Genomic DNA, 72,089 nt, shown 5'->3' on the forward strand with positions numbered 1-72,089 from the left:
TTCTTCTTGTTTAAGACTGCGCGCTGAAATGCATATGCGAGCAGTCCCATAATTACAAACGCTCCAATGGCAACGTGACTCATTATGTTACTCCGCTCGATACTTTTTTGCTGATGTTTAATGTGGCGGAGGTTCTGCTGGTTTACGTGGTGGAGGTAAGGGGCAGTTAAAATTTCTATATGCTGCGTCAGGTTGATATTTGGAGACAATGGCAATTCAGGTTTCAAAGGCGCTGTAGAATTTTCATTATAAAATAAAGTTCCGTTAACCTTTACCTGTCTCTCGAAGGTCACCAGGTAGGTCCCGTTGACTGTAACTGGAACGTCATCGATTTCTTCTATTACCGCAATTTGATCATTAACAACAATCAGGCCGTCTCCTATCGTTGTAATAGGTGAGAGATTATTAAACGTCGTACCGCAATTGGCGGTGTTGTGTGTCATTAGTTGCAACGCGCATGATTTGGCTGATGATGCTAAGCAAAATGCCGGGGTTGTGTTGCTACAATTCTTTACAGCCACCGTGTGGTTGTCGCATGTAGCTAAGGTAGGTTCCTGCAGGTGTAGAATTTGATTGCCGTGCGCTACTGGTAAAATTATTGTTTTCTTACATCTAAATCTAGGTATAGGATATTTTATTAAAAAGTATATTGCATTATTATACTGAACAATCTTAACTCTAGTTAAAGGTACTATATCGGCTACGTTGAGGCTTGTGAAGTGCTGTGTTTTTATAACTGAATTTATTTCTGAGCTATCTAAAAGGATGGGATTAAGAGTCCCGATTTTCGCGAAAGTGATGGAGGTGATTATGTTATCTAATTCTGTTATTATTGCCCTGTTTCTGGCTGTAATTATGTCGTATAGGTAACCCGTATCTATTTCTTTCTGCTTTGCTGACTTTAATATTTTATTTACCGTAGTAGTAAGGCTGTTAATTTCTTTCTGCAACTCTGTGTTGATGGTAAACTGTCTGTCCTGTGAGTCGATTAGTTGCTCTGCTGTGTTAGTCAGTCTGTCAAAGTCGTCGTGGTCTGGAGTACCTGTAATATATTTTAGTATTGTTCCGAGTGCGTTCAAACTTCTTGCCTGCCTGTGGTGGGTATTTAACAGTTGTAAAAGTCTGTCTATTTGGTTTATGTCTGCGTCTAATAACTTTCTCATGTGCGTTCTTGGAAAATGGTCCGTAGCGTTAGACGTTTCGTCCCGTAACAGTTCGTATAGGGTCAGGTTAGTAATATGTTTGATGTGTCCGAAGTTTTCCCAGATTATAAGGTCTCCATCAACCACTGGAATGTACTTTGCGTTCGTGTAGTCTATTCGTCCCGTTGATAACGATGCCGATATTGCCATAACCAGTGTCAAAACAATCCTGTAATAAATAAGTTCCCATTAGCGACTAATAATTATTCAGCTTCCACGAAGGTTGTCCTTATGGACCCTCCTTCCTCTTATGAGCACCGTAGTGCCGAGATCTTTTTCGATCTCCTCTTCGGTATAGAGAGGTGTAAGTTTATTGTCTAGTCTTCTATTATTTTTGACTAGGACCTTTTCACCTACCTCGAACGCTCTATCCTGTCTGTTCTTATTATGGGTTCTTAATTCTTTATCTTGTGCATTTTTTATGCAGGACATTACTTGCTTGTCCTCTTTTTCTGGACGGAAAATAGTGATGGGTTTCGTCCCAGTCACAGTGTGAATGGATCTGTTGTATCTTATTGTGACCAAAAGGATTATCTCCTCGATATCGTCCATGTTGGTATCGAGTTTAAGGCATCGCGATATTTCCATCAGGGTGCTATGGAATCGCTCTACCGTTTGACGTACTATGAAGGGGTGGGGCGTTCGCGATGTCGATATTGAAGTGATTTTTTAATGTGAATTTGATGCTTTGAGAATTTAGTGACTTTTCGTTGTCACAGTACACAGTTTTCGTGCCCGAAAACATATTAAGTATTTGGAGAAGCTGCGGCTTCACGTCTACTATTGTTCTAGACCTTAAAGTTTGCACGATAGCAAACTTTAAAAATTTGTCGATGCAAGTCAGAAAATATTTAGAACCCGTTGAAAATATGTCTATGTGGAGTATCTCTCCACAATATGAGGGAATGGGCGTCTGTGCGATGAGTTGCTTTCAAATGTTAACGTTCTCTTAAGTTGATGCTTGTTGATTTGTCCTTGGAAATTTATCCTTTGTTGTATTTGGGTGTATTCTCTTAAGTTGATGTTTGTTGATTGTTGATTTGTATTTGTCTTCGGAAATTTATCCTTTGTTGTATTTGGGTATATTCTCTTAAGTTGATGCTTGTTGATTGTTGATTTGTATTTGTCTTCGGAAATTTATCCTTTTTTGTATTCACTGATGCTTACCGCGAGGCCCCACGTTGGGCGCCAGTAAACCTTTTATTCGTTTTATTATTTGTTTTTATTATAATTTATTATTTACTTATTTGTTACAACGCTGCCGTTGGGTCAGCTATGAGTCTAAATAGAACTAACTCCCTACTTAACTTTTAGCTAACACCTAACCTACAGCATAGCGCGATGCTGCTGCCGCACAGCCGGCGAATAGTGGCTGTGACAGAATTGTAACTCCGGCGTTGCTCATATGTTGTAATTTCTTGTTTGTGCTGACGCTGTTAAATAAGATGACCATTGATTGCGGTGTTCTGAGAATAGTGGCGCTAGTGATGTTAACATCACGCCGATGATGGTGCAGTGACTTTAAGCAATAGCAATAGCTATTGCTTTGCTGATACAGCGACCCGTGCCAGCAACCGTGTGAACATTGATCTGGTCATATTTCTGCTGTTTAGGCTGTTGGGCAATATGACGAACGGTTGCAATGTGGCTGAAGTGTGAATAACCCAAGCGAAGGTTGGGAAAAGCAACTGTGGGAATTAATTTATGATAACTTATATGTAGTTTTTAGAGGCACCGGTGTCGATTAAGAATTTTACTGGTTTCCCTTTGATATTCCTGCTAACGTATGGTAGCAGGAGCGTTACCGTAAAAAATTTATTTCATCACTTGGTACCTCCGGTACCACGTCATCATGGTTGTAAACTCCATCGGCTGACACGTTCTCATCGTAGGCATCAGAATCTGTTTAGCCTTAAAATGGCGAACAGTGTAGCACAGAAGTGTAGCACGAGGGTAGCACAGAATCCGCACGTCCGGTAATATTGTTGCATGACGGCTTGAGCCGCCTGGCGCCACAATACGTATCGAGTCTGGTCACCAGAAAATTATGGCAATGACTTGACTACATCTAATGACACGTTGTATTCAATATTGGAATCAAATGTAATTTCTTGATATTCTTCCACTTTCGTCGATGCCTCTATCCTTGAAAGTCTATCTGTCCGTTAGTCGATCCCAGTCTGAAAATCTTTTTTAGTCTATTCAGTGGCCACTCTTACGACGGCACTAACTACTGCACGAAGTGGCATTTTATCCATATCTAAGTTCACAATTTATTACTTATGGTTCTCAATTTAAGTCACAAATACATCGAGCTTAAGTGTTTAGCTAGTTAAATTCTTTATTTCTTAATTTAATTCGCAATTACAATCGCTTTCCTATATTTTATACAATTATAATTTAATTCACTTGCTAATTTCGAGGTCGGGCACTCTACTCACAAGCATTTTCTTATTCAATCCACGGTTTTGCCAGTTAATTGTCAGCAGTAAGCTGCCGCTGTTCCCTGTGCTTAGTCTTTGGCCCAGAATATTTGGCAGCTCTAGATGTCCGATCCGCTCCTCTTCAATAAAGTTTAGACTTTTTAGGTGGGTCCTAACCCACAACCAGGTCACCATTTGTCTTTTAACGAGGATATTTTAAAAGCGCGCGAATTATCTGGGTCGAGCTTATGCCGAATGAAACATAACATCTTTTAATTCTGCATTGTCTTCTTTAATGGTTCTTCAGAACTGATCTAAAGGTAATATTTATAATATTATTTTACTATTTACATTTCTATTTTTGGTTATTGACCTACTTATTCTAATATTGCTTAGCCAATGAATCTCGCAATTGTTGACCTAATTATTTTTGCTAGTAAGCAAAAGCGCAATAATTGTAGCTTGCTGCTACCATGTCCAACTGATGGTTGGTGTGTAAGTTGACGGCGGAGTTGACGTAACTTCTCCCCCTTAATTTGGAAATTCTCCCGAATTTTTGTTTTGAGTTTTTTAAATTTGGTATATGCAAGAGTGCTGACGAAGGACATTAACACGATAATTATTAAAATTGTTATGAGTATTACAATGGAGAAGTGTGAATGGAGATGAAGCTGCTTCCTTTAAAACAAAGTTTAAATCATTTGCTTTTAATGCATAAGCTGATATTGAAGCAGCATGAACCAATAATTTGGTATCGTGACCCTGTACGGACGATACTTCGGAAGCAAGTTTCGTTTTTGCCTCGCACTTCCCTCGCTGTATCCACCATTAAGGCGACCTCTTTTGTTTGCGACATCACTTTTAGAAATTTTAAATTCAGTCACATTTGATAACCATAAACTTTCCTTGTTCGCAAATCTCTTCGCACATCTTTGGTTCTTGTTCCACTTTTGGGTAGCATTTGCACAAAAATTGTTAATTTTCTTTTTGATTGATGCCAAACATTCGTCATCCACACTTCTATTAAATTTCGTGAAAACCCAGTTGACAACAGTTGTAGCATTTCGATTATTATCTAACCAAAATTTAACTATATCCGTATTTTTTATTTTTACGCAATCTTAAAAAGAAAATATAAATAATTTAGAGCAGTTGGGCTGCAGTTCTTCCTGTGTATCCTCTGTTTGTCTGTGTCCCATTATTGTATCCCGATTGGCTTTGTGCCGGATTTTGAAATTCCTCGGCAAAATCTCTGTTGCCCCTCGAAAAATAACGCGATGCTGAAGGTTGATATGCATCGCCGAACATTCGGCCACTTCTGTTTAAAGCTTGTGGAGGGCGGTAGATAGCGTTTCGTCTATCCACGTTTAGGAAGGTAAGACATGAGGAATATGCTTCGGGTAAGGATTTTGGCTTCTGCATAAGTAACAGAGTCGGAAGATCACCATTTAGCTCCCTAATAAAAACATCCAGAGCCCTACGCCGGTGTGCTTCCGTTAATGCCTGGACGGTTTCCCCATGGACGTATTTGTCTGTATTTATAGTGTTGATCATAAGTGACAACTGCTTATTGATTTTAGCATAGAATTCCGAAACTTTTTGGCGACCTTGTGTCATGAGAGTAAGTTGTTGATCCAACGTCTCTATATCCCTGGAATCTGCGTAATGCAGTGACAAAATTTCCTTAATTTTTCGCCAGTCACTCTCAAGAATATTATGCGACACTAGTGCAGCACCGGCTGCCCTATAGATTGGTTTATGCCGTACAACCTGGTAGTCATTTAAAACCTGCTCTACGCTATGGACCCAGGAGGAATAATGCTCCCTGGATCCATCGAACACTTGAAGCTCCTTCACGCAGTCTGGCAATTTAGAAATTTCCCTAAGTTCGTCCTCCGTCCGAGGACTTGTCAGTGGCTCTTCCACCGGACGTGTTTCCGGGTCCGCGGACTGCCTGCGAACCTCCTCTACCTGGCTCTCTAGCCTTTCTAGATTCTCACTGAGTCCTTGTAAGGACTCATCGTTGGTCTTCGACTCTACACTTTTGAGCCGTTCTTCCAACCTTCTCAGTTGTGACAGAATGGCGTTCACTGCGCCATTCATTTCCGTCATGGATTTCTTAAATTCGTCCGCGTTCATGCTGTAACGAGATTAAAGGTTATCTTTTAACAGTTTGTATACTTACAAAGCTCAATATTTCATTGGAGTATTTGCTTTTTCTATAGTGTACGCTTCTCTTCACAGATTTAAATTATTTAATTTCGCATAGAACTTTTGCGTTCTCACAGTTTTTATTTATATTCCTTAATTTTTCCGGATTTTATGGGGAACCTTTTTTTTCACAGTTTTTGTTCTATTTCAGTTACTTTCGCATGGAGCTACTAAGTGTATTCTCACAATTTTTTCACAGTTTTTACTTATATTCTTTCTTGTAGTTTTTTCCACAATTTTTTTTCGGATTAAGGCGGAACGTTTTTTTTTCCTTTTTCACAGCGTTTTGTTTTTTTATTGACTTTGGCGGACCCTGCACCGAACCGCTCGGGCGCCAGTTAATCTCTCGTGTCGCGAGAGATATAAAAAATTAAAGGTGCGGCGAACCCACTGTTCGCCGATACTATTCAAACTGTAATTAAAAGACGGAAAACTCGAGTTGAACTTCACAATTTATTACGTGTCACTTGCACGTCCCAAAATTAACTGCCTAAAACATATGAATTGACTTACTGGCTAACCTCTTACTCCTAACTACTTATGCTAAGGTTGCAGTTCCCACATTTCGCAAGTTGGGGCTTGCGCGTGCAGACAGGAATTGCTTATATTGCAATTCCCACGATTTCAATAATTCCGATACTTGACCTGATCGGTGGTTGCGCGTGTGCCGCGTGTGCCGCGTCAGCAAAGTTAGTAAGTGCAACAATATGGTCACATGCCTGGCAACGTGAGTAAAGGGTGCGCCATTGATCGGTATTGGTATTACAGGTAAGATAACTTATATAATGTGGTATTATTTATTCCCACTTCAAGTCATATTTTCGTTCAAAAGTTGTGCGATTGAAGACACCCATCGACGCCAACTCATCGGGCTCCACATTAGCCAACATTGCAACCAATCGTTGCACATTTACATCGTAAGAGCGTTTTGCATCGCTGCTGTCATAAGTCACGTGGTCACGATTTACTGCTCTATTTCCTAAACCGAGTGACGTCAGAATGGGGAGCACTGTGTTCATCATTTCCCCAGCGCCCATCCTCACTAGATAGTTTGTCGGAAAGCGCACAGTTTTCGAAAAGGGGTCTTGCACTCTGGGAATCTGACTGAACGATGTTCTGATATTATCCCGGTTAGCTTTTACGTTAAATTGTAGTACAACCAAGATTCGTGAACACCGTCTTAGGGCCCCGTATTTATACCAATCTGACATCGCCAAAAGTTCATGCGTCGAATTAAAATCTTTGTAACACGCATTCGTCATGTTGCTCGGTTGACGAGGTAGTTGATACTGGCCGTGGAAATCTTTTATTAGATGTAGATGCGACAATAGGAATTTTACTTACAGCAGCAGAATCAGAAGTCGGCTTAAGCAGAGCGCCCGCGTTTTGTTTTATCTCTTCAAGCGGAGATTTCAATTCTTTCAATGCCTTCCGCCGTTGTTTTTTCTTTTTTTCTTCCAAATCTTTTCGCTCTAAACTTTCGTGCAACTTTTGTGGTAGCAATTCTATGTCAGTGTCCAATATGTTGTGCAATGAGTAAGCCATTTAAATAAGGTTTCTAACTTAATTTACGTCCAACGCTTTGTTGAACCATCCTGAACTGATTTGTAATATTCTTGCCCTGGCGGTGGAGCTCTGGTGGAACAACCACCAGGTTTAAAGTTGGGATGATCTGGTGGATACATTTTATGTGTGCTACCCTTCACACAGTAATTTGACGTACACTTCTCACCACTGGGAGCTGGCATCATAAAATTTTAAATAAAATTACTAATTTAACTTCAAACTAAATTGTAGTCATTAAACCACAATTCTGAAATAAAAAAATCATGAACAGGTTGAAAACAGAAGGTTATTCACCACCCAACCAAATTTCTTCAGTCTAAGACTGTTCCATGACAAAACAAAGGTAAAAACAATAATAAAAAGAAAGACTACATATAAAACCAAAAATAGCTGCCGATTTAGATCGTTCATCAACCAGTACAAAACACGACAAGGTATCACATACTCTTCAACCCTAGTGTTTGCTTTAATACTACAATAAGCATCAACACCGGCCTCCGTACGAACGCAAGAAACAGTGTTAAAGAGAAATTAAGTACCAAACAAAAACATAAATGATATGATAGTCGTAAAATAAACAGAATAAACACCAATTCGCACATCTATCGTAAAGAATCGCAGATCAACTGAAAATTTTCCGGTCGATTCCATTGTCACGTTCGTATAACACTAGGCAAAATTAAAATAATAATTAACTTAACTATACGAAAAACAACGACTTGAAACACATATTCTCTTATTAATTGAGTCCATAAATACATAAACAGGCAACCTCACCTATATATATTCCTCCATTTGTGTTCAGCGACGGTCTTTTCATGGGAATAATCATTTCTGACCATGATAACTGCAAACGACACTGGGTAAATATGTATAAGTAACACGCCTTGTGAGCACACACAACCAAAGTACCACATTGTGGCCTGCAGGTTCGGTGGTCAGTGCGTAGCTTATAACTGCCAGAATAATACCGCCGATCTAGAGCCAACACAACCACCAAGGATGAAGCGGTAAGCTGCTTGGAATCCATTCGGGTGGCGTCGACCATGAAATATTTGTGTTGATAATGGCTTATTAATGCCTTCATCAGAATTTGAATATTCGGAACAGAATTCCCTATGCCATCGATGATAAAGTCGATCACTTCTGTGTAGGTAATGTTAGCACGCTTTTCAAAAGCCTGCATATTCAGCAGATAGCAGTGCAACGACGCGTCCTTCTTCTGCTTTGTCAACTCCGCAATCAGTGCCTTGTTCAGGGTGTCGTAGTTTAGTGCGATCGTGGTTGACAGAAACACTCGTGCTGTCTCAGTTAATGAACAGCGGAGAGCAAGTATCTTCTGAGGAATCCATGAGGACTAAGTACGACACGTCATCGCCGTTAAATTTGGGGAGGACGTGCTCAATGTTTCCAAAGTCTAGGCTGCGTTTACTTTTTATGGGGGCCTTTTATAGTTGTCCTCACACCTGAGTTATTATTTTCGCTCTTTTCTGATCCGGAAAGCTGATTGATTACGATTTATTGGACAATAAAATGAAATACCACGTTCACTTGTTTGAAATTTAGCTGGTTTCGTAAATTGGGTTTTTTTGGATAATTAACGGCAAATTATACGAAAGAAACGTTCGCTTCGGGAGGAAATGGTCCTACTGTTCGGATGGTACTTGAATAGTTTTGCCTTCGCTATTTATAATTAATTTCTGATTTTCAAGATCAAATCAAATTATCAATTTCAAACAAAATTTCTTTTACTCCGAATTAATGCATCTCGTGGTAATTTTTTATTATCGTATAACCATTAATGGTTTTTATGCTCTTATAAATGTCTAAACCTTTTGAATTTTTATTTATTCTTGACTTTATGCAGAGTTCGTGCCATGAGTCATAATGGTTTTGCTTATTAATAGCCTAAATTTTTGATTGACCTCGTTATAGAAGTCTATCAAGGACCTCGATCCTTATCTCAAGACACTCATCTCTTGTTCTATGATGTGGTCTTGCGGCTGAGAATCGCGGCGAGGTTTAAAACTGTACCATGGTTGGTCATTTTTTTCAAAATTTCATTTTTGATGCAGAAATGCATCTAGATGCTCTGGAGATGGTGTAGTATATGAAAATTATCGTCTTTTAGGGATCAATTCATTGTTGCAATAAACCTTAATTTTATAATTTTTACCTTTTTACCTGAAATTTAAGAATTATTTCATGAGCTCTACCAATTACGATTTGATCCCTCGGAAATGTCTAATAAAGCTACAATGAAAAAACTATTGAGTTTGGGTGTAGCACTGCTCATTTATGACTGCATGTGCAATATGTACATAGATATGTGTACCTCAGTAGCCAACTTGTCAAACATTCGAAATTTTTAGATTTTGGAAAAAATAATAGTACGTTTATAAGCTTCGGTTTAGCCCGATTTTCAACTTTTTTCGAATAAAAAATTATATAGAATGGCTCTGGAAAATGTTGCCATTTGGGAAAAAATTTTGAGACTTTCGAGGATTTACAAACCTCAGTTCAACGTTTATTTAACTTTTATATGAATTAAATGCATTTAAAAAGTATATGAATGAATTTGCACCAAAAATAAAAGTAAAAATCACAGTATTTAGAAGGGCACCAAGTTTTACTTTGTAGAGAAGCCAAATCCGCTAGAACGCAAGGTTAAAGCATTGAAAAATGTGCTTTTTAATAGACGTTCCACTGCAGCTCATGGTAATCCACCGATAGTATTTTTTTTTTTGTGAAAAAGTGCATCATAAAAACCGCTTTGTCGTTCATAGTCGGCCTAAAATCTTTACATATCTCTAAATTTTTGTGACAACATCAAGTTGCAAACCACACTGGATTGGATGAGAGGTTCGACCTTACGTACACTTGCGCCAAATTAGGGGGCTTCAAATATTTTTTTGCCACACAACGAGATATGTTGCTAAGCTTAATCAAGCATACATACATACATACATACATATACATACAAGTATAAAGCTTATGTGTTATCTACGTTACTATTATTTATGCAGATATTTCAGAGTTTTCGCAATTTTTAACTGATATTTTTTGTAAAGATCAGAAAAATTAACGCGCATATTGTCGCCATCAATGTGAAAGACCTCGATTGATAGGAGAAGCGAACAACTTAAATAAACACAGCGTTTTAAAGGCAATAATAAATCTCATGTTTTGCACAGATATATCTTTGAGTTTTGAAGAAGGGTGTAGCTAGGGTTGCCAACATTTTCTAAGATATTTATAGTACTTTTTCGAATAAAATTGGGAAAAATATAGTACCTACACTTCAAATATATATAGTATTTTTTTTTTTAAGAAAAATTAAAAACGCTTTTTAAGTAATGGAAAAAGTTCTTCCCGTGAATGCCGAAGTTGCTGGAATAGAGAGTAGAAAAGAAATATTAAGTAAATTTGTTAATTCTTTCTTAGTGTTTTTAAAAATATGTTGCCTTTTTTGATTATAAACTCACTATGACCTTCTACTTTGAAGAATATTTCATTTAATATTGTTATTTCAGTACAAAGGTCATCCATTTCAATACAGTATTTTCGCGTACTATATTTTTTCCAACAGTTTATAGTACGCCGATCGGAAAAATAGTACAATTATAGTACGGTTGTCAACCCTAGGTGAAGCTGATAATAAATCAAAGGAATGTTTAAGAAAACACGTTAAAAAAAATAAATAGTCTTTTGCCTTAACAGTGACTCAAACCTGTGACCACGTATTGATTTTTTTAAATATTCACAATGTTTTTCAAGTTAAATTTATTACATTTTTTTCTTATTTTTCTATAAAAAATATTTATTGTCCAAGTTTAACCAAAACCATTTCAAACAATTATACAACATTTAAAATAATTCAACAAAGTTTCATCAACATTCTAAACTTATTAATCTAAATCATTACAACATTTTCGGGTTTGCAGTTTTATAGCCCACATAATTTTATTCCAATGGAGGAGTCCAATTTGCAAGCGGGTATCGCGTTGATTTTGAATACTTTCTTTTTTGCTGACGGATTTTCGCACTTTTTTTTTAAATAAAATTCGGAAAACCGTTTGCAACACAATTTCAAAAAATCAACGCCAGCTTTTATAAATTGCATTTGTTATATAATAAATAGCAAAGAACCAATTCCCTTGAAAAACATTGTGAATATTAAACAAAAAATCACTTGTGTGAGTCACTGTATAACATCGTAGTACATACACTGGCAGTCACGCATAACTTACCATTACTATTTTTTATGAATTAAAATTTAACACTATAACAAAAACTATATAAATAAAAGTTTCAAACTTTTCAATCAAAATTTAGGGTATGTATGTAGATTCATAGCCCATTCAAATGTAGCCCAAACTGGCATTGATTTTTGAATATGACGCATGCTTTTGAAAAAAAAAATAAAAATTCAAAATTTAACGAGAACTTTGGAGTACATGAAACTTGCACTTCATGTATATTTGCTTCAAAAAAAGTCGTCGAACAAAATTTATATAGAAGAAAATGCAAAACATTGTCAACGAAAAATTGCCAAAATCAACGGTAAATTCTAGCCATGTCAAACTTGTGCTTTATTATATAAACATTGAATGGGCTGCAAAACTGCATACTCAAAATCTTTCTGAAAAAATCTAATTAAAGAGCCAAAAATTTTTGTGAAAGTTTCCTGACTTTTTTTAAATATTGCACAAAGTTTGAAACTTGAATTTATATGATTTTTGTTGTAGACAATAACTATGTTTTAAAACAAAAAAAAAATTAAATAGATTTAAGCAAAAAAAATAATTAAATTTTTTAATCAAGAAATCGCCCCTGAGAAAGCTAAAGAAGTTATCAAAACGTCGGGCTGTATTGTTACATTAGGTCAATTAGTCTAGAATCCAGAAAGTTTAAAAAAATAAGTTAAAACTTGTCAATATGTGGCGCACTTATAGTTTGGTGTATTTTAGATTTTCGTTTAAATATCATTGAGTTGACTAGAGATAAGTTTCCAAAGCGATGGGAGAAAACGGACATGTTAAAATTGCCAAAACTATGTACTCATAACATTACACAACCAAAAGAAATATGTATGTACGTATTTTATAATAAGCATTTTATACAATAAGCATTAATAATAACAATTAATTAATTATATAATTTTAAATTTCTAAAAGTACAATTTTCAATTTTTAAAATCTATGTTTAGTGCAAGATGTAGGAAATCATCAGCATGAGCGTTTTTTTTTTTAAGTTTGTATTCTGCAGAAATTTTTAAGGAACTTTGTGGCACATCTGTGTTCATATTATAATCGTGTGTATGTATTAATGAATATTCTAGAGACCATAGTTTAAATAGTAAATAATAAATGCTTTTGTGAATTTTGTATTTTTTTTTTTATTTATCAATAATACTAAGTGTACGTATAAGATTTTAATTGTAGCAATACAAAAATTGATATTTATGTAACTATATGCAGCTCTACAATGTGTTGCTAACCTAAATATGTAAACAATTTGTTATAATAACAAACAACTAGATATAAATATTGTGCAATCATCAAAGTATCGATTATGTCTTCACAAAAGGATCTCGTTTTGCAAAAATGTAAGCCCAAAAAAGTCGAAAGAATGATTGAATAAAATAACTTATGAGAATAGAAAAATGTACGGGTTTTTGATAGTGAACTTTTATTGTTTTCATTTTGTTATGGTATTAGGATTGCGGCGCAACATACCGTTACGTAAGTATTAGTATATTAATAAAACATTGTATCGATAAAAGTATCGAAAAAGTATATCGATAAATTAATGTTTAATATATCGATAGACTTTATATTTTACAAAGATTTTTTGTGGTAAGTTGGTGGTGTGAAAGTCCCTGGCCGTATATGAATCTGGTTCATTCATTTTCAAAAGATGCACAACTCAAAAATCAGATCCGATAATATAACTGCTTGTGGATGGTGCAGATTCAACGCATTTAGTACCAAAACCATGTATTACAATTTTTCAATTTTTCCTAATAAACAATCGTGGTACAAAGCTCAATAAAAATATTAAAAATAAAATGTTAATAAGCTACAATAACATTGACAAATACATAGATGCTTTCCATTTCCAGACAACCGGTCAGGTACGACCATGATTTTTAATTTCGACCAAACTCAAATACATTGTTTGTTGGTCCAAATAATGAGACACGTATCTTTTCTTTTGGCTCGGAAAAATTTTTCGGCCGAATTAAACGCGATTTTGTTTTTCAGGCAAAAATCGATTATTCGAATTGACAGTGAGAATTTTTTTTAAAATGCCCATAACTTTGTCAAAATTTAATAGATTCCAACAACGTTTTTACTCAAATGTCAGTAATTCTTGTCACTTCAAGATAGAATGATATAATTATTGATTTTCATTATTTAAAATTTTTTATTTAACAATAAACAAAAAGTGCAAATTTTTTTTTTTAAATTTAATTTCTCAAAAAGTGTATTTTTTTTTTCTCCCAAACTTTTTTTACCGGGAAAGAGACACTTTGAACTACAATCAACCCAAATCTCTAATAGCGAAGATTTTTTTTCTGAGTTATGATTTTTTATAGAAAATATACGTTTTTGTGGTACATAAAGCATTGTTCACTCAAAATCCGTACGCATAAAATGGGTTATATCTTTTTAACAGGTTTTCAGAAAAAAATATTTGATACGTTAAAATAAAGAGAAAACATTCCGCTATAGATAGATATTAGCGAAACTTGAATATTTTGCTTGGATAAACAAATAACAGACAATTTGTTTGATAATAATAAAATTTTTCTGAACACCCGTTCTAGAGACTTGAGTAGTCAACTTGTTCCACTAAACTATCTTTAGTTTATTTTTTTTCATAGTTCGCGCATCTCTACTAATTTTTTTTTTTAATAAATACCGTGTATTATATATGTATATTTTTCGATTTGACGTAAATAGGACATATTCGTAAATTGATGACTTCCAGAACTTTATTCACATCATTGGCTTCAAACCGATTTAAAGTTACCTGTGAATAATTAGTTCTCATAAAAACCCACCAACACTTTACAAAAGGTCCAAAGTAATTGATACAATGAAATAACACTTTGTGCAAGCGCTCCTTCCAGCATATTTCGGGGGTCTATGACCCATTGTGGAGTCTGATCGAATTTTAATGAGACTGTTTCGATTCTCTCATCATTTCATATCCCTTTGTCATATGTGTCAACTTATATAAATTTAGTTTTAAGAGGATATCACCCTGTTTCTTTTTAGCTTAAAACTTTTGACGTGGGAGTTGACCGAAGTCAAGTTTTAAACATGTTTTTTAGNTGTGAACATTGGGGTAAAGTAAACGGGTGAGGCTTTTGTTATAAAATTAATTTAATCTAACAGAATTATATATATTATAACTCGATAAGGTTTAAGTCTTGCCATAGCTTCCATTCGCTGAACTGTGGATAATCGTTTTCCACTTCTCTCGCGCAATCTTCTTCTGATAAGCCGTTTTTTTTTTATAATTGAGGTAAAGGCCTTATCCTTAAGCTGGTGCGAAATGATTTTTGTTTTTTTGAGATTAGCTTACTCTGTTAGTTTAAGCAGAAGGAATCCATTCATTGATTTTTTGAGGAAAATTAGAAGTTTTTGGTATATTTAATTTTAATTTAATTTTTGATCTCGAGAGTGTCGGATTTTCAACGAATTCGATCAACGGTATTTTTTGAGCAGCCATTTCCAACGCGAATAAAACTGTCAAATTAAAAGCCAGTACTATGAAATTTCAACCTCATAATGGTAGATCTATTGTCTAACGATCTGCATTGCAACTTTTTAATACATTCAAACAATTGCCGTACAGTAATTGCTGGAACGCGTACCGATTTTAAGTGAACAATGCTTTACTACAATATTCTTATATTGTTTAACTAAATGGAACATATGTATGTAATATATCAGCAAAAAGTACAGCCGTGATCATTTTTTGTGTATCAAATAGATATTAGAACGCACTTTCCACCATACAGTTTCGATTATAAAAAGCGGGAAAATGTGATTGCTGGAATCTATTAAATTTTGACAAAGTTATGGGCATTTAAAAAAAAAATTCTCACTGTCAATTCGAATAATCGATTTTTGCCTGAAAAACAAAATCGCGTTTAATTCGGCCGAAAAATTTTTCCGAGCCAAAAGAAAAAATACGTGTCTCATTATTTGGACCAACAAACAATGTATTTGAGTTTGGTCGAAATTAAAAATCATGCTCGTACCTGACCGGTTGTCTGGAAATGGAAAGCATCCATAGTTTAGAAAGAGCCTGCCTGAAACTGTACAATAAAGCAAATAAGCAAAAAGATGTATAGAATTGACAACAACAACCACGCTGTCAAGTTTAAATAGCGGCAAATCAGCTGCACTTGATAGTAGTTGGTTGAATAAGGAAAATGAATTAGCAACAAGAGTTTACGGGATGTACATAGCTCAGTGGTTAACGCTTCTGACTTTGAACATCGAATTCGCAGGTTCGATCCCTGCTGAAGTCTAGAAAAAAAAAGTCTGATGAGGAGATGTGGTGATCTCCGAAATAGTGCTATAACTTCTACCGCTTAGACTTTGTTGCTTTTTCAATTTTTCCTAATAAACAATCGTGGTACAAAGCTCAATAAAAATATTAAAAATAAAATGTTAACAAGCCACAATAACATTGACAAATACATAGTTTAGGAAGAGCCTGCCTGAAACTATACAAAAAAGCAAATAAGCAAATGGATGTATAGAATTGACAACAACAACCACGCTGTCGAGTTTAAATAGCGGCAAATCAGCTGCACTTGATAGTAGTTGGTTGAATAAGGAAAATGAATTAGCAACAAGAGTTTACAGGGTGTACATAGCTCAGTGGTTAACGCTTCTGACTTTGCACATCGATTATACAGGTTCGATCCCTGCTGAAGTCTGATGAGGAGATGTGGTGATCTCCGAAATAGCTGCTATAACTTCTACCGCTGAGACTTAGTTGCTTTTTCAATGTTTCCTAATAAACAATCGTGTTATAAAGCTCAATAAAAATATTAAAAATAAAATGTTAATAAGCCGCAATAACATTGACAAATAAGTAGTTTTCTAGTTAGAGAATATAATCATGAAGAAAAATATATTTACATTAATTAGAGATAAATCCTACGAATTGATTTATGCAAAAAAATCTACCCTTTTTTTTAATGTACCCCTTTTGAAGATGGTGTGCTATATGTAGACCCGACAGTCGTAAAAACGTTGCAGAATAGGAATTAATAATGTGACCAACCGTACTTCTTTCGGAAGTACAGTACTTCTTTTTTCACTCTTGTACTTCATACTTCAAAGTACAGTAAATGTACTTCTTTGCGATACATAGTACTTCAGGCCAAGTACGTCTCCGATCTCCTTGTCATATCGCCTGGGCGATAAATCTGTTCAAACTTTTCAAGTCGCCGGGACCGATGGCATCATATCTGCGCACCTGCAAAGGGCTCAGGAGGTGTCGTGCAATTGGTTGGCTTCTTTCTATGCGAACTGCGTGAGGAAAAGGCTTTCATGTTTGTCCTAGAGATTTTAGGCCTATCAGTCTGTCTTCATTTTTACTAAAAACGGCACTACACATAAGAAACGCGATTTCTTGTGACTGTCTTTCAAAAGCCCAACATGCTTATTGCAAGAAAAGGTCGGTAGATACCGCCCTGCATACATTGCTAAAGTAGTTAGAGGAAGCCTTCACGTATAAGAATTATGCAGTAGAGACCTTCCTCGATATCTAGGGGGCCTTCAACAATGTCACTCCAGAGGAAATATTGAAGTCTATTCATATTCTGGGGGGTTAAAACCAACCTAGTAAGGCTTATCCACAGCTTACTTCGTCACAGAACTGTCACGGCAGAGTGGGGAAGCGCCTAAGCTCAGCGCACAATCAATAGGGGCACTCCGAAAGGTGGTGTTCTCTCCTCCTGCTCTGGATTTCAATTGTAAATGACCTGTTAGAGGAACTGGAAAAAGCGCGCTGTCGGGTGATCGCCTATGTAGATGATGTAGACGATTTCTAAACACCCTTTTTGATCTGGCCCTAGGTTACCTGAACCAGGTAACTAGTTGGACGATCAACGGCAAGACAGAAGTGGTCTTGTTTGACAGGAAGTATAAGATTCCCGTTGTGACCCTCTTCTCGAGTGGGGGTGTTCGTTTGCGGCTCTCAGTCAGGGTCAAGTACTTAGGCTTGATCCTGGATAGTAAGCTGTTGTTGAAATGTAACATTGAGGAAAGAAGGCGTCGGTTGCCTTGTACTGCTGCAGGGGAGATACCTGTAAAAGGTGACGTCTCTCGCCTAAAATAATTCATTAGCTCCATAGACCCAGATTTATGCCTATCTTGTTTCACGGAGCCCTTGTCTGGTGGAACTCTCTAAGGCTAAACTTGTAAAACAACTGGAGCGTTTACAGCGGATAGCCCTTATTGGAATTAGTAGAGCTCTTAGGAACCACATATACACTGGCCCTTAACGTCTTGTTCAACATGGCGGCTACATATATTTTAGACAGAATTGTCGCAGCACGAACTGCTATAAGGCTCAGGGAAACTTCGCCCTGAACACATATATTACAGCGCTTCTGCAATAGATCCCAGAAGCGGTGAACTTCTTGACGGGCGGATCAAAACATGGAGACAGGGTTGGTGGAGGTTTCTTCAGTTGGAAACTCTTCACCAGAACTATGTTCAGGCTTCCGGACTTCTGCAGTGTCTTTCAGGTGAAAATAGCCGCCAGCAAGGAAGTGGTAGACTCACTGCTAAAGGGTATGATGGTGCGCTCAAAATCGATAAAGGAATGTCTTACCGCTCAATCAATCGCTTCGGAGTTCTTCTTAGTAGCGCTAGTTTAGGAGCCGGACCACAGTGAAATCGCGGAAAACTGCGTGGCTGATAACCTGGCGTCGGAAAGACACCCTAAAAACGTTATCCCCAGATAATAAGCAAGTAGGAATGCCTCGCCCCCTGCGGTACACTCTTGGATGGTCCAGTGTTAGCTCGGCGAGCGCTAGAATAACACGCATACTTCGTTTTCGCGATAATGAAATTTCGTACTCTACTGAATACCTAATGAAATAGACAAAAGAAAGGAGTGTTCCTTTTATGACATAATAAAGGAAGAAAGAGTTTCTCTGCTGCAGAAAATGTTTTTATAGGGCACTTTAAAATGCTTTTTGCAGCGCAAGACACGAGTGGCCCATCGTTATCCATTAAAGGTGCCGAAAAATACGTTACCTCAAGGGCTAGTGATGGAGGTTCTAACAGGCCATTGCCTGATCCTGATCAACTGATCCTTTTGGTATCGGCTGTCAAGGGGAAGGTGAAGTGGAATCATCTCCACACTTTCTTTAGACTATCCAACCTTCGGGAGGCTAAGATGGAAGCGTTTTGGCTCGCACTTTCTAACTAACACAGAGCTCTCAGGGATCGAGATAAGCCGCATTCGAAATTTGGTAATCGGCAAGCGGCGTCTCACCGACTAAATTAAGGGTATCCGTTCAGTTTTTCCGTGGTATTAAAAATGACAATCTCCCCATTGCCTTGGGTGCCCTCCTTAAACTAACCCAACCTAACCAGTACTTCTTTGAGCTATGCCTACAGTATATCCCTATTCTTAAGAAGAAGATGTACAAACTACCGTAGTATACGGAGCGTTTAAAGCATCTAAAAAATTTAAAAAAACAAATTTAGCGAATTGTATAAATCATCCAACGACTTCGCGCATCTTCTCAAGTTGCGGTACTTTCTAAAAGAATAAAATTGTTTAAAAAAATTTCTATGCCGGAGTTATATTTTAAACTTTGAAGCTAATATTATCTCGAATCTTAAATCTTTCTGGCGTTTCATTGATGCTCGAAAATCTTGCTCATCAATTCCAACAAATGTTTTCTACAATGGTCGTTCCGCAAATTCAGCCTCCGACTAGGCAAACCTTTTTCGCTGAGTGTTTTGCGCCAACTTAGTCAATGACCTGGACTCGAATATAACGGGCTCTAGCTCCCCTAGTAACTCTTCGCTGAATTTTGGTTCGTTAACCATATACACTGAGGACGTTTTCAAAGGAATTGGTGATCTTGAGCCATCTTCACAAAGCGATGTAGATGGTGTCTCGGCCTTTCTGTTGAAAAACTGTCTATGTTTAGCTGAGCCTCTTACTTCTATCATCAATCACTCTCTGGCCTCAGGCATATTTGTGGACGACTGGAAACAAACGTCGGTAACCCCTATCTTTAAAAATGGGACTCAATTTATCATCATGGATCACAAGTCGTTGATTCAAACTGTTGAGCCGACTTGAAAAAACTATCCCCATGACACACTGGAATCTCATCAGTCAGTCATCTACTGACATCAGACACATTAGCGGAGCTGACTTCCTCATAGCGGTCGTGCTATCGACGATCGAAACATTAACAGCTCCCTCACCATTAGATTTGAGGCCGTTTACTATACGACGAGCAAGAAGCGAGTGTGGTATTGAGAAAATTACTCAATAACAATGAAACTTCCTTACATTTGGTCAAGTAAGAACAGATAGGCACAGGAATCGAGATCTTCTGCGATGATTAAAGGAAGATAAGATCATACGTACACAAGACTCTTCGCCAAGAGGTTTTCGACGCCACGCATGGTTTCACGCCTCCTAATCAAGGGTATAACGCGACACCGTGCGCATTAAAATAAATAAAACTCAATAATAATTATTATTTCTAAGCGAAAAAAACTAAAATCATAAAATAATGATCAAATGCTGATTTAAATTATTTTACTCATAATGATTACCGTCCCTGTTAAATACACAACTGAGTATTATTGTTGGGAATCTCCTGCAGATAAACAGAGTTTTCCTATACAAAAATATTGATTCTTAAGAATTCTGTACCATTTCCACGTAAAGTTTTTTTTCCCCATATAAAAAACGTTTAAAACTTTGTTCGCTCTGGGCGACCTCTAAATATTTTTTGATTTCAAAAATAAAAAATATCGGTATATTTTTTCGGTATAGAACGATCCTAGAGGGTGAGAGCATTAAAATTCCGACTTTACATTTTCACATGCATTTTTGGACCATCCTAATATTCAGTCAGCTTGCTCTGATGGGCTCTGGGCGCGTTTGAGCGCTACAACGCTCCAGGGGTAGATGGCATCCGGTCGGTGATGTTGCAGCAGGGCAGTGAGAGTGTAATACCGCATCTTGTGGACAGAATGAGAAGCAGTCTTGCGGAAGCGTATGCCCCACAGTTGTGCGGAGAGCGCAAGTAATCTTTATGCCGAAAGTGGGTTAAAGGGACTACTTGCTAGAGAAGTTCTTTAGACCAATAAGCTTAACCTCCTTTGCGTTAAAAGCAATTGAGAAGACAGACACAGTCCTGTATCAACTGACAACCTAGATTCGGGGTGCCCTTGAATGCGGTGAATCAGTGCTCTGCGCCTTTCTCGATGTAGACGGAGCGTTTGACAACACGTCACACTCTGGAGTGCGCAGAGCACTAGAGAGGAGAAACGTGCAGCCAGCGATCTGCAATCGGGTGGATGCACTCCTGCGTACAAGGATTGCTGAAACCGAGGTAGGGGACAGCATGGTACAACTTCAGACAACAAAGGGCTGCTCGCATGGAGGGCTCTTATCACCCCTTCTGTGCAGCTTAGCGGTGGATGAACTCCTTCAACTTCTCTCCGACAATGGTATCCGCTGCCAAGGCTATGCGGAAGATATAGTGATTATTGCCAGGGGGAAGTTTGAGAGCACCCTCTGTTACATCATTCAAAGAGGCTTAAGATTTACGAAGGGATAGTGCAAAAAGTTAGGGCTTATCATGAATCCTGCCAAAACTGCCATCATTCCTTTTACTAGGAAAAGAGCCCTTCCGAGCATGAGGGACATAACCTTGGAGGGGTCGTGATCACCGTCGCCAGCGAAGTGAAGTATCTGAGACTAATCCTAGACACCAAACTTCTATGGAAGAAACATGTGCCCGCGATTACATCCATGGCCATGAAAGCTTTAATGACGTGGAAGTGTCTGGGATGGCATTTCATCATGATAGTACATCCAATGATTACCTATGGGGCGGTAGCTTTGGTTTCAAGAACTACTCTAGCCACGGTGAGACAATCGCTCATCAAGCTACAACGACTGGCATGTGTATGCATAACAGGAGCGATTCGCACATATCCGACGACAGTAGACCATAGAGCAGGCAGCCAAAAAACTCTGCTTAACATTCCGAGCGAGGGATTTGGAAAAGGTAAAGTCATTTCCTCTAGGAGTGTCTCCGCTTTCGAAGCACTAGGGTTGCACTCTGCACTGGTACACGAATTGCTCGAAGACCCCAGCTGGAATTGTCGGACCCAGGGCCAGGATTTCTGTTCCTATGAGGAAATATCCGAGCATCTTTCAAGCAGAAGTTTACGCCATCTACCCAGAAGGTATAGAGGGTATAGAAAAGAGGGAATCATAATCCTAAATGATAGCTAGGCAGCACTCAGGCCTCTCATATCCTATGAGGTCAAATCGTCGCTGGTCCCAGAGTGTATTGAGCTGCTTAACTCCCTGGGTAGACACAATAACATCAAATTAGCGTGGGTGCCTGGTCACACGGGAGTAGAGGGTAACGAGGCGGCAGCCATTACTCCAGTTGGCCCTGAGCCCTTCCTAAGAGTGGGTCCCAACACTCTAAAAGAGGAGCTTAGGATAGAGAGGATCACTATGAGGGATCTAAAGTGGCAAAGTTCGTCAGGAATGCGTCAGGCAAAGAGTTTATTGGAAGGTTACAACTGAAGGAGATTCCAAAGTTTAATTGACCTCCCAAAAAGCATCTATACAAGCTGGGGATATGGTCGAGTGACCTTTGTCAGTTTTGCTACTCTACCAGCGAGACACCTCTACACATCCTCACCGAATGGGATGCAGTCTGCAGAAGACGTGAGAGAAGTTTAGGCTTAATGTGACCCCAGGTAAGGCGCATTCACTCCCTATCCCCTAAGGTACTGGTGAATTTTCTCAGGGATTTAGGTTTAGAGGAGGTATTGTGAAGAATGGAGGACACAATAGACCACTAGGTCGCGGTGCAAACCTCATTTTATGATCTATCTATCTATCTATCTATGGCCTCGCGCATCGTATAACAGGAGCCACGACCAAGGGCCAAATCGTCACATACGATATCGTATTACTCGTCACGTAAAAACACATTTTTCGGATTATGACAAACGTGAACGTACTCTTTATCCCATTCAGCTTACACGACTGACGTATCAGGTAATTTTCTTTCGTATGGTTTTCGATCCGTGAACGGATGTTACGATTCGAGGCCAAGCTGGTAAAGAATAATTTCGTATGAGAGGCGGTGAGTTCAGACATACGAGCACGGGTCCGCAGTTGACATTTTTGGGCCGTTTCCTGATTACGAGGTTATACGTACTGTTTAACGTGTGTTGATAGGTTCTAGATGTGGATCGAAGTAGATTCGTAGTACTTAAGCTCATCACTACAGATCAGAGCAAACAATTTGAAAGCAGTGTTTTCAGCGAGCTGACACCACCAGCTATCACCCGCTTCCGAACGGCAGAATAGAGAGGTGGCATCGGGCGTAGAAGGCTGCGTTAAGGTGTCACACAGCAAACGTGAATTGGGTAGACATTTACCAGTCGTTCTTCTGGGGCTACTTTGTCTCCCCAGCGAATTCTTTGATAGCCCCCAAGAAAAACTAGTAGATGAAACAAAAACCGAGTGAAACGCTCTGGAAATAGAATTATACAGCGTCGATAAAAACGCATAGTAACAAGATATATATTTCAATACCTTATTTTTTATTTTATTTTTTGTTTTAAATATCAAAGGGACAATTTATTTGATCGATTCATAAAGCGATAAAATACATGGATCACAATAAACCTTGGTTGAATAGGTAATTTGTTAAAGAGGAGTGGATAATATCTTTCTGTTGTGTAAGAATATATGTATGTATGTATATAAAAATATATATATATATGTATATATTTTTTTGATTTGTAAATGTTAGTAGAAACTTGTAAATTCTGTTACGTCAACCTTTTATAGAACATTCTTTTGTTTGTATATGTATGCTTGTATAAAATGCGATATAATACGCAGTTATTGCTGATTTTTTATACTGATATTCTGACATTTTTTTAATATCGTCCACTTTAATTTTAAAAATTTGTAAGAATGTTTATACTTTATACATTATGCAAAAATATAATTAAAATATAAATACATTATATTTATGTGTATGAATATATTCGATACTTAAGTATGTATATACGGTAAGTATAAACGTATTAATATATTTATTCAAAACAAATTATATACATTAAAAACTTTACACTGATATATTCGTATTAGGCCTTGCAAGCAGCACATTTTGGATGGAAAATGTACCTATAATGCATTTAGTGGGGATTTATACATTTGCATGTTATCAACCAAAGTAACAATTACATATACTTGTATATATAGACTATATTCATGCATACATGTATGTTTATGTATAACTGTTTTGTATCTGGATATTGGTTTTCATATGTTGTTGGCGTATTAATTTTTATTTATGTAAATTCCCGTATTACTAATATTTTGTATAATTTCACAGATAATGTGATAGAAATACTATAGCTAGCTGCCCATTTTCATTGTAACATCAAGGCATTTAAATTCCTCTGTAGTATTGTATCTTTGACTGAATTGAATACAACTTTTATATTTCGGGTGTCTATGGCAGTGGTGAAGTGGTGATAGATCCGGCTTTGAGGACTTTTGTGCACACTCATAAACATTTGCAAAGTGAAATTCTGCACATCAAGCAGCGAATGTGGGTTCCCGCTGAATTGGGGATAAAACCAGCGGATATCAGTCTCTGGATTGCGTACTTTTTGCTCAAGCAAATCAGTTTTGTTTAGAAATAATATTATAGATATTCCCTTAAACGTATTATTATTAACGATCGTGTCGAATATGTTTTTCGATTCTTCCAAACGGTTGGTTTTTCTGTAAATATATATATGGAGACATTTTAAGCAAATATTCTTATTTTTAATTGTATTTGATTTTACCTATCTTCAGCAAGAACTTGATCAAACTCTGAACTGGATACCAAGAATATGATCGATGTTACAGATGAGTCAAAACATTTAGTCCACTTTTGTCGTTGAGTACGCTGGCCGCCAACATCAACAAACACAAATGGAATGTTCTAAAATTAAAATTATTTGTGGTTATTTATGTATATTTGTGTATTTATATGCATAAAAGAATTTGCATGGAAGAAAGTCAAAGGATTGTCACTTCAGAAGCATACTTAAACATAAAATTATACTTAGCCCGTCAAATACTCTTAAAATTATGACTGAAATACAAAAGCTTACAATTCAATCCATGATACAAAAAAGAAGGTAGTTCCATTTAATGACATTCGTTGTTGTTGCTAACCATTTGACTTTTAATAAAATTATGACATTTCATAAAATTCATGCTACCTGATCACCAGAGATAATATTTTTTTTTTTGTAAAAGTAAACAAAAATGTATGAAAATGAGTGAAGTTTAGTGAAGTTATTGAACATATATGAAAGGAGGGCTGCATGACCATCCGTCACCTCTCGAATTCAAGTACAGATTTCGATCATACCTTCTAGGTAATTTTTTAACCACTTAAAGAAATTATTGTTGTTGTCATAAAGATTCTAAAATGTATGCATGAACTTTATTAGGGCGAAACGAAACTATTTTGAGCACGGAAACAAATGTTGAGTCTTCAAGTGAAGTAATGTTAAAATTTGAAGAGGAGTTGCTCAGTGAAAATGTTTTCAAACCACTTAACGATATTGAAATATCCGCAGAAGAAGAACTCGAGGTAAACTCCTTACCCTTTCGTTTTTATTTGATTTCTAATTTTTTTAAGTAGCTCGCAGAAGAGCATGAAGCAGAAGATTTCATCAGTCCACTCAAAGATGTGGAATATGATGGACTTGAAAATTTTGCCGGCTACATAATTTCGAAAATGGGGTTGACAAAACTAGGCTTCAGGACGCATGTAGAAAGTGATCAAAATTATACGTATGTTAACTGTTTATCGGAGGGCGGTCTGTACAAGCCTAATTCAAGTTTTTTGCATACATTGGAAATTTTGAATTCAAAATTTGTTGAAATTAATGGTGATTCGCTAACCACAAAGCCAAAATTTTTGCAAAATCTGATGAGAAATTTAAAAGTAAATTTGGACCAAAATATTATAAAAAGATTTTATTTGGGAAGAACATTCTTTAGAATTCGATTTTTAAATCGCAAGATTAAAGAAACATTAAATTGTATATCAAAATAAGAAAATGAAAAAAATAACAACATAATGCACTAATGGTTTTTATTATAAAATAAAAAGAATAATTACAATGTAACAGTTTACATTTTATATATCTTTAATAAAAGAGGGGCAAACCACGTAAGTAAAAAGATATCAAGTACTGATTGTGAGTTTTGATTTGAAATATTCTCACATTGGTAAAAATATGGGAAAGAAAATACTCCGATCTATTGCTTTAATATTATCAAAGTGGCAAGGCCGTTGATAATACTGACAATTTATGAAACTTCAAAAAATTTTATTATCCGTCAAAAGTTGTTTATTGAAACTACCTCCTTTTTTGTATCATGATTCAATCCAGAAACTAATACATATTGTTACCTTAATTCACAGCCCTAACCAAAACTTTTTTCGAAATTGCGTTTTTTTGTTAAGACAGTGTCACACACACGATAGAGTATTTGCCCAAAGTTCGGTGCAAATCGTACCCCATCCAATCAGAAACTAATACATATTATTACCTTGATTCACAGCAATAGCCAACACTTTTCGAAACTGTGTTTTTTTTTGTTAAGACGAGTGTCACACGGTTGGGTATTTGCCCGAAATTCCGTGCAAATCGTATCCCAATCGTGTGATAGCACAAATATTTTTCTTAATCTCAATCACGAAAAAGAATTTGTTCAAATTGTTCAATAGGAGTTCGCTGTACTGTACTAATCGTGTGACTACGTACAAAAAAAAATTTCGTCCCAATTTGTTTATTTTGCACCAAAACCCCAATAAAAGAAATGTACAAATCTGTACAAATGTATCAGTCGTGTGATACTGCATTTAGTACCAGAAACAACAGAGTTACATGCCACTTTTTAAAAAGCCCTACCTGTATTTGATACTTTTTTTATTATTTTTTTTTTTTGTTGGGGCCTAATTACAAGTATTGTCTTCACAGAGAGGTTTGCTTCACATCGAAATTCGTGCTCCCTTAGTTTCATTTTGACGCAGTTCAATGTTGATTCTTTTACTTTTATTTGGCTTTGCTTTTTGTTTTCGCTAAATTTAATTTTTATAATTTGTCAAAATTAATCAATGAAGTGAGCCATACAAATTTTGAATTTATTTACAAGCAAATGTTTTTATCCGGCTTTTGCAAATTAAATAACTTCTCTGCAAGATGATTTGTTTGAAAAAATACGTGTACATATATGGTATATGGGATATGGAAATATCCCTTCTCGCTAGCAGTAAACGTTTTTGTGTGGGCAACAATGATATTTTTTAAATAGGGCAGATCGGAATTTGCGCACTCTGGGAAGACAATACCTGTTATTATTGTACCATCAATTAAGGTAACGATATACTTACAGTGCCGGACAAAAGTATTGGCATAGAGAATTTTTCGCAATGTACTCAAAGTTTTTTATTCTTATTCCTTTTCGCAAATTTTTTATACAAATATAGTTCATACGACAACAAAAGCATAAAAATGAAATCTCTTAAACTTGTGCAAAACTGAGTAAAATTCAATAAATTACTGTACTAACATGCAGTAGTTAACTATGCGGCAAAAACATTAGCAGCTTAAACTTGCACTTTGTTACACTAAAATTTAATGAGCAATAAAACTGTGTACTTAGAATTTTTTTAAAAAATCTGATTAGAAGGTTGCAAGTTGGTACGCTAATTTACTGTATTCTCCTGAGTTTTGCACATTTCATTCGTATGTTTTTTGTTGTAGTAAGAACTATATTTTTTAAAAAGAATAGCGATAAGAAATCAGAATAAAAATATTTGCACTGCATGTATGTAAAAACAAATGTTTTCTTTTTTTGTATAAAAAGGTAAAGATATTTTATTTCTGATAAGTTCCAGTTGATTTCTTAAAATATCACACAAGTCTGATATGCTAGAGAAAAGTCTTAATAACTCTAAGCCCCAAAACAGCTTGTGGAATACTAGTGCAGTTCTCTTTAGTCCATATGTATTTGTATTATGACAATTTGAACTATGTTGTATCTAAAAGCGATCTCACTCAATACACATACCGTCGATGTTCTTGCAAAACCGCCCATCGACCAGTTGCAAAACCGCCTAAATCGCCGTTGTTATTAAAACTACAGATTTGTAAAATAATAGCTAGAGAAAATACCTCCTATCAGAGCAATGCCTTTAAAGAATAAACCGGTTTTTCGCTCTCCTGTAAAATTTTAGTGCCGTAAGATAGGCGGTTTTGCAATTGAGCGATGGGCGGTTTTGCAAAAACATCGACAATATGCACATGTAAAAAAAAAAATATTTACGGGGTTCTTTTGGAAAAACAACAATATGAGTTGAAAGGACAACTTGAGTCGTTGCGGTCATTTTTTGTGAACATATTTAAATAGTTCATAATATAAATATCGTTTGGGCGGTTACGGCGCCAAAGAGTATTATGCTGAAAATTTCACTTACCTGTATTTTAACGCAAAATTCATAAACTCCTTTGGTTGCTTTCCGACAGTGCAAAATATCCTTATGTGTCGGCACATAATCATATGTAGCAAGGCGGTCAATATCATTTAGGAAGTAACTGACAGAATCACTCTGAAATAAACTTATTAATGTAAACTGACTGTTTTAAGGCACTCACTATCTTACAATTTGAAATTCTCTTCGCCTTTCATAGGCTCGCCTTATGCCACGATCTTGCCATAGTCTACGAATATATGGAGCCCACTGTATGAAATTGTCGATTTCTACTTTACTACATTCTATTAATTTGGCGTAATTCGCATCGTTTTCTCGTTCGTTGTTTTCCCACGGGATTTCCAGTTTTTGACGAGCATCAATCAATACTTGCATTCCTTCAAACATAGATTCCTGTTTAGTTATTCTACACACATTATTGGAAAAAAATGCTTTAAAGCTTACCTCGTAGTACATTTTGATATATCACATATTGGTATTCTCGAATAAGTTCGGGTTCAAAGTTAATTCCGTGTATTATACGCATCTGTTTGAGGAAAGTAGATTTTCCCGATTCGCCAGCGCCCAAAAGCAAAAGTTTTACCTATATTTCCAAAAGTGTTTAACATAAATACATAATTTCTATTTGCGTTTTCAATTATCGCCAATTAACCTGCATACGTATTGGTGTGCATATGTATTTACATATGTAATTTATTTAATCAAGATATTTACCTGTCGGCGAAATGTGTGCTTTTCTTTTTCTAAAAATTTATCGATCTCCCGTGATTTATATCTTTGTTCCAGCTCTTCAGGTGTGTTGCGTAAACGAACAAGGTACGAAAGTATATTTCCGCAACAACGTAGGCAAGCAAATCTTGATGCCATCAGTCCACTACCCTGTCTATTTGTGCGATATGGCTCAGATTCGCGCTGTTGTCCTTCCATCAAGTGTGCCATGGTGCCCATCTCATTATGCGTAGATGCAAGTGTAGCGCTGCGACGAATCGCTGCGTCACCACCCATCTTGTGTATATAGGGCGGGGCAAGGCCGTTCCCGAAATCGCTTCAATTTATTAAAGCTGTCTTATATATATACCAATTAGTAATAGGCTTTATGTCTGGAACCTAATGTTTCTTTTTTATTATATTGACACCATTTCATCACAATGATATCGCTTCTGCTCCAAACAGCCTCCTTTAGCAAGTTAACTAATCAATCCCGCTGAGATGCTGCCGCAGTTTGCTGCAGCAGCCTCAATTGCAATGCAATGGAGTGCACAAAAAAGTTCACTCTTCTATAATAGATTAGGTGAAAAATGCAATTATTTGAAAATAATATACAATGGATGAAAAGAATTTGACGACTGTTTTCTCGTACATCAAAACAATTTTCCGCACTAAAATTTCACTTTTATCCCTGTCTCAGCCCTACTAATGAAATAGTGACATCTGACGTGCGTCGTGAGCGCGACGTCTAGCGGCAAAAAAATGCTTCTTGGTTTTTGGGTACACAATGTACCCAACCAACGTTAGCACTGATTAGTATAAATATTAAAATTTTTATATTAGTTCTGATCCAAAACTTTTCGTGAAAAATCCTGTAAAACTGTCAAACAGCAAAATTACTCTCTGAAGTGAGAGTAAATAGTGAGTAACAACAAAAAGTACAGGAACACAAAACTCATTTTTCCTGTAAAAACGTCAACCAGTGATTGCTTAACACTTTTCATGATTTTACCAGAAGAAAAAGTTCGGGTAAAATCTTGCAACTTCATTCTCTACACAACTCTCCAAAAGCCGCTCTCTTTTACAGGATTTTGGATAATTTGGGAGTACGGGAACATTTTTCCTGCAACTTCCTGCAAGTTCGTGTAAAATCCTGTAAGTTCATGGAGTACTGGATCAGAGCTATTGCAACCGATAGCTCGTCGATTGTTCTTTACGGTTCGTCAATTTTTAACGTTTGTCCGTTCGCCACACATTATTAATTTTTAAATTTTTACTATACGTTATTCCTGCATTAAGCCCCTCCTACAAATTATATTGGGTTTATCATTATTCCAATCGACTTGTTTTCATATTTGCTTTTGCAAGTGAACCACGTGTCTAATCGAAAGTACAAAGTAACCTTACCTTACCATGCCCATCAGGGGCTACAATGCAGGAAACAACGGGTTCGCTGCCTTATCATCCAGCCCTAAACGAAAGAAAAGACCTCCAGCAAATCTCGCGGATGATTTTCCAGAGCTTCCCGATTTAAGCAAATCAACTGCTAACCCTAAATATGTTGTCGTAGCTGCCGCTAACGACCAAAAACCCCCATCACACTATTCCTGTTTTGCAGTTCAAAAATCCTTAAATGTTATAAGCAAGGATATAGAGAAAATCTCTGAGCTTAGAGATGGTAACCTACTTCTCCTTGTCAAACACAAGCGTGCCGCAGAAAAGTTCATCTCCTCCAAACAACTTCCCGGAATATGTGAAATAAACTGTAAATATCATGAAAACCTCAATTTTGTTAAAGGGACCATATTCGCTCCCTTCTTAAAGTCGCTCCCTGATAAAGAAATCGTCAAAGAACTAGCTGTAGAAGGTGTTGTGAACGTTTTCAAATTCACTAGAATGATAGACAACAAAATAACGCCAAGAGGTGTAATCCTACTTACTTTTGATGCGTTCAAACTGCCAGAAACTATTAACATCTCACGGTATAAGGTTAAGATAAGGGAGTACTTCCCAAATACCATGCGATGCAAATCGTGCCAGCTTTTAGGCCACACAACCAAACATAGCAGGAACGCTCGATTATGCCAAATCTGTAGTTTACCCCCTCATTCAAACATAGAATGCCCTCGCATTAGCTGCGCCAATTGTAGTGAAGAGCACCCATCTAATTTCAACAAATGTCCCAAATTTCTGCAGCAGAAAGAGATCTTAAAAATAAAAACGCAACGTAAGTGTACGTTGAATCAAGCAAAAGAGTTTTACTCTGCCCAATTTCCTACACCCTCGTATCCATTTTCCTTCGCTGGCATCACGTCCAGTAATACTACTAAAAACTATTCATCTACAAATTCAAATACTACTAACAACTCGATAACTCACCAACAAGATCATAATACTACAACTAATAATTCACCGTCTTCCTCCCATTTAAACGAGAAATCTTTCAACTACCCACCCGTTTGCCCTCAAACCTCAACTTCATCCAAAGAATTCCAATCTATAAAGACAAAAAGTAACAATTTCAAGCAACACCAGACCAATTCAGCCTACTTCGAACACACATTAATCAAGAATCAACAACTTCAAGCACCACTAAACCAGTCGAATTTATATCAAACTCAGCGATACTGGGCGATCCATTACCCGATTAACTCAGGAACTTTTAAACAATAATCGCTACTTCTCTACGCCGACACGGACGGATTCAGATTCGGATTCCGTAGTTGAGCAATCTGAAAATGTAACGATGAGCTCCTCGGTACCTCATGATGGCATTTAACATACTTCAAAGGAATATCCATGGACCATATAACAACATCAATGAACTAAAATTATTAATTAAAGATTTATCACCCTACATAGTCTCCTTACAGGAATCACACATCCCCTTCAATAAATCTTCAATTTCAAACTCGTTTCATAGTTACTTTCATAACCTACCGCATAACACTACTTCCAAGCAAGGTATATGCGTCATGGTCAAAAAAGGAATAGCGCACAAATTATTACATATCCAATCTCCGATATCGGTCATTGCCATAGAAGTGAATATTGGCTTCAAACTTACAATTGTATCTCTTTACATCCCCCCACAACAACCTTTCAGTCTCAAGGACCTCCTTTATATAACTTCTGCTATTACCACAAATATATTTATAATAGGAGACCTTAACTCATGGAGTCCACTTTGGGGATCCGACTCAGTTAGTCCAAGAGGAAAAATCATTGAAGATCTCATTCTCCTTAATAACTATATTCTTCTAAATGACTCGGCTCCGACCCACTTTACAAGGCACAACACGTTTACACATGTAGACGTATGTATGTGTTCGGTGGGCTTGAGCCCGAACCTCTCCGGTTCAACTTCGTCAAAAGTTGCCACTGTTCCATCGAATCCTGGTACATCTAAACCGAAGTTTATTGTTGAGAGAGCAGACTGGACACTTTTTCAACGTTTGGCAAATGATTATCTAACAAAACATCCCCAGTCTACCAACATCAATCAGGAGACTAGTCAACTTACAAAAATTATTCGTGAGGCAGCACATCTCTCCATACCCCAAACAAATCACAAACGCCACAAAACTATTGTACCATATTGGTCTAATTTTCTTGCAACTCTGAGGGACAAAAAACCACTTTTGTGGCATCTTTAATCTTTTAGAATTCAAAAAAGCGAACGCCTACTTCAAAAAGAAGCTGAAGGAAGCAAAGAGACAACGCCTGGAAAACCTAACTAGTTCTATAACCCCAGATTGCAACCCCAAAAAAAATCTGTTCCAATAGAAAGATGCTTTCGGGAACATACTCTCCACCAGCTGTCAAAGTATTAGACACCACAAAGGGTCCCATATACTCTGCGGTAGACAAGGCAAATCATTTCGGTTCCCCTTGGTCGAATTATTCAAAAGATAGCAGCTTTCATCAAGATTTTGTATTTAAAAAAAATTTAGTGTTATCTGAAGTATACACAGTTAAGTCAATCTCCCCGAGAGCGCAAAAGATTGAATCCCCTATTTCTCTCTTCGAATTTGAAGTAACTCTAAACTCCATGTCAGGAAAAACTCCAGGGTGGGATCGTATTTCATACCCCATTTTAAAAAACCTACCCCTTCAAGTCAAAACCAGAGTGGTGGCATTGTACAACATTATACTAAATCAAGGCAGCTTACCCCACACTTGGAAAAATGCATCAGTTATCCCAATTGCGAAATCTAATAAATGTACCACTTCCACCGCGGGTTATAGACCGATATCTCTGTTGCCATGTTTGAGCAAAGTATTAGAAAAACTTGTTGCCAAACGCATAGTATGGTTCGCTGTTACTAATAATCTACTCGATTCACATCAAGTAGCATTTAAGGAGGGACAGGGAACAATGGACGCTCTGTTGATCTTTGAAAATTTTGTCTCTTCAGCCCTCGACAAAAAACCACGTATCCGTTCGTAAATTTGATATTCATTTAAACCGGTTTTTCTTCAGAAGTAGCCTTATTAGGATACCGTTGTCGTACTTTTGGTATAAAGAAATTGGTTTTTCTTTCGCTTGATATGCATATGACTATACCCCAATTTTACAGTAAAATGCAAAAATAAAGTAGTCTATTACTACGTTTATACGCACGTATTATTTGCAAATAACAATTTGCAAAGTGGTAAACTTTGCCGTATAAACGCTGAGTTAATTTTTTATTAGCAAATAACTAAGGGCCGGTTGTTCAACGTCTGATTAGCACAAATCGGAGGTAGAAGCTCCGGTTAGATACAACGACTGCTTTATCGATCAGATGTTATATGCATGATGTCGAAATCGTCGATAATGAAGTTTAACCGGCAAGTAGTGATAACCAGACATTGAACAACCGGCCCTAAATCACGCAAATAAGTATTGATTAGTGGTACTATTTGCAAAAAAGCGCAAGACGCCGCCGTATTTTCTTTTTCGATGGTCATCTTATTGCCTTTTTATAATCAAGACGTTGCAATTTTCAACTTTATTTTCTTTTTCGATGGCCATATAATTTCCTTTTTATAATCAGGCATGATTAAAAAAGAATTTCTCACCATCGAATAAACAGTGAGTTATATGGTAGACAGACGGAGAAAATTAATTTGAATTAATAAGCATAAATGCAAATTAAAATTTTACCCTTACAGACGGCAGTAATGCGGATAAAGCAGCCGCAAGGTCGTGGGTTCGAGTCCCACGGCCAGTAGACTTTTTTTTATTTCCTTTTCATTCTTTCTTTTATAAGTTATATATTTTTTTACGTTGCTTTCAGTTAGTTGTTGTTGACTTTTTAATAAAGTTGAACTCTAAAAATTAAAATTAACTAATAGTAAAATAAGAAATGTGATAAAAAATAAAGCAAATGAAAACAAAATAAAGTAAAATTAAATATATAGATCAAGTAAAATAAAAAATATATAAAATAAATAATAAAAACAAAAAAAAAATTCGCAATCGCTCTAACCGAGGATCGAACCTGGCATCTACAGGCTTGTAGCCCGTAAGTCTTACCACTCGGCTACCGCGGACGCGGAACTCGCGCGCTTTGTTTGCTTACTTGTACAAAAGACAACAACTGGCCGTTTTACCAGTGTTGTCATCGAAAATTTCCCGAACCCGAGTTAATTCTCAAAAATTTCGTGCATTTGTTCGGCTGCTTATGCTCATTTTAAAGAGGAAAATGCATGAGTTAAAGCAAATTAAGGCTGGTTATGTAAATAATCGAGCCCGTTTGTCTACCGTATGAGGTATTTGCTAATTATTTTTATTTGCAAATAGCTTACGTATAAACGTGGTATATGATACATAAAATAAAAGAAAATCAAGTATACATTTCCGAAGTATATTTGCGGACTATGTTATTAAGGCATTTTGAAAAAAAAACCACAAAAACAAATTTTTTTGTCATATATTTTAATAAAGTAAATTTTTTCCACAAACATACTCAAATTCGCACAATATGTAATGTAAATTGCAATACAAAAATCTTAATATTTATACTAATGAACTGCTAACGTCGGTTGGGTGATTTTTTACGACAAGAATTGCATTCGATATGGCAATACCAAGCTGCCAATATGATCAATTGTCAATTTTTTTTATTTACCTTTTATTCTTTTTGTGTTAATTTTGCGTATTTAGTGAGTACGTGCTTAATTGGAAGGAATAAATGATGTTTGCTAATACAAAAAGACTTATTGTTACAGTAAATCGACTGGGTGCAAAAAACCCATTGTGCTATCGAAAGGAGTTAAATGATAATTATAGTGAGTACCTATTATTTTGACGCGATTTTGTTCCGGTGGGTGGCCCGCTCGCTTTCTTTATTTTGAAGGGCATTTTAATTAAACACATTTTAATAATAATTCAACAATCTTTATCTTTTATTAGCCAATCCATTAGAATTTGGTTTATTTCTTATAAAGAATATTGAGAATTTAACTAAGTAATATCACACATGCATCTATGTTATGGAATTGCACTTTGACATGATCAAAGTCTATACGTTCTTTTGCTTATATGCTGGCTAATGTTAACAAACGCCCATGAGCTCTTTATAAATAAGTCAAGTTTACCTATTGAGGTCAGTACGTTCGTTTATTTCATTCTCCCTATTTCCAGAATGCCGTAAAATCCAGATAGGAAGTGGGTACATGAGCAAATGAAAAGCATATTAATTAATATTGTTCCTTCAATGAATTATGGCGTACATATCCTTTATAGTGCATCTACAAATGCAATATAATATAAATAACAGGGCCATCGAGAGAAAACTCGGGGCCCAGGACAAAAAATCACGGGCCCTTATATATAAAGTGCATAAAATTAAAGTCATAAGGCCCAAATCGCCGAAAACGAAACCGAGCGGAAAATTTTTTCTCGGGTTTCGCAGATTTTTGATTTTATCTGAGTAATACTTATTCTGAGGTATAATAATAATAATAATAATAGATTGGCGCTTACACATATGTTAGTGTTTGGCAGAGCTCTCCTCCGACTTGTGGCGTGCGCCTTGATGTTGTCACACAAAGCGGAGGAACCTACAGTTTTACGCCAACTCCGAACGGCGATTGTATTTTAATGAGAAGCTGTTTTTCATGGCAGAAATACACTCGGAGGTTTGCCATTGCCTGCCGATGGACGACCGCTGTTAAGAAAAAACCATTTTTTCTATATTTTTCGGGATGTTGCTTTGACCAGTGTTTGAACCCAGGTGCTGATGAGTGAAAGCGCGCACTGCTTACCACTACACCACCGAGGTATCAGACAATGTAAATATTAACACGAATCTCCTAATCTTAAAAATGAAAATTCACTTAATCTTGAGACACCTTTAAATTAATGACAATTAAAAAAGCACAACATGAAATTAAGGGTTGTTTATATATTTAAGGGTCACCATTTTTTGCATTATACTGGCTTCTCTTCGATTGCCTTGTATTACTTTGAAGTTAATAAAAAAAGTATTAGACAAAATAATCTGTAATTAACTTTCTTAATGAGAATCGGCCTTCACAATAAAGCAGTATCCTATACTCTTCATTATTAATATGTTTTCGGTGCAAAACTATTTGTGACGTGTAAGTCTTTTTACTAATTGAATTTTCAGGTAAAATTATTTTTTATTTAGTTAGAGATAGGGGTCATTTAAAAGCAACATTGTAAGCTATTAAACGTGCTATTGACCCATAGTTAAAATTTATATTCTTTCTGACTCAAAAACAATAAATTGTAAAAAATCGTTTAGAATTATTTGAAGTATTTTTCTAGTACTATTATTATCCTTAAAAATGCACTCTCGAATGGTGCTATACGATTTTTCCCTCAAGAGTTACGGCCACTTAAACCGCCGTGTCCTCGAATCTAACATCGCCAAGCCAAGCATATGCTTTCTAACTCATTACGTCATCTTCCAATGGCCATAATTTCTGAAGGAAAAATCGTAAAGCACCACTCGAAGGCGAATGGCATAGAGCACGCAAAAGTGGCGATTAAAGCCGTTTTTCGTGTACTTAACCGCGAAAAACCTCAATATCTTGGAGCGCTTGTAAGCTCGAGCTCGAGTTCTAAGCAGAAAATTACTTCTGAAACGACCTACAGCTGCACAGCAACATAAACTTTCAAACCTGTATCCATGATTATCATGTTCTTAATTTCTTTGGATTACATGTCAAATCGCAAGTCTACTGAATTCATGCTACTTAGTGCATAAAACAGACTACAAGCCATCGAAAAATAATCTACACGTATGTACATATATCGCACAAGGAGGTACAATATGTTTTAGGCATACATTGCCACATACTTATGCTTTCACATGCAAGAAGAAAAACTATCCGAAAGTTGTATTCTAGCAAGTTTCAGCGGTATTTGTAATAGTACGCGTTTGGGGCCATGTGATCATTTTCTTTAATTTATAGAGTCTAAAGCAATCAGCACGAATCGGAATTTATTTATAATAAAAGTCTACAACGAAGGAGCAATTACATTATAAAAATAATAATAAGTTATGGTTCTGATATTTCGGGCCCCTAAAGAACCCCGGGTCCGGGGGTTCACCCCTTTCCCCCTCCTTCTCGACGGGCCTGTATATACATATGTTCCAACATGAATGGAATCATGTTGCATTATTGCGCATTCTTTAAGTGCTAAACATAGAAAACAGCTTTCGTTAACAGAACAAAAAATTTCATTTATGCACTTGTTATGATATGTATGTACATATGTACCCAACAAGCAAAATAAACTGAAATAAAGCTTTTTTAAGTTTACAATTATAAACATCACCTCACTCAGGGTCGTTTGATGGTTACTTAAGGTGTCCCTCAGCAACGATTTGAAAAAATCCTCGGTTAATGATTCGTTAAGGGCATTTAATGAACTTTAAAGTTAAGTAAACAAATACCGTTACTTAACTTTTTAACGAATGATTTTGAAATTGTTTGTTTTTTCATTAAATTTCAATTTCGATAACGTTGCTGTAACAGGGGCAATGGCCCAGTGAGCAGAGCACGTTGGCGCAATTCAAGAGATCCGAGTTCAATCCTCGGCAACGAGTTTTTTTAATACAATTTTTTTTAAGTTGCATTGCTTAAAAAAGTCATATTATTTATTTTACTTAACGTTTGGAAACTTTTTTGATTCATCTCTTTTCTTTTACTTTCAGTTTCCCAAATTTTTAGTTTTTCCTGTTTAAAACATTTTTTTTTATTTCGTTTAGTTTTAAGAAAAGTTATTGCTAAACGATAAATATAATACAACTATTAGCACATCTTTCAATAACTCATTCGAAATAAAGAAAAGAGCTTTCAAGATAGTTGCCGAAATATGAAGACTTTTGTCTCTCGAAAGACTGAGGTAAGTTGGCCTGTTATTGGTCCTGTTTGTCTTTTAGCAAACAGTTTCAAAAAATTAATCAAATTAAAACTAGTAAGAAAGTCTAAATTCGGGCGGAGCCGAACATTAAATACCCGGCGCAATTATTAAATATATCTTTTCCACCTTTCCGAAAGATAACGCTACACGATAAGCCGGGGTGTATAAATTTTAAGTAAATTAGCGTCCTTAAATTTCGAAATATTGCAGTTTTAAGCATTTCTGAAATATACCGTTATATGAAAAGCGGTCGTAATTTTAGTCCGATTTCAATAATTTTCAACGCTTTGCTTTTATGTGGCAAGCACAATAACAATACCGAACGGTTACCGAGATACATATATGTGATCATAAGTGGGCGGTGCCACGCCCATTTTCCAAAATTTTATGATAAGCGTATTTCCTGATAAAGAATTGTTGCAAGCATCAATTTTGAATAAATTAGCTTCAATATTTACGGATTTATCGAAGATTTCGTATTTCTCCAAATTACCGTTATATGGGATGTGGGCGTGGTTATTGTCCGATTTTTAAAATTTTCGGCCATTTGGTATCCTGTACCAAGGCCAATAACTGTGCCAAGTTTGGAAGAAATCGGTGCAGCGGTTGCCAAGATATACACATGTAACACTAAGTGGGCGTGGCTACGCCCATTTTTCAAAAATTTATAATATTCTTATTTTTCGTCTAAAAGTTATTGCAAATATCAATTTTGAGTGAATAATCTTCAGTAGTTACTAAAATATCGCAGTTTTCGTATTTCTGAAAATTACCGTTATATGGGAGGTAGGCGTGGTTATTGTCCGATTTTGCCCATTTTCAATACCGTCCGTCCTACGCCCAAAAGAAGTACACGTACCAAGTTTCGTTAAGATATCTTAATTTTTACTCGAGTTATCGTGTGCACAGACGGACGGACAGACGGACGGACGGACGGACAGACAGTCACCGCTTAATCGATTTCTCTTTTCATTCTGATCATTTATGTATACATTTGTCTATATCTATCTCGATTCGTTTTGCCTGTTACAAACAACCGTTATGTGAACAAAGTTATAATACCCTTGTGCACAAGTGCGCTCGGGTATAAAAAAGAAATTGGTTCCTTTTTAAAGCAATAAAACCTATAAATCAAAAGAAAATTAGATCAAAAAAGCAAAAAAATTCGATAAAGACGGTTTATAAAAATTGAAAGAGAAAAAATAAATAAATAAATAAAAAAAGGAAAAAGAAAAAATAAATAAATAAATAAAAAAAGGAAAAAGAAAATACCCCTGCCCCAGGATTCGGACTCGGATCTCTCGAATGGCACGCCAGTGCTCTGCACACTCAGCCCTTGCGTCTGTTAAGCCAGTGCGCGCAAAATGATATAAATACTTATTTTTATAATTTATTTCAAACTGAACGAAAAAAGTGAGTGATGCCACAAAAATAAAGGACCGCAACTGGGGCCATACTTAAATTTTTTATTTCATAAATTTTATCTCTGAGAGGAAACATTGATTAACAGATTTAACGATCATTCGTTAAGTGCCCGTTAGAGCTAATTTAAGGAACGTTTCTGAATGCGGCTGTAAGCTTACAAAGCATTGTTTTTTTTTTATATAACGCTTGAAAGTAAGCGTAATATAATCGAAATGGAACCTTGGTTATAAGCTTATAAATATAAACTTATAATAAGGATAAAAAAGTTGAAGCGTATGAATATAAACTTACTAAAAATTTACAAATATTCTAATTTAAAAGAAATGAGAATTTTCTGCGGACTCATCTACGGTAGCGAAAATATAAATATAAATAGAGAAGAGACATATTAGCATTCTTTGTGCACTTAAAAAAAAAAAAAAATTATAAATATAAACATATAAATTCATGATAACACACAAACATTAAGCATAAAAAGCTAATTATACCTTGTTTTATGCCGCAGCTTTCAATTACATGCGGTTATTGGCAAATTGGAAAAACGACTTCGATGCAGATATGTATTCCGCTTTTTCGCCGCCATTCTGATGAATGAAGGTTTCTGAAAAAAACTTTATAAATTTTTAATTGAATGTAAAAGTAAGCAAGGATAAGGAGAACTCATCATTTGAAGGCTCGAATGTTTCACCGATTAGCGCAGCGGGTCCTTGATGGGAAGTAACGTTATGTTCAATTTGTTCTCCGCGGACTTCACTATCCATAAGCAAATTTATAATATCCTTACACTGTCTTTTTCACTTTTTAAATGCGAAATTTCTGTACATACATTTTAACCGCATTGATTTTATTTCATCTTTTGTTTTAATAATTATGGTTAATATATATTTAAAAAAAAACGTAAACACGTCACTTACAATTAAAAAATTTTATATTTACAACTTCATATCGTTGGCATTTGAATTTCATTTTTAAGTTTAAGTGATTGATAAATATTCGCCCTCAACACTTACTAAAATAACTTACTAAAGGTTTATTTGAACGCTTATTTAACGCTTACAACAAACTTTAAGTTATTTTTAAAAACATTTACTGAAATGCTTGTTGGGTATGTATGTACATACATACGTACGTACATATATGCATTCAAATTATAAGTCAAAAAAATTCACTTCTCGTGCACTTTCAGTAACACAGGCCAACAAAAATGGGAAACAATTTTGTAACCTAAAATATTAAAGCTGTTTTTGATAGACTTTTTCTTGCTGATTATGAAGCCGTAAGTAGAAAGTTTCAATCAAAGTATAAAAAATCGCGTTTTTTGCAATATTTGAGAAGCTCTAGCAAAAAAAAAACAAAAGGTGATAGAACCTTACGAATGGTATTTTCAGGGATAGTAGTCGAGAGTTCTAGCTTTAATTTAAGCCGAAGTGTAAGGTCTATACCCTTTTGTTTTTTTGCTAGAGCATCTCAAATATTGCAAAAAACGCGATTTTTTGATACTTTGACCACGTTTTTCTCAAAATCTTGGACGTGGTGGAAACTTTTTACTTACGGATTCGTAATCAGCATGAAAATGTCTATCGAAAACAGCTTAAACATTTTAGGTTGCAAAGTTTTTCCCCATTTTTATTGGCGTGTGTAATTCGTGCGGCGAAAATATGATATTTTTAGCACGGTAAAAAAGTCGTCGTAAGGAAGTGCGGCAATTTTTGTTATTTATTACAATCAAAACTATTGAATGCATTTGCTATATGCACATATGTATGTACATATGTAAAACATATTTAATTAAAAAATAAAGCTCTCTACTCATGATGTATATGTAATTTAGAACGACCGAATAAAGAAATCCTTTATTCATGTTTAAGCAAAGGTGACTTAGTCCATTGCTTTTGAACCTTAATTTTAGAAAACGGCGGTTGGGCGTAATGTAAGTCCGTATACAGGCAGTCGAGTGTTAATCGCATTTAAACAAATCGTTTATGTTGCTGACGCCACGAACCGAATCGTGTTCACACCCAGGGTAGCCAACTCATTTTTGATAATTACCCGATTTCGATAATGAAATTCCCCGATTTTGTGCGAAATTTCGGCAAATTCCGCTCCCACCGATATTTCCTTATTTACAAAAAAATTGTATGTGTTTTGATATATTGCTGGTCTTTCAGTTTATTTTATTTTTAAATGTAATTCATCTACATATCGTCGCCTGGGTAAAAGATTGTCGTATGTTACTTTCGGCAGGTTTTGGGAAATCGATATTAAAGATTCAGTCTCAATTTCTCAAAAGCTGTACAATAGTTTTTTTTACCGAAATTTAATGCTTGATTCTACATAAATACTATTTAAGTATAAAACCACATTTTCTTAAATTTTCAGTAACTCATATACATAGCTTTTACAACCACTTTGTTATAAAATTATTTTGTCGTATGTTACATTTTCACGTTAAATGCTGGCCAGCTGTATGACATACTACAAACCACACACACAGCAAGTAAGCAAAAGGCTGAAATTGTTTAAGTTTTTTTTTGCTCGTACGCAAAAAATGGATTCTAATACACCTCAGATATAAATTTTTGAATAAAAATCAAGAAAACATTAAACAATTTGTCAATAAGAATTGCCGTAGCACAGTCATATGTATAGGATTGGTGTGGTTTTGTCGTACGTACCATACAATTTGTCACATAAGACAATATAAGAATAAGACAATAAGAATGTTAAATCTTTGTTGCAATATAAGTCTAACAGACTGTAAAAAATAAATAAATAAAATAAAAAAAATAAAATAAAAAAATAAATATTTTAACAAACTGTTTGAAAATTTTGTCGTATGTGAAATTTTTCGTCACATACAATAAAATGACCCAAATTTTGTACCAGTTTTCACAATTAAATTTTTTTTGTTATTTATGTAACTTGAGTATTTTTTTTAATACGGTTCATTTTTTAAAAAAACCCATATAAATCCATGTATCAAACTTTGTGCAATATTTAAAAAAAAAATGCAACAAGCTTTCGTGAAAATTAGGAGCTTCTTAATTAGATTTTCTAGAAAGATGTTTTAAAGTGTTGTAGCCCACTCAATTCTAGTGTAATAAAAGGCGAGTTCAAGTGGCTAAAAATTTTCGTTTTAGATTTTTTTTACCGAAGGTGTTGCGTTTCTGTTCCATATAAAAATAAATTGTTTATTCGTTATATGAAAGCAAAACTGTAAAAAAATCAACAGTAATTTGCATAATTTGCAGGGTTTGCATAATCAGTACTTTTAGTTACAGTTGCATTTCTTATGCAACATTAGGTTTGTTCGTCGAGCAAAAAATTTGTACGAATTTGTACGAATTATCACGATTTTTGCCCAAATCGCGTTCGTGCAGGCCAAAAAATTATCCAACACTCAAAAATTGTGAGAGCAAAGTGACAGTTCTCTTGAAGAGAAGTTGCAAATTCTTGCTGGAAAAAATTTTGCCAGCAAGAATTGGCAAACACGAAAAACATGTGGTTGTGGCGCATGGTTGCATTTTTGTCTACAATAATTTGAATAAATTAGTTCGTTAAATTTAATAATTTATAAACACGAGCGATTTTTCTATGAAAAAAGGAAGTAAATAATTGTTGATATAATTAATTTAGTTAATTCCAATGATTTGAACTTAATTCGGCTGAAAAAAATGGTATTCGCAATCGGAATGCAATTGCAACCAGAGTCGATTTAAGAAACCCGACAGCTAGTACGATGAAGAAATTGAAATGTATGTTAAAGAAAGTCAGAACAACAAGAAATATACATGTATATCCTGTTTTTGGCCATCCGAAAGAATTTTAAAAATTCTATAAAAATTTTTTATGTTTGAAATGCAACCGTGGACGCCAGCTGGCAGCGAAACTTGCAAATTCCTGCAAATTTGCGTTCGTGCAGAAATTTGCAAGTTTCTCAACATGAGAGAGAATTTGAGAGAATTTTTTCTTACTCTCTGATATTTTGAGTGTTGGATAATTCTTGCTGGATTTTCGACGAACAAAGCTATTTTTAAGTCCAAAGGGATTTCGATGTTACTCCCTATGCTGTTACAACGGGCCTTTTGTCCCAACCTCAATAATATCGTTATTGGAGTTCTGTGTTTCTTTTAGTAAATTATCGGTATTTACCTACATAGTTTGTTCAATATCATTATAAAATATACATGTACTTATTATTACATTAATAGTAAAAGTATGAACTCTTTTATTTTTTAAGATCTTTCAGTTTTGAACAAACTACATATAACTAATGCGCGTTCGTATAGTGCACGCATTGCTATATTACCGCTACCTAAAAACATCGATCCAGCCGAAACAACACGCTTTTCACCAAATCGTACACGGGACATCTCTGGTCCCGTGATTTTATCTCAACGATCGCAATCAGTTTTATCCAAGATAACCACAGACAACTCGATGCCTACAACGAATGATCCTCATTTACAATCGTATGATTGCTTTAATGCCGCAAGTCTCAATGCAGTTATGCAAAGCAATGTACCCAATCCATATGGTGGAATGCACAAGTTTACGCATTTGAATATGCCTGGTGGGCAGTGGTCACAGGAGGGAAAATTCATGTCCAGCAACTTACATAGTTCTCACTACACTAATTTACGTGAAGACGTTCGTTCAAGCTGGGTGAAGTATGACCAGGATTATAATATTAATAAAAAAGGTATGAAATTGCAGTACCATGATTTACATTAATATACTCGTGTTTGCACTTAGTAGTTGTGTATTTGTAATTATTTTGGGCATGGTTGGCGCTGAACTCACTCTAACTATACTTAATATTACTACATATAGTCTAAAGCAAATGCGTCATTGCACGTTAATTCCATATTAGAGTACGCAACTACAGCAACTACAAGCGTGTCGCTTTTAAAGCATAATCTAACAACAGCGGATAGTCTGGAAAAACGTCATTACTGTACAAAAGTGGAAGGCGACAAACAACCAACGGCGCTGAGCAAAAAGGAGCAGCTGAAAAAAGCATTTAAAGATTATGGATCTACGGTAATAGTATTTCATGTGGCTATCTCGTTGGCATCGCTTGGAGCATGCTATTTGCTAGTTTCAGGGTAAGCAATATCGTCGATGAAAGGCTTTTAATATCACACACACACACATCTTTATCTTGCAATCATTTATTGTTTCTTTCTGATTTTGCGCTAAAATTAGTATCGCTTAAGCCTTAAGGTTTGCATGCACGTAATTTCATTATCTTTATGAGCAGTTCAGAGTCAACCACACTACGTCCAAGGCCTCATTAAGCCGTTAACTATATTGAAGTTCATTGAACCTAAAAAAGTTAATTATGGAAAATCTTCGGCCAAATGGCCTAATATACATATGTATAGTGGGGAGCAGTGATGAGTGCATGGTGGTTTTTTTTTTAAATATGTGCAAGGTTTTTTAAGTTAATTTTTTCTTTTGTTTTTTTTTTTTCATAAAAATATAGTTTTATAGCAAATTTAATTTTAGTATAATAAACTGCAAGTTTTAAGCATCTGCAAATCGCGTTGATTTTTATAATTTTTATTTTTGCTGACGGCTAAAATTTAGTTAGCTACAAAACTGCATACTCAAAAAAATTCAAGCCAATCATCAAATTCAAACCAATCAGATTAAAAAGCTCAAAATTTTAATGAAAATTTGTTATATCTCTGTATAAAGCTTGAAAGTTTGATTTATATGGTTTTGGTTAAAGCACGAACCATATTTTTATGGAAAAATAACAAAACAATGTTAACTTTAAAAACCTTGCAAATAAAAAAAAAAAGTCATCATTGCTTTCCACTGTATGTATAGGGTGATCCTTCTGGACCTTGGCTTTTTAATTTTAAATAAAAAACTTAAAACAGAACTGGATGTCGGAATCTGTATTATCACCCGAAAGAAGAACCTCTGACGTTAGGTGTGTACTCGTATTGAGCGGACAAAATTATCCAGCAGCAAAAATTCTCAGAATTTAGCAGCATTCAAAGAGACAAAATATCCCCAGAAGTGCGAGAACGCAAAATTTGCAAAAACTTGCAATCTTCGAAACAGCTGATCACTTCCACAGTTGCCACTGGTGGTTCATTTGGCAATTTGGCTTGGTACATTCTCCCCCGATTCGGCATTTTATACAATTGAATAGCTTTGTATAAGAAACACCTTTTTAAAATACCAATTAATTATATCGGAATGAATAAGTTATTTTTCTCATAATTTGTGATGTGAGAATCTCCTCCAAACACCCAACATTGATCCAGAAAAATTTAATAGATATATGTAGCTACAAATGTAGCTTTAAATTTATAAAGTTTTCATTTCAACAATCAATCTGCCAAAACCGACAACTTCAGCAAAAAATATTTCAGCATGCTGCATTTCAATCTACTTTGGTATATTTAAAGGAAAATTATGGTACAAACGAAAAATGTCATATGGCAACCATTGTCAGCACACACTAAAGTAAACAAACTGCAGATTAATAGTAAATTAACGAAAAATAAACTCAAAAAACGTTGTGCTTAATAAATTTACTCACTTCTTCGTTGTATACTAGCATTAATATCGAAATTTGCAATAAATAACTCAAAAAGGTCATATTTTCTTTTGTTTATTTACAAGCATGTGTTTGTGATTAGCTGATTTTCTTACTTGCAAGTTTTCGCTGGTAAAAATTTTTTCAGCAGAAATTTGCAGCACTATCACATTTTGCTCTCTCAATTTCCCCTACTTTGCAAGTTTTTGGGGTACGAGAACGCAAAACCAGTAAAAGTTTTCTAGAACTTTTGATAGTTTAGGGGCATGATAAAAACATAGCAAGGTAGAACCGTTCTTGCCACCATTTTAAAATCATATAAAATTGAAAATAAAAAATTGAAATTGTTCGAAATTGTTGTTGCTTGAGATTGAAAATGAAAATGTGTGTGTGAGTTTGTGAGTAAATTTAAAAATTAAAATGTTTGGAAACGTCAAGAATTTTAAAAGTAACTCTCAGCGGTTCTACCTTACTATATTTTTATCATGGTTTTGGGTACGAGTACACTCCTATTTACTTTTTAAAAATAATTTCATTTAAATGTTGGCCGCGACTACGCTGTTGGTTGGCCATTCGGAAGTTCCAGTTTTCAATGCAAGTTTTTAATCATAACTTGCTTATCGACGAAGACTTCTGACAACACATACATAAGCCCAAAGAAAAAATCTAGAAGCGTGATATCACACGATAACTTGTTGAAACCAAATGTTGCCGGCATCACTTGCTTCAATTTCAGGCAACAACAAGTAATTTTTAAGCAAAAAACACAACCGACTTCAATTCTCATATAAAAATTTAGGATTGCCGTTGTTTCTTCATGATCCAATGATTGGAACTAAACCAATTTAGTATGGGACCACCCCTGAGGTACCAACTTTTAGATAAAAAAGAATTATGGAAATCGGTTTACGTAGTCCAAAGTTATGCGGTAACATAAGTACATAAAAAAATTTATAACCTCCTCCTTTTTTTTGTAGTCGGTTAAAAAGGCAGTTATCAGTGATAATAAAGAATTTTCTGCTCTTTATTCTGACATTTTTATTTTATTGACATGATCCATGTATCACAAGTTCTGAGCGTTTTTTAGCGTTAACCTAGGAAACTTCACGACTTTTTAAATTAATTAACACTAGGTGCAATCCCGTATTCCTCGGACTAAAACTAGTAAAACTGTCAAAAAATAAAAATTCGCTCAGAGCGAGAGAGTAACATTGGAAAGTACGGGATCGCTTTCTAGTAAAAAATGGTAACTTCTATCAACTTCAACATAACCTCCAAATTTTGGTTGTAAATTTTCGCTTATTTTATTCGTAAACACACTCAACTCACACATATAAATAACCAAAAATTCATTAGAATCCACTTAAACAAGTAATTAGATACTTTTCAGCATGCATTAGCAGAGTGCACTTTTCTTTTGTTTACAATTTGGTTGCCAAACACACTACAGCTGATGGTTTGACACATTTACCTGAACTTGCCAGCAAAAAATCTTCGGACTAGAACTGGTAACTTCTGACAGAGAGAGGACCTTATTTACTCTCTTTTTCTCTTTTTTGTCCTCTCAATAGTCAGAGAACCGAGTACGGGATCGATTTCCAGTAAAATTTGACTGATTCTGACTATTTCTGACTAGTCCGGAGTCGTACGGGATCGCAACTACTAGTACCGAAACACCTTAACTCATTTTTGATATGTTGTTTAGGGTTTTTTTTAGCATTTTGGATAAGTTTGACTGCTTATACACAATTCAAGTATTGAATTCAATTCTGCTCGTATGTGGAAGAGAGGGGGTGAGAAGAACAGGGACGAGTACACATGCGTCTGTACCGTCAAGTCGTTTCAACTTTCCTGCTTTGCTTTTGGCATTTTCTTTGCGTCCCATTTAAAGAACAAAAAACTTGAATTCTACAGAATTGAAACGTGTAAAAGCAAATAGAAAACACAAAAGAGAATGAGCAAGAATTGCTTTCAAGTACTTGAATCATGTAAATCGGGTGTTTCATTCTGCGGAGACTATTTTGTGGCCTCAAATATCAGATTTACTGCACTAATTTTTGTTTTTTTTAATGAATTTGGATAAAAAACTACAAATTTTACGGAGTGTTCCAGAACACAAAAAAGATGCTCCGAAAATATTGTTGGTTACAAAAACTTGGAGCTTTTAAGTTCCATTTCACACATTCCGGTCCCTGGTTTGTCGACACAAAATGTATGAAACCAAGAAATCGCTTGTTTGAAAGCCCTAATAGCTACAAATACACCTTAGCCCGGCAATCCGATTGCCGGCACATGTGAAACGCCACTAACGGTCGAATAAACAAGGATAATGACGATATTTGCATATTTTAATTCAAGAAACCTTTTTACGTAACGACGGCCCGTAAAAGCGAATTCCAATGGAAAAGTAAAAAATTCTCGGATGAACCCCGTCATTTGGGAGAATTCATGAATAGAGGGTATGAATGACAGAAGTGGGGAAAGTGCCACTGCCTAACAGGCATGTTGAAATACGAGATTGCAAAGAGCTTGGACGGAAATTATATCACAAAGTATCTAAGTAGACGTAAGAGGATTTCAAGGCTAGGGAATATTCCTATAATAACAAGCACGTCGTCGCAGTGACCAATATCCAGAACATACCTAGATTATGTAGGAATCACGGAATCGATGCCCTACCGCTCGTCTATGACGAGGTACGAATAGCAGCTTCCCGGCTGAAAAACAATAAAACTTTTGAGGCTAACGGCCTGCTACCTACATATGTATGTAAGGCGGTGAAGAGTTGATAAGATACATGCACCAACTCTTGTGCAGAATATGGTCAAATGAACGCATGCCTGCCAACGTCATCGAAGCGATTGAGCCCTACCAGCATAGCTCTAGAACTGGTATCTCGACACACTTCCATCTATTTGTTGATGTGAAAACAGTAAAAGGAGTTGTCTATTGCCGCGATCTTTGCATTTGGTATTCTAGCCAAACTAAAACAGATGTTCGAATTGATAATGAACACTATCTCAAGCTTTTCCAGCATTGGGAAAGACCATATTGAGCTGTTCGATACCAAATGAGTTTTCAGACTGGGCGACTGCTTTGATCTGATGCTAAAGAAGATAATCAGTTTATCGCCAACTCCGTTAGAATAAATCGTTCCCATATTATAACAGGCACTCGCGAGACCCGCGTTATTCGCATATCTGTCCAGTCTCGACCCCGATATACCTAATGAGTGTCCCGCATGTGAAGATCCCCTCTACGACATTAACCACCTCTTCACATCTCCATTCAAGCCCTCAGCTAACACCTCTATCCCTCTGGGAAAACCCCGTCGCAACAGCACGTTTCATGTGCCACTCGTTAAAGCGCAGTTACACACGGATAATCCCCAAATGGTCGATCCTACGTTACGGGTTGACTCGAAGCAGTTACTTCGACCATGAACTCCAGCAGCAAGCCCCCATTGTTTCGCCTTGGGAGCATGACCCACCGGCAAGTCTGCTCCGCACACTACTGGTCCGTGCCGGCATAGAGCAAAATCCCGGACCTGGGACATGTATTGTCTGCGACCGAAACATTCACCATTCGTTTACCTCAGTCCGTTGCAACAACTGCAATAACTTGTGTCACCTGAAAACACGAAATTTTTGCGATTTTTTGGAAACATTCGAATGCTGATTACATATTAAATAGTTATAGAATCTAGAACTCATAAGAAATACATTACATTATTTATCACGCATGTAATGCATTACTACTTTTCCACTGGGACCACATCAGTAAGGTGCAACGCGTGCCACAACTGGTGCCGCCGGAAGCTCTGCTTCGGCCGCAGGCACCATCGTGAGCGGAGTACTGCTTTTACTGCAGCTTGCCACGAACTCTGGCACTCCAACCTGGGAAGTGACCAGCTCGCTGAACAAATTGATGGCTCATCGTTCTGCACAGTAAAAGACTATGCTCCCACCGGAATCGCGGGTGACCGCTACAGCTCGCCAGACATCACTATAGCTAGAGGGGATCTGATAAATTGCAAATGACATTGGGTGAAAACCAGTGCTTACGCTCGCGTCAGACCAAGTATTATTTATTTAAGTTATGCGGGTCTATAATATACATATTATGTAAGACTTTTAGTGTGATCATACATCTACAGGATGGAAGTTACAAAATTAAAAAAATGTAATTCTAGTGCAATGGAATGTAATCTAAACTAACTAAAACTAACAAAAAAATAAATAAGGACCTTAAGTTTAATCAGATCGGGAAAATAAGACAGTTTAGTCGCAACCACATTTTGTAGATTGAAAATAATGGTGGATTACCTTTTTGTAGTTACCTCTATTCATAGCAGCCTTGACAGATTTTGGAATGGAGTTCCAGAGCCTCGCAGCATCAATGAAGAACAACCTTGATGAGGACAAGTAGAAATATTTGGAACAATCAGACTTTAATGCCTTCTAGACCTTGTTAGTTTTAATATCTCAGAAAGATGTTTCGGAGTTTTATATGAACATAAAACTTCTTTCCGCAAGATAATCAATGATTATGCATATGCATCATACAACTTTAGTTTTCCACAAAGAGATTTGGTCATATCTTTTAAGGGCATTAACATAACGAGTGAGATTGTTGAACGCAACATCAATTTTGTGACGAAACAGAAACAAGTTTGCTATAAACAAGCTCAGAATACGTTTTGTGAGGCAAAATTAATTGAACACCTTACTTTCTTCTTGTGTCTAAAGGTGTATACAAAGATAACATCTTTAATCTACAACGTAAAAAGGCATTTACATTACTTTCAACTTTATTAATGTAGTCAGAACAACTCAACATAGAATTCACAACAAAGCTCTTAGTAGTCGCGATTGACCACCCAAGAGATTTTGTCACATCCAAAAACTGTGCATATATGAACACAAAGAAGGCTAACTGAGGCAGTTTCACGGAACACACAGACCGCAATTTCAACGCTCTTCCACTGCCAACATGCGCGCATAGCTGAGCGCAATATCCGCAGGATCATCAACGCAGCAGCCGCCCACTTCCAGCCGGCAGGAGCGCTAAAATCCACCAAGGCTTTCCTGTAGAAGCGGGGGGACTCGAAAACGTGCGTGATCGAAAACGTCAGTCTAATCCTGAGGATCCAAGCATTATGGATTTGAACAAGGACATTAGTGAACTGGTCAACGGGCATACGCGGAAAACGTGGAATGAACACCTTAAGATTTGCAATCTATCCGTCGGGACTATCAAACTGTGGACGACCGTTAAGTTTTTGTATTATCCGACGAAACGTAAGGAAAACGTTGCCCATACATTTGCAAATACCACAATGACGGATCCACGTCGCGGATGACCTGTCGAAGGCATTCGACTCAGTGAACTATGCGAGCCTTTCCAAATACGCATCCGGATCGAATGAAGAGGTGGATATCCAGCTATCTGTGTGGACGCCAATCATGGGTCGAAACGCCAAGCCTAAGCCTCGCAGAACTAAACAGGAACACAGGAATACATGGAACAACTCCCTCCGCCGCCAGCTGAAGGTAACTTTGTGAGCTCTCCCGGCTGAGACATCTGACCCGCATGCGGACAGGGACCATACAGCACCCAACACCTCTTCGCATGCACCTCTAACCTGATGACCCCGACACCAGAAGTACAATGGACCACACCTATCGACTTAGCCCTCTTTCTCGGCCTCAGGCTTGTAGAGTCAGAGGATGAAGATCACTCATGACGAAACGCCGGTGGGTTGAGCACTGCTGTTACAACAACAACAACGGCGTACAGACAAGCCATTAATGACATTCATGGAGTCTGTCTCCACCTTCTGGGATTATCACCCAGTGGTGGATTTGCGGTATTGTCCGCCCCAGGCCTTATAGTACTAGCCGAACCTTTCTAAGCTCCAATTGCCGTATTTCGTATTACAATGGTTCAATTGGTTCGTAAGATATACGTGATTAAGTGGAACCACTCTTTTTTTACGCTAAATACCGTTAAATTGCAAATATCTCGAAAACGTATCCATAGAAAAACAAGTAATTTTTAGCAAAAAAAAAAATATATATATCTATATATTTCATGATTCAATGATCGGATCTGAACCAAATTAGTATGGGACCACCTCTGAGACACTACCTTTCCGTTGCAAATTAAAAGAATTATCGAAAATCGGTTGACGTGGTGCAAAGTTATGCGGTAACATACATAAAAAAAAAAATATATATATATATTCCGACGAACTGACAACCTCCTCCGTTTTTGGAAGTCGGTTGAAAATGAAATTAACTGGATTTTCGGAATCACCGAGCAATTCTACATAGGAATTGGATAGTGGCGTCTGGAGAACAAAAAAAAACTAAAATTTGTGATCCAGTGTAATTAGCTCAATTACGGTAATTAATTTGAAATTCTGTACAATTTGCTTTTAACATATTTTGCTGTGAAATATGTGAAATAGTATCTGAAAAATCCTATGCAAATGGATGCATCGATGTACTTTTCGATGCATCGAATCAAAGAAATACATCGAAGTATTTTTGCCACTGACATCCCTGCCTCCTCCTTTTATTAAGTCGGTTAATAAATACAAAAATATCAAAAAATTATTGTTACTCTTGAGTTTAGAATTAGAACACATAAAACTCTTGAAATTACATGGGAAAATGTGAAAACTTGTGCTTATTGGACAGCAGAGTTGGATTTTTTAGTTCACTTTAAAGATTAGTTCACTTCTAGTCCGTTCAGCTCAATGAACTAGCTCTTCCGAGTCTTAAGCTAATGCCAGATAAAGGCCCCTATTATGAGTTGCATTCGATTTTCGACTGTAGTCGAAAGTGCTGAGCGAACGAATTTTCATTTGGTATTATGGCGCTCATTCGATGAAGAATAGCGCTATTGTGAATTTCGCTCGTTTAGGTTGTTCACAATAGTATATTTTTCACCGCTGAGAAGCTTTGTTTACAAATCGAGCAAACTAAATAGTGTGCTTATACATATTTATGTAAATTTGTTCTAATTAAAATGAAGTANTTCGCTACACCATCGAAAGCAAAATTCTGTTCGACAGAAAATTCGATACTCAACGAAAATTTCGACACGCTTGCATAGCTCATAATACGAATTTCACTTTCGATCTTCGATCTTCGATAGCCAGCGAAGATCGAAAATCGAATGCAGCTCATAATAAGGGCCAAAACTTTGTGGCTTTGCGTGACATTTAACACTTTGAGCTAAGAGCTTGTGTGAGCAAATCCAATTTTTGGCAGCAAATGTCAGTTACGCGTTTTTTCCGAAAGACGATACGCGGTTTTGTACTTTAAACGACGATATGTATGTTAACTATTGTATTACTTAGGAGTACTATGTATCAGACCACTTGACGCTTATAATACATATATACACATGTATTTGTCATTAAATTTGTATTAATTTTTTTCTTTTCATCTTTCAGAGGAATAGATATTGTACCGATTCTGGAACGCCTTGGTTTAGCTTCGTCGACGTTATCGACTAAAGTAACTACTGGTGCTAGCACTTTTGTTATTGCATATGCCATACACAAAGTATTCGCGCCAGTACGCATAAGCATAACATTAGGTGCCACACCATTTATCGTACGATTCATGCGATCCAAGGGTTATATAAAACCACCAAAAATATAAATTTTAAATGAAATTATTTGAACTGCATTTGAACATATGATATAGTAATGACTAACAATATGCTAAAAGCATACATTTTTAAGGCTCTATTCTGTATCAGTGACAAATTCTTGTCACAGTTTTTTTTTACGGAAAAATATATGAAAAAGTATAACCAGAAAAAAAAGTATGTCACCGGTACAGAACTGGGCTATTAAACTTATTAAATAATATTAACAAATTCTAATTTGGTTGAAAATATTCTATGTATTATAATTATGTATTAAATTAAACACAAAAGCCCCTAAACAAAGCATTTTATTGTTAATAAAAAAATGTTCATATCGCACGTTTAATAATATGACGAAGTATTTCAAAATTTAAATATTGTGGGAAAACGCAATCAAAGTTTTATCAATTCATACAGTTGGTATACAAAAAGACAGATGGGAGGACACATATCTTCGCCATATTTGGGAACTATGGTTATCTGTTAAACTGAGCATATTCTACTTATCAAGCTTATTATATGCATAATGAAATTCCAAAAACGTAAAATTTTGAGTTACATCTCTATATTATTAAACGTGCGATATCAGAGAAGCGCAACGGGTATGTTCAAACTGAGTATATCCCACTCACCATCCATAATTTGGGTTACTTATATGCATTCATACTTATCAGCTATATTCGGCATTTCTATTACGTTCCCGCATTCCGCTCCGCTACAATCGTAATTCGGTATTCTGAGTTACGATCGAATCGAAAGAATAAGAGGAAGAGCGAAAACATCTTCGAAATCAGCTGGTTGCCTAGGAATGTGTGAAATCGAAACAAGACAAAAGAAATAATTGCCACCAAACTATGGCAGCTTATGACGTTAAAATTTGTAAATATTTTAAAATAACTAAATATATCTATCTCATTTTAATTTAAAAATAAAATTTCGTTTGCTCTTAATTTAAGTGGAAGCATAATTATATTGCTTGAAGAGCAGAACGAGTCCCAGATTGCTGATGCGAAAGTTGAAAGGCGAAGATTTAGGGACATGTTTGATCCTTTTCAGATGAGTGAAAAATTATATGAAATTCATCTTGAACTGCAATACTCACCGCTCAAAGTAGAGATGGGCACGGGCCTAAATTTTCAGCCCCGGCCCGGCACGAGTGCAAAATAAACTTTCAAAAACACGCACGAGCCCGCACGTTAAGAATGTTTGTGGGGCCCGGCCCGGCCCGGCACGGCACGACGGGACACGTCCCAGCCCGGAAATAAAGAGCCCCTGCAAGAACAGTGATCATTTGAGTGGCAAGAGTGATAGAGATTTCTGTCACGGGCTACCTACAAGTTTCTATCAAATTCTAAAGGGCAGTGTGAAAAATCTGATGGAAACTTTTGTGTACGTGTGATGCTTCATCTCCTTCTAACATATACGTTTTGGCATATTGCTAGACTGCTTACTCCCTCTGAGTTCGGCATTCAAATTTGAATCATCAGTGATGTAAATCTTCGACAATTATGAGTGATCAGCCGTGATAGAAATATAAGTCAACAATGTGCAATCAAATTTGATGTAATACCCGATCAATCATGACACATCAAGTCTGACATGTTTTCATGTCATTGCTGATTACTCACAGTTGATGTAAAAATTCGACAAGTCTGATCTCTCACGCATGATTAGAAATCTATCATTAATGACACATTTAATACTTATTTTTTTTTCTCTTATTTTCATAAAATCTTATGACCTAATTATTAATCATTAAAATATAATAAGTTAAATAATTAATGTCTTACGTAGTAAAAATTCAAATTTTTTTCATAAAACACATACACTTGCGACAGAAATAATAGAAACGATTTATTTCGGTGCATTCTTTTCTTCTTCTTCTTTTGCTTATTTGTGGCCCCAATATACATGGCGATTGGTGTCCAGTTGGTGGTCTAGTAGCCATGGCTACCAGTATCTTACTTTGTATTATGTATAGCGACTAATCTCAGTATACAGAAAAGCGCCGACAAGTAATTGGCAACTTTGCTCCATATGTTTTAAAAATTTATGTAAAAACATTACAAAACCGTCATAAGGGTGAAATACAAAATTGCGCCACAATGTAGCCAAAAGTTAGTCAAAATAACGCGTTTCTATTAGTTCTGCTACCAGCGTACATATGTACATACATAAAACAGATATTGAACAGAGTGGGATTTTTTGTTAAATACTTTTTCACAAAATCTTATAAACTAATTACTGAACATTAAAAAGTTAGTAGCAAACTGATTCATGTTTCACGAACTTAAAATTCAGAAAACCATAAAAACATACATACAGCTGCGTTCAAAATTATGGTACCAAAATTCAGAAAGAAAGGTACNCTCACGCATGATTAGAAATCTATCATTAATGACACATTTAATACTTATTATTTTTTTTCTTTTATTTTCATAAAATCTTATGACCTAACTATTAATCATTAAAATATTAGAAGTTAAATAACTAATGTGTTACGAAGTAAAAATTCAAATTTTTTTCATAAAACACATACACTTGCGACAGAAATAATAGAAACGATTTATTTCGGTGCATTCTTTTCTTCTTCTTCTTTTGCTTATTTGTGGCCCCAATATACATGGCGATTGGTGTCCAGTTGGTGGTCTAGTAGCCATGGCTACCAGTATCTTACTTTGTATTATGTATAGCGACTAATCTCAGTATACAGAAAAGCGCCGACAAGTAATTGGCAACTTTGCTCCATATGTTTTAAAAATTTATGTAAAAACATTACAAAACCGTCATAAGGGTGAAATACAAAATTGCGCCACAATGTAGCCAAAAGTTAGTCAAAATAACGCGTTTCTATTAGTTCTGCTACCAGCGTACATATGTACATACATAAAACAGATATTGAACAGAGTGGGATTTTTTGTTAAATACTTTTTCACAAAATCTTATAAACTAATTACTGAACATTAAAAAGTTAGTAGCAAACTGATTCATGTTTCACGAACTTAAAATTCAGAAAACCATAAAAACATACATACAGCTGCGTTCAAAATTATGGTACCAAAATTCAGAAAGAAAGGTACTGCTTGCACATTAAACATTAAATAAACATTGAACATTAAATAAACATTGAATATTAAATAAGCACTAAATGTTAAAAAATAAAGGTAATTTAGCGAAAAATTAATCAAAATAAGGCGTTTATATTATTTCTGCCACTAGCGTTCATATGTACATATGTACTTAAATCTAATATTGAATAGTCTTAAAATTATGGATTTCCAGCCGATGTGTTTTTTGATTTTTTTGTTAATATTTTTTTTTTTTGGTGTAAGCGGTGATGGCTAAGCTCAGCTGCCTTTTTGATATCCTTTTCCAACTCAACTGCACCTTTCTTTTTAAATGCATCATAGATGGTATGAAATAGATTTTCAAAAAAATTTTTATTAAAAAATATGTTTGTATGTTAGCCACATAATTAGGGATATTATTTCTTTATAAGTTTTGACCATTTATTTTTTTCTCTATTTGAAATTAACTTTTTTTACAAAGATATAGTTTATACCAAAACGTAAACCGTGGAACTGAAAGTTCCAAACCTTGTACAAGATTTATTAAAAATCGCAAAATTTGGTAATCAAAATTTAAAACTTTTAAATCACGTTCTCTAGAAAAAAAAATCGGGTATTCAGATTTACAGCGGATTCAATGTGAGCATATTATTGTGCAAATTTTAAGCGGCTAAGAACTTGCGTTGTTTTTTGATAATTTTTTACAAAGTATGTTAGAAATGTTTTTATATAGGTACATAAATATAAATAATTAAAAAACTAAATGAATGGTCAGAACGTAAAGTAGTGTCCCTGATATGTGTGCATATTACCTCGTAGGATTGTGTCAACCAGTATGAGTTTGTTCAGTGGTTTTCTCTCCCATCTTCCGTCCCAGTTGAATTGCAGCAATGTTTCGTACTTCTTGTATACTCTCGTCGAATTGTAGTTCAGATGAGTTTGTCGTTTATTCAGTAGATTCTGTACTAAAAAAAAGAGGGTCCTGGCTGTTCATTTGGATGCACAACACCACTACTTTCTACATTCACATTTTCTGCACTTTTCATTTGCCTTAGAGCTCGCAATTTTTTTACATTGGATTCGTAAATCCGTTTTTCTTTGGTCATTGCATTATTAAATGCTCTTTTCTTCATTTTAAATTAAATATTTTATAAAACTTATCTGTAATTTTCACAGCACTTTGAATTTCGAGCGGCTTTTCGTTTCGCGACTTTCTTTTCTCCGTTGAGGTGCACATTTGAACTTCTTCAGTACCAAGTACATTATAATCCGGTTTTATTTTTTACGTTTGCATACATTGAAATTATCATACCGCAATAAATGGTAAAATTATAGTTTAAATTAATTAAGTTCAAGCAGGTACAACTACATTTGTTTAGCACAAAATGCAGCCCTGTTAAATCTTGTGGTTACTATTGGGGTGTTCACAGTTCGTTCCAAATAGTGTCTGAAAATGTTGACGTCTACATTTTAAGACGTTTTCTAACCGTAAAATCTGTGGTGTTGTTGTTTCCCATACAAAATTGGAAAACGACGCCGTCTACATTTTGTCACACTCAAAGGTATGTTTTTTACGCGTCTACATTTTGCAACCTCGCAGCAGGGTTGCATTATGGCAATACTAATCACATTTTTTTTATTTTATTGGGCACGTTTTTTGTATTTGCATTTAATTTGAGCGCAATTTCTGATGAAAAGAAACAAATCAAGGAAAAGAAATAACAAATATTAGGAATTGGTAATTAAGTTAAATAATTACAATTTTTCAGAAACAAAATCGAAAGGCGATATATAAAAAATGCACGCAAAGAGGAAATGTCTGGCAACACCAGCACAGTTTTGAGACGATTTTGCGACGACTGCTAGAAAGGGGTGCTCACAGTTTGATGCTAAAGATGTCTCAAAATGTAGACATCTACATTTTCAGACATAATTTGGAACGAACTGTGAACACCCCATATGGCAACCAACTACCGTTACTTCTATCAGCATTGTCACTGGGCTATTTCACACTAGAATTACAGAACAATTATTCTCAGGGTTTCACACTGGATGAAAATTAGCAGAATAAAATGAGTATACGTACAGAACGTTTGAATGTATTTGCAACTTCTGCGCTTGAAAGTTGCGTAGCGGCATTTTCGTAGTTGCGTATGTATTAGAGCGCTGCAGCAGAACTGCCACTTTAATGCGGGGTAGAAGCTGGAACAACTTTTTGAGAAACTTTACCTCACCGCACTGCCTCTCTTGCCTTCAAACAGAGTTGTTCTGGTGGCACAAATGTTCCAGTGTGAAACCCACCACTCACATGATCAAACAAATTACAGTCATTCGCTACAGGGCCAAACTGACATAAAATTTTGCATATGTGTTAGTTTTCGTTGCGAATGTGTTGAGTTTCTGTCAATCGCATCTTGTAGGGAGCCAACCAAGGCACATTAAACAGGTAGTATCAGTAGAGCAAAAACAACATTTGCGTGTATTTTGTTGTTGCTTCTGGTATCGAAAGTGTCAAAAACTGTTCTGAATTTTTTCTTCTAAATCAAAGCGTGCCATGTGAAATACAAAAAATTATAAAAAATAAAAAATTGAAATTGGAAAAAATAAAAATTGATGCAACTTTCTTTCCTAGTAAATTTGTTTGCTTCTCGAAGCATTGATCCATCCTTTGCAAGGCCCAGTAATCAGCGGTCGTGCTGCTGAGTTGGGCGAACGTTCCAAAAGCTGCTATTCAATCGCTTGTTTTGTATGGAAAAAGGTTTCACATGCAAATGGATTTTAACAATTCAGAATTTTTGTGAGAAAAAATTAAAAATATTTGACATTTTCGAGACCAAATAATTTGAAAATAAATCAAATCAGCTGCTCTACTGATACTACCTGTTCAATGTACCTTGGAGCCAACTTTTAATGTATGTTTACATATGTACATATTTTTTAATTTTGTGTTTATGTATGTATATTTACTTAAGCGAAAAATTCAAATCAATCATTTTTTTATAACATATTTTCTGGGAAGTAGAAATAGTGGAAGGTATTTTAAGTACAGATATGTAAACAAAACCATGATAAAAATATAGTAAGGTAGAACCGCTGAGAGGCACTTTTAAAATTCTTGACGTTTCCAAACAATTTAATTTTTAAATTTACTCACAAACTCACACACACAATTTCATTTTCAATCTCAAGCAACAACAATTTCGAACAATTTAAAATTTTTATTTTCACTTTTATATGATTTTAAAATGTTGGCAAACTTCAAAAAAAAATCATGGCCGACAAATTGAGAGAACGGTTATACCTTGCTGTGTTTTTATCATGAACAAAACTACTAAGTATCTTATTTTTTTCTATTGGTTTCGAAATATTTCTTTTTTTTGCTTTTCTCTTATCAAAAGAGTTTTAAATATGTACTATTTTTTTCGTATAAAAACAAAAGCTTATCTAAATTTGTAGTATTAGCAACGGGCTTATTCGTGCTTTTATGAAATTTCACTGAACGCCCATGCACGCACGAGTTCGTGCTGACAGCAAATATTCCGGCCCGTACCCGGGGGCTCACGCAGGGGCCAAAAGCCCGGCCCGTGCCCCCCTCTAGTATCTACGCATGTACATACGCATATTAAAAAACTTGAAAAAGAAAAAAAATCCAAAGATTTGTTTCTGAAATAATTGCGAAATATGTTTTTTGGGTAATTTTTCAGTTATCGCCAGAAATTGGAGAAAATGTGAACTCAACTAACCCCTAATTAGTATTGTTGGAAAGGTATTATCCTCCTCTTTACAGCTATATATAATTTAAGTCAATTGGAATTATTTTACAGGCGTTAAAATAACAAGTAATTTTTAAGCAAAAAACAAATCGGACTTCAATTCCCATATAAAAATTTAAAATTATCGTTAATTTCTTCAAGATCCAATGTTCCAATCTAAACCAAATTAATATGGGACAACCCTTGAGATACCACCTTTCCTTTTAAAAAAGAAATCGGTTACGCAATAACATATAATAATAATAACACAGACCAACAATGTTTCCTAACCAAGAATCGGACTATACTTTTCCGAAGGTCTTTGACGTGCTGAATTCGAATCTGACCCCTGAATAGCCCAATCACGTCAGTTTTTCGAGATATTCTAACCAAAAAGTACAAAAATCACGGTTTTTGGGCACATTTGAGCTCCTGTAACACAATACTCCTCATTTTCAGAATAACCGAGATAATGCACAATTTCGGTTCAAAACCTAAATAATGCATATGAAAACCCCGAAGTAATGCATACATGCACAGTTTCGGTTGGAACCGAAATAATGTCTAAATGCAGTTTCCTATTCGCAATTTCGGTGCCCCTGTTACAGGTACTTCACGATTTGCAGGTTTTACAGGAAAAGCTGTTTTCGCCATTAATAAACCTTATGGAAGTTGGCGACCGGGAACGACTTCCTGTAAAAACCTGCAAATCGTGAAGCACCTGGAGCAGACTTATTGTCACTTCAGCAATTTTCCAAAACTTGTTTTGTTGAATTTTTATGCTGTTACAACAACATATCGACAATATCAAACAGTCGTTAGCGTATGCGATCAGAGAAAAACGCACTAGGGTGGCTGCGGAAGCTTGGTGATGTGGAACCTAAAAAGTTTTGGGAAAGAACACCATCTGCGACATCCCTATTTAATTCTCCTTATCATTAAAATTTCATCTCTCGAAAAAATACCGATGGCTCGGATAAATAGCTATTCACCGTTTTAGTCCCTGTAGAAGAGCATGTTTCAAACTTCAATTTCACAGCAAAATTTTTAGAGAAAGTACCTGCATTGCGACTTCCGACTGCACTTCAAAATACCCGCATCATTAGGCCCGTAAGATATGCAAGGCAATGTTGTAGATTTTTAGTGCCTGTCTCATCGTCGACAAGTCTATTCTTGGAACACAAGTGACCATCTGTTTTTTATGTTCGGGGAATGCAAGTTCAGGATTTTTTTAAGCCAAGACACTTTCATATTTTTATAGCATTTGTTACTCTGAACGCAGTCGTCTCCATGTGCTTCTTCGATAATAGTTTGGTGTCGAAATTGAGGCATAAATGCAGTTTGGCTCCAAATCTCAAATTAAAAAAACAAAAAACAAAAATTTTGGGATTGATAGAGATGATTGAGCTGAGTATAACGGTATACTTCTTTTTTTTTGGGGGGGGGGGGGAAACAACAATAATTATCAAAGGTTAAAGTTCAAAATAAGTTATTTTTGAAATCAAGATTTCTTAAAAACAAATAGATGGATTTTGAAAATTTTGATATCATTTAATAGGAGATTTGAAATTGATTTCCTTTAATTTTGTATACGTACTTTATATACATATATGTTGTATAATCCTTACAAAAATTGGAATAATGTAAAATAATTATAAAGAAAGTTTACAAACCACAAGTGCGGCCGAAGGCCGCCTACGCAGAAAGGTGTTCCCTGCAAAAGGTGTTCAGTGCCTTTTCTTCGCAACACAGAAAGAGAATTCTACTTTGTGAGGGTTATAATCCCTAAGTGCGGCCGAAGGCCGCCTACGCAGAACGAGTTCAGCTCCTCTTTTTCAGCAACACAGAAAGAAGAATTCTGCGCAGTAAAGTTTACAATTCCTAAGCGCGGCCGAAGGCTGTCTACGCAAAAAGGAGTTTTGTGAAAAATACTGTGTGTAGTCGGTGTTGGGCAGACTAGGGTTGTTTTATATAAATACTTTGTACAGTGAGAACTCTTGACAGCATACTGTATATCAAATAAAAGCTTGATTCATTTTCCATTTAATTGTTTAACTCAATCATATAAAAAATAAGGTGATTTAAAAAAAAAAATGGTTTGTATAGATTTGTTTAGTATTTTTTTAATTTTAATACAAATTTTGTAAAAAACTATTTAAAATATTGTAAGGCACGTATATCAAATTAAAGAGAGTTAGATTTCCTATCAAATGAGATCAAAATTCTCAAAATCCATCCGTTCATTTTATGAAATCTTGCTCTTTAACATGGTGAAATAATAAGGTGTTGTCACTTAGGGGGTGGTTGTTATAATTTTGGCAATTTCGGCATACCAGCGCTAAAGTAATGCATACTCCATTCATTCAAATTTCATTTCTGGGCAAAATGGAACAAAAATGGAGCAGACAATTTTGTGAAAAAAGTATGCGTACGTATCACTTACTACGTTTATACGCACGTATTATTTGCAAATAACAATTTGCAAAATGGTAAACTTTGCGGTATAAACGCCGAGTTAATTTTTTATTTGCAAATAACTAAATCGCGCAAATAAGTATTGATTAGTGGTACTATTTGCAAATGAAAGGCCGAAAATAGTCCTTATTTTTCAGTTTTAACCATCATCATATGTGTGTGGTACGACCGTGTGGCCTTTAAGTTTTACAAATAATAATTTTAAGTTAGAAAAATATGACTGAATAATAATTATTAAAATCAATATATTTGATCGAAAAAAAACTAAGTAATAATAATTTCTTTTGAGCGAAAAAATTAAACTGTAATTACACTGGTTTACAGAAAAAGTATTTTATTGATGCAAGCTTCATTTAACTGGTATCGGGTCCACTGATATATGTAAGTATTGGAAATAGTACCCAAAAAGTAGTATAAATAATCCTAACCTTTTCTCCCTTTTTCTACTACCCCAAAATGCATGGCCGCAATTGGCATGCAGAAAAAGTGAGTGTAAGTGGCATCACCTTATATTTATTTCACCATGATCTTTAATAACTTTTGCAGTTGTTGTTTCCCAAAAAAAAAGTAGTACATATACCGTTAAACTCAGCTCCATCATCTCTATCGAGCCCAATATTTTTTTTTTAATTTGAGATTTGGAGCCAAACTGCATTTGTTCCGAAATTGATTCCACCGCTACTCTTGGTGGCAGTTTTTTTGCCTGTCAAAATATGTAATATTTGTATGTACATTAGGGTGGTCCAAAAATGCAGGTGAAAAAGTAAAGTCGGACTTTTTGTGCTCTCACCCCCTAGGATTGTTCTATACCGAAAAAATATACCCTTATTTTTTATTTAGAAATCAAAAAATATTTAGAGGTCGCGCGAAGCGCCCAAAGGTTTCCATGTATTTTATATGGAGAAAAAACAACTTTTTGTAGAAATGGTATAGAATACTTAGGAATCAATACTAGAAAACTCGTTTATCTGCAGGAGATTCCCAATAATAATACCCAATTATTTATTTAACCTTCTTTTTTATTGCAACTATAATATATACAGTATCGGTCATATCTATAGCACGCCATTTCAAGGTGATATTGTGTGCCACTTATGTTTATTTATTTATTTTTAAGAATTTTCAATTAAAATACAGTTCTTTCTCTAACAAACCCCATATAAAAACAAGTTTAACAATTTGTAGAAAACTTCAAAAAAGTGCAACAAATTTTCACCTAAATTTCAAACTTTTTTCTCAGAAGTGTTTGAATTTTTTCGAGTACACAGTTTTTTAGCCACTGCATTTTTAGTCTGATAATGTGCAAATGTCAAGTGGCTACGATTTACCGTTAATTTTTTAGAATTTTTTTTGTCGCATTGGCTTCCATATAATGAATAAACTCAATTTATTTGTATATGGATGGAAACCGCAACACCTTTGGCGAAAAAAATTCTAAAAAATCAACGGTAACTTTTAGCAACTTGAAACTTGTACATTATCAGACTAAAATTGGTTGGGCTATAAAACTGTGTATTCAGAAAAATTCAAACACTTCTGAGAAAAAAGTTTGAAATTTAGGTGAAAATTTGTTGCACTTTTTTGAAGTTTTCTACAAATTGTTAAACTTGGGTTTAAATGAGGTTTGTTAGAGAAAGAACTGTATTTTAATTGAAAATTCTTAAAAATAAATAAATAAACATAAGTGGCACAAAATATCACCTTGAAATGGCGTGCTATAGATATGACCGATACTGTATGTCCGCCAAAAACCAACAAAAACCCCAAAAAATGCAATGGGGAGACCAATAAAAAATCGTTAGTGTTAATAAATGGTTAAATAAACAATTGGGTATTATTACTGAAAGTCTCCTGAAGAGAACCAGAGTTTTCCGATCGAAAAATATTGACTTTCAAGAAATCTATACCATTTCTATGAAAAAATTTATTTTTCCCATATAAAAATACATGGAAAATTTTGAGCGCTTTGAGCGACCTCTAAATATATTTTGATTTCAAAATAAAAAATAGGGGATAATTTTTTCGATATAGAACAATCCTGGGGGGGTGAAAGCATTACAATTCCGACTTTACCGTTTTTGGACCACCCTAATGTACACCAACCTCGAATTAAACTTCGCATATTCTTAGATAAAAGATTTAATTGCATAGAATGTTCATATTCCTATTTGTCGGTTAACTTTATTTGTACATTAGCATTAGCTTATCTAGAAAGCAAAGTTTTTTTTTTAGTGAAAACAAAAATTAGAATTTCTTGTATACAAAATATGACTTTATTAACTATTCGCGAATATTACTTTTAAATTTAAGTAAATAAGAATGCATTTAGTAGAAAAAAACGCAGTTCTGTATATGACAAAAAAATACGTTTAATGCGCTTCGTTGTCGCATTGTGCTTGTTTCATTTTCTCTTCTTTGGCTTTTTGTCTATTTATAAATGGCATGAAACTCCAAAGGCTGGCGCCACCCAATAACGTAAGTCCCAAAGTGTGAAACAGCGGACTATAATCCCTTACTGCCTCAAACCAAGCGCCACATAGTGGTGGTCCTATTAGTTGCAATATTCCATTCACAAATAAGCTAATACCGTATGATGATGTTAAACGCTCCTCGCCCAACATATCAGCCATGATAACAGCGGTAATGCCAACGTATATACCGGATGCGAGCCCAAAAACGGCACACCAAAAACTCAGCATTCTATAACTGGTGGCGAATGGCAGAAGAGCAAGTGACAAACCAGATACGGCGAGACCTCCAACGAAATACCAAGCCTTTGGTATAAGACCGAGATCAGAAAGTGCCGATCCACCAATACGTCCAATGAGATCGGTTGCCGATACAATTGAAATCAGGTAAGCTGCTAGTGACTTATTAAAACCCAAAGCAACACCATAAGCAGGCAGTAATATAATGAAGTTGGTGTAACCAATGGCATTTGTTGAATTCGAGATTAAAATAACCAGATAAGTTGGGTCCTTCAATAGGCTAAGGTCGAAAAATTTGGAACGTGTAGGCGGTTTTTGTTCACTTTTATCGCCAGTGGCATCGCCCATTAGACTTTCGCCAGCTGCTGCTCCTGTGCTGCTTGCCATCGAGCGAAGCGAGAGGTGTGAAGAAAATTCTTTGGGTTGAAACGAGAGTGTGCTGCCGTGATAAGGCGTGCTTATGTATTGAAAACTACTGGTGGAAGGCGAACGACGGGAGAGACGATTCTTTGAATTATTACGCAAAGCGCTGAGACGATCTAGTTTATGACTGGACCGACCGCCTTCTGGTACGGCGTACAATGACGATTGCGAATTTAATTGGCCAGGCGTAAAAGTTTGATTGCGCTGTGGTAAGCGGACTGGTGTGCTAATTTTGCGTGTGCGTGAGTTTGGTGCGTATTCGTCCTGATGTTTGCTGCAATTTTGTACGACCGCCGCTGAAGCACTACGTACAAATTGATTATCCGGTAAAAGTGCAGGCGGACTATATGATGGAAAGGGTTTTGTGACTACATCACTGCAACCATCATGCGACACCACATCGTTATTTATTGAGCCAGCTTCGTCTACAGTTTCGAACTTCATAACAATTCCGATATCTTCCTCGTCAATATCATCAAGCGCATTCTCGTTTTTAGGAACACGAATCATATGTTGTTCAACTGGTTCATAGAAGATTGCAGCAACGAAAACGTTCAATGTTAAGCCACCCATTATCAGAACGGCACCTCTGCAAAGTAAGAACATATATATTTGTATAGTTTGTAAGAACATACATATGTATGTATATATGTATGCATGCTAATTTGTTTAATACCTGTATCCATAAGTTTCGAGAAGCCAACGCAATACTGGCGGTAAAATAATCGATCCAAGTGCACTCCCCGATATACAGAGTCCATTGGCTAGGCCACGTAGTCTAACAAAGTATGACGTCACTATATACACGGTCGGAGGGAATGATAGGCCGGCACCAATCCCCACTAGAACTCCATAACTGTTGGGTGTTTGTTTTAACTCTAATTAACGCATCCATGAAATTCTCGTTCAATTACCTTAAGTACAAGTATGCTACAGATGATGCCCAAAATGACATGATCATACCAAACGCCGCTGAAGCACCACCCATTATTGTAACTGTTCGGTATGAATATTTAACAGACAATATACTGGATACGGGACCTGAAATGAAGTTTTGCGTAACAAATAAAGCATGTTTGTAAGCATGAGAAATACTCAAAAAAACGTATCCGCACCTTTGCTGCAAGTGTCATATAAAAAAAAAAGTTATATTCGAGTAAAGTATGCAAAAATGTCCGCGACCACTTATTTTATGTTGTGTAAAAACTTTATAGCTGTATCGGTTAATACCTAATTAGTAGAAAATGTGTCTCCATTTTTACCATGGGAACGTGTGTAAAGTGTAAACCTGAAATCCGATTTTCTCGTGTTTTAGATTTTTTGGTATTTAACAATCTTGCAGCAATTGTACGATATAAAAGCTTTACATTCTGACCTAAAGAACTATACAGGAAGTAACAAAGCGCCGGTATCCACGCTCCTGTCGCTGGTGATGCATCGAAAGCTTCCAAAAATTCAACGAATAATACACCAAAACTTTTAATCATGCCCGGTATAAGGATGTTCACCATCATCGCACCAAGTAATACCAACCAGCCCCATCCTCCATCCGGCGGCACCAAGTCATAGTCGTTACTGTCTACATTTGGTTTGTCATCCAATAAACTAACTGCAAAAATGAAATAGAAATTGCATCAAAGTTATTTTAAAATACGTAAATGAGTTGCATTCATTGCTAGAAGTATTTAACTCAATAATGGGTTTCACAAGGTGGTCTAAATAAGTGTTCGGTTTTTTTATTTTTTATTGGCAGTAATAGCTCTTTTTCCATGTAGTGCTGGTTGTCGTTTTCCATCAAAGCTTTTAGGAATGAAATGTTGGTGACTTTTGCGATCCAATGCATTACCCAGAAGATAATTTAGGTAGGCCTTCTTAAGTAAAGCTATTCTAAGAGGCCTACCCAAGAAGGGCTGAAAGAAGTGCTTCCATGCATGCCTTCTAGAAGGGCTTATCCATTTACAATTTACCCGAATGCATAAATTTATATAATTTAGCATTACAAATGAATTTCAATAAACATTTTAAGCTGCAATAATGTATATTTGATATAAACCTTAAGCAAATACTTCAAAGATATATGATTTTTATAAATTAAAGCAACTTTAAAAGAACTCCTCCTAAAGGTCTCCTGAAGTACGTCCTATAAAAGCCATTGGTAGCGAAAGAAGAAGCCCTTCAATTAGTCTCCCTCCATACAAAAAAAAGGAGAACGGAATGTAGGGTGGAAGGACTCTTCACTCTCAGTAAGGCCTTTCGGAAGGGCTTTTAACTCCTGAAATTATCATGGGGCTTGTATTATTCAAAATAAATGAAATAATAAAAATATTTGTGTTTATTTAATTTCATTGTTACATTTTGCTTTTAATACTTTAACCCAAATTTCTAATTGCATTGCAAACCAAAAAAATAATAATGGCTCTATTTGGCTGGATTTTCCTTATTTTCCAACTGAATATGCACATGACGGAAACTTACCTGCTTTATCACATGATTCGGTAGCTCCGTTAACTTTTAACTTATTGCTATCTGCGTTGGAACTCTGCTTTTTAGTCACAGATACGTCTTCTCTCGCCATTATCTATAAAAAAAAGAATCGAAAACATATGTAAAAGTATAAATTTGTTTGGTAGTTTTGGCAAATTGGCAAATTGGCACTTTACATTCCATTCCGCACTGTACCCTGGCAGTAGCTTTGCAATTACTTTGATATCCAAAACAAACAATTTAATTAATATTTCAATTGAGTGCCTGTAATAGTTGAGTATCAAAATGGGCTACTTTATGCCCAAGCGTGTTGCGGTAAACAACACAGCCTAACCTAATTGTGACCTAATTGAATATTCAAACAAATACATAAAAAACAGTAAATTAAATTGATCAAAGTACATACATACATATCGAGCCCTAACCGCTAAAAGGGCGTAAGCGACAAAATGTTCCGACTTTCTGTTTTAGGTTTTAGTTTACCTACCACCAAACGCACCAGCTGTCAAAATTTCAAAGTCCTACGAAGTAGGGTTGAGTATAATATCAAACGTATTTTGTACCATGGAAGAACAATGTTTTTTTGGGGACATACCATTCGTTTTTATAGAGAAATAATAGATAGGTATTTTAATCAATAATGTATGTATTTGTGTTGAAAAGTTGTTTTCTTAATAACAAGGATAAAAGAAATGAGATAACGGCATCAAATGATTTTTATTAATGCAAAAAAAATTTTTTTTTTTTAAATCTCTCTTGGCTTAACCGCTGCATTTGCGTGCTGTAGCCTTTTTTCGTGACGGCAAAAAGGGCGTAAGCGACAAAATCACCTGTTTCATTAAAGATGGGCAAAGAGACCCACAAGTATTATATACCTAACATCAAACTTAACTAGTTCATTAATCTTCACGTTATTATCTACAGTAATTGCAGTGTTAATAAGAAAAAACGCCTACCTATGAAATTTTTTTTTTTTCGCTTACGCCCTTTTGGCGGTTAGGTCTCGATATATGTACATATGTTTCTACACATCCGTTTATTACTAGTTGTACATTCGGAATTACATATCGCACACCGTTTTCAAAAGAGTCACAACTCAAAATTTGGCATTTTTTAAATTATGCGCTAAAAATGTACACAGAGCTTTTATTTACCTTTCAGCATATGCTGAAGCAACTTTTTGTTATAATTTGTTAAAAAACCCTAAGGTAAAGTCGGCCTTGCCCATATGATTAGCATATGCTACGAAATAGTTTTTCGCATTTTCCACCGAACGTACTATTTTGAGTTGTGACTCTTTTGAAGTTGGTGTGCGATATGTATGTGGAGCAATTTTACATATAAATACATATTTCGCTTATAAAAACAAGCGAGTGCTTCCGTGTGTACTGTCATTTAGACATGAATAAATATGAAGTTGGAACGATTCTTCAGATTTCAAGGTGTTACTTTTTTTTGCTAGTCATTTTAGTGATATGTTAGATATTGTTGGCTGGTGTTGGCTAATTTTGTTATCGAACTCAACTATTATTGAGATGATTATGATCAGATGCGTTCATAGATTTTTCAGATATTAGAAATAAATATGTACATAACATATATAGACACATACATATATGTACATACATATGTATGTATGTATGGATATGTAGTATATACCCTACAGAATATCTGACTAGCTCAGAACTAGCGTAGAACTAGACCTTTTGCCGACAGTACTAGTTAAAACCGGGGTTAAAACCTGTAAAACTGTCAAAAGGCAAAAGAAGCCAGAGAACCGAGTACGGGAATGCTTTCTGGTAAATTCCTGTAAATTCTTGCGAGTTAGGGGACGCAAATATGTTTTTCGTGATTGCAAATTCTTGCTGGCTAAAATTCTTCCAGCAAGAATTTTCAACTTCTCTCAGGTGAACTGTCACTTTGCGCTCTAAGTTTTTGAGTGATGGATAAGTTTTTGGTTGCACGAACGCGATTTGGGCAAAAATGATATTTGTAAATTTTTTGCTCGACGAACAAACCTGATTTAAATTCATTAAATCTTAAAACTCACAACTGCTTCTACCGCGATTTGAATTCGCGACAAACGATGCTTGAGTCAGAGGCCTTCTCGCTGAGCTTCTTTCGTATTGTAGGAGAAGTGAGAATTTGTACATTTACACCGCAAGTTTCAACAGTCCCGCTCTGCATCCGCTTTGCAGTAGTTCAGAGATAGTTCTGAAATATGTAGTTCGGAACTTGCGTTTTGCCAGTCTTTTTTGCTGTCTCTAAATTTTACTGCAGGGTATGTATGTATGCATATGTAGTATGTATATCCACCTTTACATGTAAAATTAATGTACTTTAAAATTTTCCTACACAAACGTGCCACCCTAATGCACTTAAAAATAGTTTATCTTACTTTTGCTATGATAGGATCTCACACACTTTCATGTAGATACAAAATATGAATGACTATACCTACAAACCATTATAGTGCGTGGTTATGATTGAGTGCCTGTTGTAGAGGCCAGTTTGCATATTGTTAACGTCAGCGCACGTAAACGATGGCGTTGGTGTTATCACTTGGTAACGATGGTCAATTACATCATTGAGTCCACTAAAAACTAATTGATAAAGTATTTTACAAGGCATCAATTATGAAGCATAATTGATTTGGTTGTATTCAATAAAATCAAACCTATTACATGGAAATTCTGCAAGATCAATTCGATTCAAGCATGTATGTATGTAAGAACATATCGCACACGTAAATCTAAAGTGCGATCAACTAAAAAAAAAATACTGGTGATTTTTTAGCATAAATCAATTCATAGGACTTATGTACATCCAATTAATTGAGGTATTTTTTTCATATATACATTAACTAAAAAACTACTGTTATACCTGTTTTTGAATTAATTGCGTTAACTCTCTACGATTTAAAATCAGTTAAATTACCCTCTCCTGATTTTGAGTTACATACATAGCTCACTTTAGATCTAGGTGTGCGATATGTAGATAGATAAAACTACAAACATTTTTAGCGCTATTATTTGATGAATTGATAGGGACAATGTCACCTTGTTAGCAGCTGCAGGGATAGAGAATTCATGTACGTACACACATATGTATGTGGTATTTTATTTCCTTACAATTCGTCTAAATTGATAATCGCAGAAATTGTGCTCGGTGTGTGTTGACT

The 72,089-nt window shown here is 35.6% G+C and overlaps 3 protein-coding genes across 5 annotated transcripts in view; 1 reads left to right on the forward strand and 2 right to left on the reverse strand.

Annotated features, from left to right (window-relative positions):
• Positions 1-23,726: 23,726 nt before the first annotated feature.
• Positions 23,727-29,755, reverse strand: cta (Guanine nucleotide-binding protein subunit alpha cta). 2 transcript variants are annotated; one of them, XM_017627408.1, is made up of 7 exons: positions 29,617-29,755; positions 28,971-29,533; positions 28,701-28,839; positions 28,428-28,633; positions 28,242-28,373; positions 24,544-24,683; positions 23,727-24,478 (listed from the first exon to the last, which is right to left on the reverse strand). In XM_017627408.1, the coding sequence occupies exons 2-7, from the start codon at positions 29,259-29,261 to the stop codon at positions 24,121-24,123; spliced, it is 1,266 nt and encodes a 421-aa protein (XP_017482897.1). In that variant the 5' UTR covers positions 29,262-29,533; positions 29,617-29,755; the 3' UTR covers positions 23,727-24,120. The 2 variants fall into 2 exon arrangements, with proteins under 2 accessions (XP_017482897.1, XP_017482889.1); XM_017627400.1 differs by having other exon boundaries at positions 28,971-29,755.
• Positions 29,756-35,055: 5,300 nt separating this feature from the next.
• LOC108371807 (uncharacterized) lies at positions 35,056-54,164 on the forward strand. Its single transcript, XM_017627417.1, has 4 exons — positions 35,056-35,240; positions 44,015-44,476; positions 44,648-44,882; positions 53,799-54,164. The coding sequence occupies exons 1-4, from the start codon at positions 35,144-35,146 to the stop codon at positions 54,007-54,009; spliced, it is 1,005 nt and encodes a 334-aa protein (XP_017482906.1). The 5' UTR covers positions 35,056-35,143; the 3' UTR covers positions 54,010-54,164.
• Positions 54,165-65,543: 11,379 nt separating this feature from the next.
• hrm (solute carrier family 16 member hermes) overlaps positions 65,544-72,089 on the reverse strand; it is a 7,670-nt gene continuing 1,124 nt past the window's right edge. For both annotated transcript variants that reach the window (XM_017627426.1, XM_017627431.1), the window contains exons 3-7: positions 68,900-69,002; positions 67,800-68,033; positions 67,339-67,465; positions 67,101-67,280; positions 65,544-67,013 (exon numbers count right to left, since the gene is read on the reverse strand). In XM_017627426.1, coding sequence (XP_017482915.1) covers positions 65,663-67,013; positions 67,101-67,280; positions 67,339-67,465; positions 67,800-68,033; positions 68,900-68,999 — 1,992 coding nt within the window. In that variant the 5' untranslated portion in view covers positions 69,000-69,002 and the 3' untranslated portion in view covers positions 65,544-65,662. The remainder of the gene's footprint in view (positions 67,014-67,100; positions 67,281-67,338; positions 67,466-67,799; positions 68,034-68,899; positions 69,003-72,089) is intronic.

The sequence above is a fragment of the Rhagoletis zephyria genome, unplaced genomic scaffold (assembly GCF_001687245.7).
Source record: "Rhagoletis zephyria isolate East Lansing unplaced genomic scaffold, Rhagoletis_zephyria_1.1 Rzeph_scaffold_00072, whole genome shotgun sequence".
NCBI lineage: Eukaryota > Metazoa > Arthropoda > Insecta > Diptera > Tephritidae > Rhagoletis > Rhagoletis zephyria.

Bases quoted from the DNA above. Each gene is read 5' to 3' on its own strand.
- cta (XM_017627408.1), bottom strand. From the start codon at position 29,261: ATGGGTGGTGACGCAGCGATTCGTCGCAGCGCTACACTTGCATCTACG. The intron at 28,840-28,970 runs GTAAATATCTTG...TTGGAAATATAG, and splicing joins AGCACACATTTCGCCGACAG to GTAAAACTTTTGCTTTTGGG. The intron at 24,479-24,543 runs GTAAAATCAAAT...ATATATTTACAG, and splicing joins CAAGTTCTTGCTGAAGATAG to AAAAACCAACCGTTTGGAAG.
- LOC108371807 (XM_017627417.1), top strand. From the start codon at position 35,144: ATGATGTTTGCTAATACAAAAAGACTTATTGTTACAGTAAATCGACTG. The intron at 35,241-44,014 runs GTGAGTACCTAT...TTATTTTTTAAG, and splicing joins GGAGTTAAATGATAATTATA to ATCTTTCAGTTTTGAACAAA. The intron at 44,477-44,647 runs GTATGAAATTGC...ATTCCATATTAG, and splicing joins TTATAATATTAATAAAAAAG to AGTACGCAACTACAGCAACT.